Genomic DNA, 72,089 nt, shown 5'->3' on the forward strand with positions numbered 1-72,089 from the left:
ATTATTTTCTTTTTGTTCGTTTAGATCAAAATTGATTCTTGTGAAAAAGATAATTTTCAACATGAATTTTTGCTTATTGACTTATTTGCTTAATTGGTAGAAAAATAAACTCATGCATTAAGATGTCAAGTATGAGCTTTGCTAATGAATTCATTTAGTGGTTTGCTATCCACAGTATGGTTGTTTGTGCCAGTTTAAGAGCTCAACTTGAAAAAAATATTTACAATTTTTCAAGCTTAAAAGCTTGTTTTCATTTTTGGCTCTTAGAAGAGTTATTTTTCATTTTTTTCATTTCCTAGCTAATTACATGCTTTTTACTTTCTGATTTTTCTATTGCCCTTTTTTCTTTTGTCATCACCTTGACCTTTGTTTTCTCACTACTTTAGGTCTATTCAGTGTTAGCCAAACTCATAATCTATTTCCTAGTTTTTCACATGATGGTAACATCTCACTGCCTAGCCATGGATTGGTCTTCTTGAACCTTTCTTATCTCATTAAGAGTAGAGTTGTAATTGATGTCAGTTAAGCTCTCATTATTAAACAACATTTTTTTACCATATGATTATACATCTCGGCCTATATGACAATGGCATTATCATAGGAAAATTGGATCATTTTCAAGTCTTTTGAGTTGGATGAGACTGGTTCATGCTTCTAGTTTTTCTATTTCTTAGCCATGGACCCAATGGTCACTATTATTCCTTAGTCAAATTTTTTTATTGGCTGATGCTGAAGTCTCGTTAGTTATCACATTAATAATCCCTGCAATGGGTCTGTTATCCACTTTATATCTATATTTATCTTTATGGTTAGGCCAATGATTAATATTACCTCGATCATCGCCTCTTCTTCTGCTTTCTTATTTTTTCCTAAATTTTTTTTATCTTTTCCCCTAATATTACCTCTATTCTGTCCTTATCTTCTATTATCTACAAATTTGTTCAGCCGACCTCTTCTAATTAAATTTTTTATTTCATTCATTAGATCTATACAATCTTTAGTGTTGTAACCCCAAACCTTAAGAAAAGTACATCTTTTGGTCAGATCTCTTTTACTATTCTGCCTTAGTGGTTTAAGCCATCTGAACTCAAAGTTCCTTTCAATTTACATCAGAATCCTCTATCAAAAAAATTTATTATAGTATAGTTATTGTATTTTCTACTCAAGCTGCTCACCTTAGGGTACCTATGGTTGAGTTAGAAAAATGTCTTTTTCTCCATTCTACTATTTTTTATTATAGCTTCGATGTTAATATACTTTTTTACTATCAAAAGTATGTTGACTAGAGTTTTTAGGAGTTCCAAAGAGAAAGTGACTTTAAAGTGATACTTTTTATCATTCAACCCACTTATCAAGGCATCCACAATTGCAGCATGCTCTAAGTCTTTCATTTAAAGAGCTTTAATGTTAAAACGTGTGACATACTCTTTTAAAGATTCATTATATCTTTGGTAGATAGACATCAGACTTAGTATAGTCTTTTTTGTTTATCAATTGCTGATGAAGTGGGTCAGTAAAGGATGACTAAGCCACTTGAAAATTGAGACAAATTTTGGTTCTAGGCTAGTATACCATGGTTGAGCTACTTCTTTAATGGTAACAACAAGTCTTTTACATATCAAAAGCTCATCAATTCCCTGTATCAACATATTAGTTATATAATTTAGATGGTTAAATAAGTCAATAGCACCATTATAACTCTCCATGATGAACATCTTAAACCCTTTTAGTGGTAGAGCTTGATTGATATCTTCGGTGAAAGGAGATGTTGCTCATCATCAAATGTGAAAGCTTTATTTTTTACCTCATTTTCCATCTCTTCCATATGAACTTCTAAGTACTTGTTGGGTTGTGGTTTCAAGGTAGCCTATTTGAATTTCTAGGTGGTATGTGTTCAGGTATTTGTGGGGTAAAAACTTCTGAGAGTTTCATCTTCTTTAGAGGTCGATGAGGCAACACTGTCATCATAGGTCAATTACTGTTGTGTTTACGAGTTTTTGGGACTGTAGTTGTTGGGTGAGGGTTTTGAATTGTTCCATAGTCAGGGTTGTTTGCATAAGTTGGTTTTGGTTTGGTTGATTGGGCTAGGTATCATTTCCAGTTGTAATAGTGTTACGTCTTTTTTTGTGACTTTTTTTTTAGGCATGATTAGCTCAATTAAATAGAAAAAAAAAACCTTATCTAGCATTCCAAAATGTTCGTACCAAGCTATTTAATGAGGCTAAAAACAAGAAATCACAAAGTCAGGGTTGGTTTTGGTTTAGTTGATTGAGCTAGGTATCATTTCCAGTTGTAATACTGTTACCTCTTTTTTTGTGACTTTTTTTTTAGGCATGATTAGCTCAATTAAATAGAAAAAAAAAAACCTTATCTAGCATTCCAAAATGTTCGTACCAAGCTATTTAATGAGGCTAAAAACAAGAAATCACAAAGTTAGGGTTGGTTAGAAACAAAGGCTAGAGGTTTTTTTTTACATTTGTGCTTTGATATTCAAATTAATGCTTGAGAAGAGAGAGAATGAGAGAAATCTTAAAAAAAAAAAAAAAAGGAAATTGAATGTCCATACTTGATGAAAAGAGAGCTATTTATACCTATAAGATGAGAGTATTAAGCTCGGATGACATGAGCTTTAGAAGTCGATTCTAAGGCTAATAATATTGGCTTGACCTGACCTTGTAGGTGGAAATGCAAATTAAAAGGTGACAAGTTAGGGTGCCTATGTGTCTTTAGGTGAAAGGTTTAGCAAGCTGAACTAACATGGATTCCAAGATTTCAAGTTGACCTGCCACATCAGTTCGAGTTGAAATGACAAAATTACCTTTACTTTATTGATGAATCATCCTTTAAAAAAAAAATCCATAATGTCCTTATGATCATAATATACCCTTAATAGATTTGTTTCGATTTTTATTATGTGCACTTAGCCAACTTACTTGAATGTATATATGCATACATTACCATGTTTTTGTTTTTTTTCAAATGAATGGGAAAATAAAAATTTGAAATTAAAAAAAAATTTCTATTCATCATCATCCTTATAAAAAAGAAATGCTAAGTTGCTAACCATATAAATTGTAATTAATAATACATTATTTATTTTGAAATTTAGTGAAAATAATATATTAAATATAATTTTTTCTAAAATAATATTTTAATTATTTTAATCAATGCCTGTAAGACATATTATTGTTATTTACTCTTCATAAACTAGTTTTTTATTTTAAAATTTTTTATTTTTATTTTATAATAATATAATACAAACTACATTTATATGCACTTAATAATAATAGAATTATAAATAGATATAGCTTACTCACTTTGATATTGTCAAAGTACTTATATATACACAGATGATTAATTAAAAATAATTATGTGAAATAATATGGAAAAATTAAGAAGGGGGACTATAAATATTTTTGTGGTACTAAGGTATTGATATTGACAATATTTATATATCCAATTAATTATCTAAAACAAAGAATATATAGAGAGATCTTTGCAAGATATAAATGTATGTTATGTGGTCATTTCAAAACTACATGCTATCATTCTTCTCATTTCCTCTCCCTTAAACTTGTTCATGGCTCATATTAGTCTAATGGTCTAATTCAATTTAAATTGGATTTTAATTTCCATTTAATTCGATTTGATAAGTTCAATTTCTTTTTTTTTTAAATTAGAGATCAAGTCAAAGGTGGATTGAGTCTTTTTTAAAGTTGGGTTCAAGTCGGAGTAAAGTTTTCGATTATCTCAACCTAATCCGGTATATATAAAAAATATTTTTTAATTTTATTTAATTTTATATTTATATATGTATTATATTAATAAAATTATTATTTAATACTTTAATTTAATATATTAACTTAATAAAATATTATGTACAATTAAGATATAATTTATATTAAAAAATATTTTATTAATATTATACTAATTAACATTATTAAATTAATTTAAGATCGAATCAGATAAAAAATAATATTTTAATATCAAATTAAAATTAAAATCAAATAAAAATATTAAAAGATCATATTAAAGTTGGGTTTAAAAATATTCACCCACCTTACTCAAACCATTACCATCTCTACTCCTATCCCCACTCCACTCAAATTATTAAAGGTGTATTATGCAAACAATGGTCTCGAATTAATTGAAAAGATTTAGGATTTAAAGATTTTAATTTTTAAGTATTTATTTTAATTTTTTATTTTTAAAAAATTAAAATAATATAATAAAATTTTAGTTTCAATAATTTAAATTTCTTTTACCTTGAAATTAAAAATAAAAGAAATGAACAAGCATTTTTATTATTCAAATTTAACTAAATATTACTATTTGAATTAATTTTTTAATTTTTTTTATTTTTTCTCAACCGTGTTTAAATATAGACATTCATATTAATAAAAGTTCCAGTTAAGAGCCCGATGAAAATATTTTAATCATATTTGAGAGTGCATTTTGTATTAAATCCCGAAAAATATGATGAAGCACTCTCATTGTATTCCCAAATGGATCCGATAAGAAGAGGATAAATTTATTCATATGGTCAAATTAATGTTGTTCCAAAACCTTTTGTTTTGTTACGCAGTTGAAATTGAAGTGGGAACCCATGGATTGACGAGAAAGCTACGCGACATATAAAAAGAGAAATGCGACACATGCATGCGTTGAAAGTTGAATCAACCGTTGTAGCATGTGAATGTAAATAACAGGAAAGTATTAGTTAGGTCATCAGCCGTCTTTTAAAGAAAAAAAAAAGGCTGAGGGTTAGGTTAGATTGAAATTCATGAAAAAAGTGAGTGACGCCATCCAACCCACGTCGTCGACTCGTCTTTTCCCCCCAGAGCAGACAAAATTGGTGGAACTTTACTTACTCATTTACCACTTCCAAAATTAAGATGGTGTAAAATAAAAATTTATTTGAGAATTTAAATTTTAGTTTAATCAGTTTATGTAATATTTTTTAAAAATAATATTTAATAAATTTAAATTTTTAATAAAAATATTCATAATATTTTTATATTTTTAGATTATAACATCTTTTATTAAAAATAAAAAATGTGCTCCAAATTTAACAAATTTTCAAATCAATAATGTAATGATGTTACCAAACGTATCCTAAGCATAAGCACATGCATTAAAATTAAAAAGCCATGCGCATTCAATTTCTTGATTGTACTGTTCTAACCTCTATATGACAAGACGGTGTCAGATGAATTTAGGTCTAGATTGATATTTATTGTTAGAATTTAATTTGAAAAAAAATTATATTTATGTATTATCATAATATAAATTTTATACACATATTAATAAATTACTTAATATTATTACATTAACAAGTAAATATATAATTTTACAAGTATTAAAAAATAAATATAATTTTTTATTTCTTATAAATCAAGGGTTATGTTTAATTCGATCTAAAACTAAGAGGAAAAATGATAGCGTGTTATAAATACGATGATTCGATTTTTTGTATCATATAAAATATTAATAAGAGTTAATATCAAGATTGATTCTTAAACTATAGTTACATGTTCAATATGACATCTAAATCTTAAAAATTTTTAATATAATACATAAATTATAAATCTGTTAACTAATATAATATGTTACTTATCTCTAATTTGATTAATTTTAAATGATGACATATAACGATAAAAAAAGAACTCTATAAATATCACATTAATTAATTTATTCATAATTTAAGTATTACGTTAAAAAATTTTAAAATTTAAATAGCATATTAAATATTTTACTATAGTTTATGGACTATTCATGAAATTAATCCTATTGACAATTCATGTATTTGTGTTATCTTTTATATTAAAATTACGTATCATAATTTAAATTAATATAAAAATATAAAATATATTTTTTTATTTTACTAAACTCATATATGATTTTTGTTAAAATTTTAAATTATATTTTTTTATTTTTTATATTATTTTTATATCATATCATCTATCTTATTTTAAATTATTAGATATGATAAACTCTTTTTTAATCAAGAAAAGGTGGATGATTTCTCATACCATATCCAGAGCTCTAATTTGAAGCAACTGTATTTGCTGAGAACAACTACAATTCCACATTTTTCTTGTGAAGAAATAAGAAAAAGAAAATACTTTTATTAATTGTTTCTTATACACATTAAAGTTCAACAAAGTATTGAATTATAAATAAAAAAGTAAGTACTTTTTCACTACTTCATAAACTACTTTTATTTAAACGTCTGACCAATTGAAAGTTTCAAATTTTAATCTGGATGTTGGATGTCCTATGTGGATGTAAGTTAAGGGTAATGCTACATACTTCCAAAAACTTGAAACTGAAATATGAAAGTATAGTATCAATATTTATTAATTCGAATGATAAAAAATTTAATTTTTAATCTTATAAATGAAAAAAAAGTTTTGAAAGACTTATCTCTTATAGATCTTATTTGATTTCGAATTAATCGAAGCTCAAAATAATTATCAAACATCACACCGAGAGATTTCATAACCAAAAGAAATAAGAAAGTATTGTAATTTTTTTATTACAATCTTACACTTAATCACAATAAAATATTACATTAAAATTCATCAATAATTATAAATATAAATTGTTTTACAAAAAATATTACAGTCTAAAAAAAAATTAATATTAAAATTTAAAATTTATTTAAAATTTATTTTTTAAAAATAATTACATATAAAATCAAATTTAAAGTTTTATAAATATAACTTTTATATAATATTTTGATGCATTAAATACAATTTATTATTGTGATTGATTTGTAACCGAATCTGACAGGTAGACGAAAATTTACAAATCATCCTTACATCTGCTCCCAATTCCCATTGGCGCCGGGATCAGATCACACAACCACCCCCACAAAAGAAAAAATCAAATTAGTGAGACTACATTAAATTTGAGAGGGCCATCCCATCAAAAAGTGGCAAATCAAATACCCCTTTATCTCTTCAATTTAATATATGAATGAATAGTAAAGCTTACATCTTATTAAATAATATATGTGTGGGGTGGGATAAAATAAAGTAGGGATGTTGCGGGTCGTATTCGTAAAATTTGAGATATTTACCTTTGAATTTAATTATTTATTAAGATGTATAAATTTGACAAATACTCAAATTTTGTTGTCTTTGTTACCGGAATCCTATTCATATAATATAGAGAATATCTATTAACTAATTTTTTTCTCTGATAAAGATAAATTATTTATTAACTATTTAAATTCATTAAATATTTATTTATTAGGTCGACGTTTAATTTTTAATTCAAATTTAAAAATGAATTTAAAAATCATTTTAATGCATATTATTAAGAAATAAATAAATAAATAAAAATAAACTCAAAAAATTAAATTAAAATTAAAAATATATAATTATTTTAAAAAATATATCTAATAAATTTAAATTTTAATTATTATAAATTTTTAAAATTTTGTGAACTGTGACATTTATGTAAAACAAATAATAAATTTTTGGTTGAAGACCACCCTCTTATCAGCACAATCATTTGGCTTTGTTTGGTAAGGCAAAAAAGGGACAAAATTGTTACTCTAATGATTGAAGTGCGAGGTAGGAAAAGAGATAGGAAACTTAATCATTGAATTAACAATTTTTTATTTTTTTATCAAATAAAGCCAGTTACTCTATCCGATCTTTTTGCAAATCTTTCAAGACGATAAAAATAAAAAAAACAAAAACAAAAACCATGAATTGGCTCAATAAATAAGTATGACGTAAGAAATAGTTTTGGATTCGAGCTTTGTTACTAATCTTTGTTGTAATTAATCTTATATGTGATGATTGCAATGAGGTGCGATACATTACTTTGTTGCAGTCTAAAGTATTGAACAATTTATTCATATTTCAAATTTTGTTTCATAAAAAAATTCAATATATATATATATATGCAATAAGGCAGGATTTAGAGTAAATTATGTAAGATCAAAATGAATTTCCCAGTTAATTAATGGATTAAAATGAAATTTGAGAATTTCTAACAAAAAAAGACAAACGAATGTATAGTATTTGAAAAAGATTTAAAAAAAAAAAAGTTATAGTTCATTAAACATCAAATTTTAAGTCAATTGACAATAATGAAGATACCTAATTCGACTATAAGATAAAAAAAAAAAAATCAATCTTGAATTGATATAAACGAAACCACTTAATACTCATTATAGGGATTTAGGTTTTTAATGGACTTTTTTTTAATATTTAGCGGCGTTTATAAATACCATTAAAAGATTTGCGACGTTTACGAAAAACATCAGTCAAAGTGTCAGCTATATACACATAAAAAAAATAACAGTATTTTTTATAAATCGCTGCTATATTAACGGCATTTGTACCTAAAAAATACCGTTATTTTAGCGATGTTTATATCTTTGAGATGTCGTTAATTTAGTGACATTTTTATCAGAAAAATGTTGTTATTATGGTGGCGTTTATATGATAAAACCCTATTAAATTAGCAACGTTTGTATAAAAAAAAAGTCGCTAATTTAGCGATATTTTTGATAGGAGTACCATTACTTTCGTGACGTTTTATGGTATAAACGTCACTAAATTATTCATTTAGCAACATTCTTGAACGCAAATGTCGTGAAATTAAGAAAATTTTTTTTAAAATAAAAAAAAATTTGTTAATATTTATTATTTTCATTAATAAGAAATGTTAATAAAATAAAAACGAACTTAAATTCAGAAATTGAAATTAATAAAAACTTAATTCACATTCAAATATGCATCTAATTAATACAAAGTTTAATAATTAGTATAATGACATTCAAAATTTTTAATACATTAACAAAAAAAATTAAAATGTATGAAATTGATTACTGCATAGATTTTGAAGGCTACTAATTGATGAAGGAATTTTTCCACCTTAGTCACTAGCGTGCTCAAAAATTTACTGAATAATGCCATATAATTTTTAACACTTCATAGTAAGCTTTTTTTATATTAAAAAATATAAATATTTACTAAATGTAATACCCAATTTGATGGCCACCGAGATCAGTTCCTGAAAATTATTGTTGCACAAAATTCATAAGATGATAAAATCGATTATGCAAATGTTGAAATTTTGCATGCTCTTACTCCATTCTAGCATTTTCTTCCTTAATTTTGGCACGCTTCTATTCTTTTACTGCTCCATTTGCTGGAAACACTGTTGCATAGTTTGCAACTCTTCTCTCAATATCAAAATGTCTTGCGAAAACTGACTCGTTGAGAATGTAAATTGCAGAGAGCTATGTCCATAGTAAGTAGATGGTGTTGGACCCAATTCAAGGCCTCGGACCCTGTCCATGCCTTTTTTTTCCAGCAACTTCTATGAATATTTGATTTTTCAATTTTTGTATGTTGATAGAACCATTAGATGCTACTTTGATCTTAGTAGCTATTTTCTCTTTTGCTTTCTCCTGTAAATTAGTCATATACAACTATCAAGTTTAATAATTAATTAATAATATGTTAAAAAGAGTAAATATTTACTTTATATTAAAATAAATTTTATAAATTATCATAATTTTTTGTGTTTCGACATTCATGTGAGATCCGTTTTTTTTTTTATGTTATGCGAAAAAGTTCCACACATCCAATTTTACCACCCATCTCAATCTCTTATACAAAAACATATGTTATTGTTAAATACATATCAACCGCAACTTATTCATGCATATCAAGTTTGTCAATCAAGTTCAAAATTTTCGAATAATTTTAATATCATGTATTTAATCTATCTAAATTGTTAAAATATAAATATAACCGTAAATTTATATTTTGGCCCCTTAACAACATAATAGTCTTAAACAAACGCAAACAATAAAAGCATTTTGACTTTTTACACATATCAATCATAGAAACCAAATTCAATTATTTGGACAAATTTAATATCATGGATTGAAGCCATTCAAACTGTTCAAAGCCATCCAAAAGTTTAATTTGTATTTTTTCCTTTTAAAGGCAAAAATAGTCCCAAATAGATATAAACGACAACTTGTTCAACTATATCAATCGTAGAAATCAAGTTCAATCAATCAAACAAGTTTAATATCAAGTATTGAAGCTATCCAAACTGTTAAAATAAAACAATAACAACAAATTTGTATTTTTACCTAAATGGACATAAATAATAACTTTTTCATACATATCATCCGTTCAACTAAGTTAATACTTTTGATAAGTTTAATATCCAATACTTTTGATAAGTTTAATATCATGTATTGAAACTATCAAAACTATTAAAATAAAATAATAATTGTTTATTTGCATATTTACCTTTTAATGGCACAAAAAGTTCATTCATTGGAATAAGTTTAAAATCATAAACTTACTATTTCTTTTTGCTTTCTTGCAAAACTTTTTGATCCATTTATGTGGTTATATTTTTGTTACTTTTGCTACCAATCCCAATCTGTTCTCTTTTCTATCATAAAAAACAATTGTGCATATGGTAGAAATACAAATATTACCAACTTAAAGCATAAAACACTTTCATTATTTCATTTTATTATACAAAGTTATAAATTAATACCTCTCTTTTTTCTTGAGAACCAAAATCTAACTAATTGTTTATAGTGCCACCTAATCATATTACGGGATAGATTTTTCATTGTCGCCTCTACAATAGTATTTCGATCGAAATACTTATTCTTCAAATTATGCTTACAATCTTTCAATTTCTTTCTTAATGAATTAAGCACAAATGAAGTTGACATTTCAAGTATAAATCTTGACTGTAATAATGCAATAAAAAAAGTTTAATAAGTAAATAAAATATAAAATAATTATATTTTTATATGTAATTAATTATACTAATACTTCAATAAAGTTTAAACCATCAACCTTAACTTTTGCTGAAACTTTATGCCATGTTTCATAATGAATAGACAATTTCATTCTATTAAGGGCAAGCATGCCTAGAAATCCAGCTAACAGTTGAGCCTCTTCACCAATTAGTTACCTATCAAAGTTTATAGATACTACAATACGCTCGTGCGGAGGTAGTGCAAATAATTTTTTCAAAGTTATCCAACCTCTGGTCCTCCGTTGACCATTGTTATTAACTGCAAAAAATAAAAAATCAATTTCTAAAATGCCAATACTTAAATCATTATAATCAAATTCTAAATATGGGGTATATGATACCTGTATTCAAATTTAAAACATAATCAATTGACGAGATATTATCTTAACCTGAACCTCCTGTATTGTAGATCCAATAATAGTTGAAGGGTTAGAAGTGATTGAATTAGATTCGATAGTGTGTTTATTCCCCTCTAAAAGATTTAATCCATAACCAATATTAATAGGTGTCGCAGACAGTTTTGAACTAATATCTCTGATATGTATTCCTTTTAATCTACTCATTCGTATTGTAGCTTACTTGTATCATAAAAACGAATATATAAAAGATATTAGTTTAAAACATATATAAAGACATTGAGAAGTTAAGAAGCATATGATATATAAAGAACATATTGATTTAATTAAATCAAAAGATAATGTATGATTTACAATAAATAAATATACGATAGAAAATGCGACATTAATTACATACAAGCATTTACTACATTATGTCTTAAACACTCAAATTACAAAATATAGATGATCCATCATGGTTCATAAATGTCTTCAGTAACATCTTTGTAGACCACTGAATGTAGATACTGGAATATTTTCATCCGAGTTTTGTTCAGCAAAAGGATAACATTTAGTTCCATGTTCAACATCATCTTTGGTATCTAATCCCATATTAAATAGGTCTCTAAGTGTGTTTTAAAAAATAACAAACCAACCTAATTTTGGGATCTTCAAAATAAAAAACTTGTTTGACTTGGGATGAAAAAACATAAGGTTCATCGATGAGTTATTATCCAGTGTGAATTAATCGAGAAAAATTCACAAATGTAAATTCATACTAATTTTTTTTATACCCCTTGCACTATTCACATTAGCCCAATCACACCAAAATAAGATAACTTTCCATTTACCATAATAATCTAACTTAATGATGTTATTAACCATGTCATAATAGTCAACATTTCTCTCTAAAAGGTTTGTGTCCCTAGCACTAGAATAACTAGTAGTTGATGAAGTAACAACAACTCCTAAATTTTATGTACTTCTAAATCTCTCACAGGATTTAGTGTGAAATCTAAATCCATTGATGATGAAACCTTTGTATCATTTCACAATCTTGATCAGACCTTATGAAAGACGTTTCACCTCTTCACTAACAAGCATTTCACTCCAAACCTATAAAAGTGGAATAAATATATATGTTATTAATGTTAGTTATACCGTAAGCATTTTATGTAGATTTCTCATAATGGAAAGTATAGCATTACTTATGGTTGCTTCCAACCATTCATGAAAGTTTTATGCGAATAATTTATCAAGTTCTCAAGAGTTTAATCGTTGATAATATACTGAAGCTCTCAAATTACTTCTATACTCACTACAAAACATCATGATAAAGTATTAATAACAAAAAATAATAATAAATTATGCTTAATGGAATGAATAATTTTTTTACTAAAAAACTTACGTGCGAAACAATTTAATTGAATTATGATGGAAAAGAACATATCGATGTGCTTGTGCCTAAGATTTATCATCTAACTCCACCATTTCACCCTTGCCTATTGGTTGTCCAAAACTTTCAAAAGGATAACTATAGGCAAAGTCAATATGCTGCATACCAACATTTCTCGATGGTCTATTAAATCTTGTTTCAACATCTTTCAAATAACGAGAACAAAATATCATACATTCTTCTACTAAATATCCTTAAGCAATAGAATCTTTCGGATAGTGTTTGTTGTGACAATAAGACTTAACCCTCTTTAAAAACTTATCTCATAAAATATTAGTCATATATCTTTTTAACTAAAGAGGCACAATCATCAATAACAACCTAATCAATCTATTAACAAATAATACCTTTCGATATGATACATCTATCGATAATAAATTGACCCATCGACTTTTGCTTCATATAAAAAGTGGATAACCAAATGCATCATAATAGTGAGGAAGTTTAGAGGAAAAATCTTCTCTAAATGACATAAAGTAATCACAGCTTGATCTTAAAGTTTAATAAACTCTTTCACATTCATACATTTCCCACATAGAGATTTAAATATGTTACTCAATTCAATTACCATAAAAGTGGCTTGCTTTCACATTGATGAACATAAAGCAATTAGAAGTAAATCTAGTATCAAAATGCGATAATCATAAGATTTTAATGAAAAAAGTTTTCACTCTTTCAGATTCACATATCTTGATATGTTTGATGCATAGCATTCCAAAACTTTAACATTTTTCAAAACTTTGCAAAACACATCTTTTCCAGCTTTAGAAATCCCAAAACAAGTAGGAGACAATCAATATTTGCCATTAGGAAGCAACTTTGGATAAAGGTCAAGGTGAATCCCCATATTAACTAGGTTAAACCGACTCTTTAAGTCATTTTTTTATTTTTATCTACATTGAGAATTATCCTGATAAAATTTTCAAAAACATTCTTCTCTATGTACATCAAATCAACGTTATAACATAGTAAATTATATTTCTAATAAGGAAACTCAAAAAGATACTTTTTTTTCACAACTCAAACTCATTAGGTTTATCATTTTCATCATCCTCTTTGTCACTTTGAACATCAAGATCACCAACTTGAGTATCAGTATCACCAACTTACGTAATATGAGGCCAAACACCTTCAAAGTTGTCCCTTACTCTTTTTCTTAATTGAGTCATTTTTTTATAAGTGAAATTGATATCTTTTAACTTTGACAAGATATTAGATCCACTAATTGGTAAAGACAATCTCCTCGAGTCTTCAGTTCCATCAAAGAGATGCTTTTAGAATCTAAATCGATAATTATCATCTAACCATTGACAATGTCTTATACAACAGAATTTTTTACCATTAGGTAACCACTTCAAATATGTTTGTACAGCACAACATGAACAAGCATAACGACCTTTTGTACTCCAATCAGATAAATTCACATAAGCAAAAAAATCATTGATATTTCATAATAAAGCAGCATGTATATTAAAGTTCTCTTTTTATAATGCATTATAGGTCTTGACTTTTTCTCATAATTGCTTTAACTCTTTAATAAGAGGTTATAAGTAGATTTTTATATCATTATTCAGACTTTTTTTCTCGAGAATTATCATAGAAAATATAAATGACTATTGCTTCATAGCAATCCATGGTGATAAATTGTAAGGAATCAATACAATTGGCTAAGTACTATAAGAAGTACTCATCGTTTTAAATAGGTTGAATCCATTATATACTAGTCCAAGCATAACATTTCAAGGATTAGATGCAAAGTTTGAAAACCTAGAATGAAATAATTTTTATGTCAAAGAATCTGTAAGATGCCTTAATGATCCATCATTAGTCCATTTTTTATGATGCCACTCCATTGGATCTGCAGTTTAGAAGACATGAAAAGTTGTTAAAATCTTGTATTAATGAAAAATAGTGTAAAACCTTAACAGGCTTTTTTTTAACATAGACCTCATCACCATCCTCATTCAATCTTTCATCGAGGTTTTTGTCCACCCAACGAGAAATACCACACAAATGACAAGATTTTTAATTTTTTTCTACCACCCTAATACAACATGCAATCATTGAGACAACTATGAATTTTGTCATATCCGAGACCCAAATCCTTGATCATCTTTTTTTATTCCTTACAAGATTTAGAAATTTTTGCAAATAGAAATATTTTTTTCATAAATTCTAATAATAAAGTCAGAGAGTTTCTCGTCTATCCACATAAGCATTTCAAGTGAAAAATATGAGCATAAAAAGATAACCTTGAATGCTTTGATCCTTCATAAAGTTTTTCATTCATATCCTTAAGCAACTTATAAAACTTTGATGCTTTTTTTTCTAGGTTATTGGTCACCTACACCTAGCCCAGGTTTATCAAATTCATTCATTTCAACATTAGACTGATAAAATCCATCATTTTAGGGAAACAGATTACTAAAATATTGGTTATGAATGTTAAAAGCATCTCGTAACATACCTTCAGTGTCATCTGTTATAAAATGATCATGTTAGTGTTAAAGAGCCTTTGAAGTTGAAGGAACTCTAGTGAAAGACCTTGATGGTATAGACTCTCCATGAAAATATCAATTAGCATATCTCGAGACAAACCATTACAAATTAAATGTTTGAAAACAACTTCATGCATTTGCCAATCGATATTAGCACACTTCACACATGAGAATAATATCATATTATCTTCACTTATATTCTCAAATGCAAAATTAAAAAAAATTTTCACTCAATCTTTATACTCTTGACTTAACCTTGACTTTAATAATTTTAATAATTTTTGTATATAATTATTGAAGGCATTTCTTGAGAAAAAATACATTCAATAATTGCCTTTTAAAAATTGTTTGAGATTATTAAAGGTGTCTTCTAGTAGAAAACGCCTTTAATATTTCACTACTAAAATTTTAAGACGATTATTGAAGGCATTTATTCCAAAAAAATACTTTCATTAATTTATTCTAAATTTTGAAGGAATTTATTGAAGGTATTTTTTGAATTATACTCTTTCAATAATTTTTTTACAGAATTATTGAATGAGTTTTTTTAGAACAAATGCCTTTAATAATTTTTTTTAAAAAATTATTTAGGTTTATTAAAGGCATCTTCTAATGAAAAACGCCTTTAATATTGCACTACCAAAATTTTAAGATGGTTAGTCAAGGAGTTTATTTTAAAAAAATACCTTCACTAATTCGTTCTAATTTGAAGGAATTTATTGAAGGTATTTTTTGCATTAAACGCCTTCAATAATTTTTGTAGATAATTATTAAAGGTGTTTCATGAGAAAAAAATGCCTTCAATAATTTTTTTTAAAAAATTGTTTATGATTATTTAAGGCATCTTCTAATAGAAAATACCTTTAATATTATATTACTAAAATTATAATATGGTTATTAAATGCGTTTATTCTAAAAAATGCCTTCACTAATTCGTTTTAATTTTTGAAAAAATTTATTAAAGGTATTTTTTGAATTATACTCCTTCAATAATTTTTTTACAGAATTATTAAAGGAGTTTTTTTAGAACAAATGCTTTCAATAATTTTCTTTTAAAAATTATTTGGGATTATTAAAGGCGTTTTCTAGTGAAAAACGCCTTAAATATTGCACTACCAAAATTTTAAGACAATTAGTTAAGGCGTTTATTCCAGAAAAATGCTTTCACTAATTTGTTCTAATTTGAAAGAATTTATTGAAGGTATGTTTTGCATTAAATGCCTTCAATAATTTTTTTAAAAAAATTATTTGAGATTATTAAAGGCATCTTCTAACAGAAAACTCCTTTAATATTTCACTATTAAAATTTTAAAATGGTTATTGAAGGCGTTTATTTTAGATAAATACATTCACTAATTTGTTCTAATTTTTTAAGAAATTTATTGAAGGTGTTTTTTGTATTATACGCCTTCAATATTCTACTATTAAAATTTTAATATGGTTATTGAAGGCGTTTATTCCAGAAAAATGCATAAACTAATTTGTTCTAATTTTTGAAAGAATTTATTGAATGCATCTTTTGCATTATACACCTTCAATAATTTTTGCACAGAATTATTGAAGGCATTTTTTGAAGACAAACGCCTTCAATAAATTTTTTTAAAAAATTATTTAAAATTAGTAAAGGCGTATTCTAGTGAAAAACGCTTTTAATATTTCACTTTTAAAATTTTAATATGATTATTGAAGGCGTTTATTCCAGAAAAATGCATTCACTAATTCATTTTAATTTTTGAAGGAATTTATTGAAGGTGTTTTTTGCATTATACACCTTCAATAATTTTTGTGCAAAATTATTGAAGGCATTTTTTTATAACAAACGCCTTTAATAATTTTTTTTAAAAATTGTTTGAGATTATTAAAGGTGTCTTCTAATGAAAAACACCTTCAATATTCCACTACTAATATTTTAAGGCGGTTAGTGAAAGCATTTTTTTTAAAAAAAATGCCTTCATTAATTTGCTATAATTTTTTTAAGAAATTTATTGAAGGCATTTTTTGCATAATACGCCTTCAATAATTCCTTCCATTCTTATCACGAAAATATCAGTGAAAGTGGTTTCCTACTAAAAACACATTCAATAATTTTTGTTCAAAATTATCAAAGTCATTTTTTAAGGAAAAATGCCTTTAATAATTTCTTTTGAAATTTTTTTTTTGGATTATTAAAGGCATCTTTAAACCCCTTCAATAATCTCCAACTAAAATTTTAAGGATATTATTGAAGGTGTTTTTTTTTCAAAAAAATGCCTTCACTTATAATTTTTATATTCATTCCCCTATCTTGAACATCAAAATCACTGACTGCTAGTATAAAAAATGATTTAAAGCTGCGTTAATAAACCAAACCAAACCCATAAACACATTTCTATTAGACTTTTGATTTTTTTATCTCTATCGTCACCACCGACCTTTAACAAATCAACGGTGCATCCCTCTCTGTTTACCGGTATGTTTTTTTTTGTTTACTGTATTATTTATATTATTCGATAGATGTATTTTTTTATTTCTTACTATTTACATATGCATATATATTTTATTCATTTCACCGTAACCATAGTCGTCCAAGTCTTGGTATTGCATGAATATTGTTTTTGTGTAGTTTTCTTTAAATATTGTGGTTTGCTAAATGGTATTGTGTGATATTATTTTGCTGAATGGTATTGTATGATATTGGTATGCTAATTCATATGCTGAATGGTTTGCTGAATAGTGTTTCTAAATGGTTTACTGAATGGTATTTCTGAATGATTTACAGAAAAGTGTTTCTATTGACATTGTTGATTAGTTTGCTGAATGGTGTTTCGTATGTAGTATGGTATTGGTTGTATGTAATTACATACAATGTTAAATTTAGACAATCATTTTGGTGTATTTCGTATAATTATGATCAAAATCGTAGATATTATTAACTCCGAACAACATAATTCTTCTTCTATTTGCACAGGACACACCTATAGGCTAAAAAAGAAAAAAGAATGGGATGAAATAAAAAAATTAAAGTGAGTGACACAAAATTCACGTTAACTTCAATCAAAGTGGGTAGCCTATGTCTGAAGAAGCTGCCAAGTTGGCTACTCATATAGGTGCCCTCATTTGCAGTAGGATTTCAATTATGTAAACCAATTGATGATGAGTACCTGATGATATAAATGATGATATATGCTAGTCAATTGTGATATGTTTATTCAACTATGTTGAAAAATTTGTTAAATTATCATTTAATTGATATTCAATGTGTTCATACTAATTATGTTAAATTATTTAAGTACGTTCGACATCCCAATTGACTGTAAAAAGATTGTGTTGCAATCTGTTGAAAAAGTATTTAGGGACTTTAAAAGTAAATTGATAACCCAATACATTTTATCGCTGGCTGATCAAGGTGATGTGTTGACTGTTCCATTTATGTCATATGCAAATTAATAAGTGTTGAAGATTGGACAAATTTTGTTCGAGATCTGCTATCAAAAGATTTCTTAGTACACAAACCCATTACTAAAAAAATAGTTTATAAGATTTTATGCAATATATTCCATATCTTCATATGTGATTAATGTAATTTCTTTCTTTTGTAAAAAAAAAAAAAAACCAACAGAACATTCGGGCCAAACAACATATCACCATCAGACATCAAGAAAAAGATATGCAAATATGAAGTATGAGCTTATCAGTATTCGCACACTTATTTTATACTCATTAATAAATATTTATGAACATTCATTTCATATATTCTGATTCTTATATTGTGATAATTTAATAGGAATCAGCGAGCTCTGGCATCAAAGTTTCTAGACAGGATGTCTGAAATAAGGATATCTACGAAAATGATAGATTTTTTATAGATAAAGCAACTGAAAAAATGGCTAAAAAGATTGTATGTATAATTGCTTGTTTAATATCATGTATGATTGGCATTGTGGTTGTATGCATGACTCTATACTAGCTTATATAAATTTGTTGTTACAACCCATCTTATTATTGTCTTTTAGGATAATTATGCTACCAAAGTTAAATCCAGTGAATTAAAAACCCAGTATCGTGAAGATCCATTGTCTTTAACATTAGGTGCTAAAGAAAGGCCTGGTCGAGTTCATGGAGTTGGTAAATTTGTATTGCCATCAAAGTTTTTTAGTAATCAACCCAAAACCCCACGAATGATAAATACACAATTTGAAGAAATAATTGAGCAACAATAGCAACGACTAGATGACCAAGAGCAATGCCTCAATGAGCAACAACCACGACTCGTTACTTTGGAGGTTATGTTGGCAACAATGCAGCATAGCATTCCCGTAGGCCAGTCAGATAACATCGTTCACGTCGAATAAGCTTTCGTTGCAAGTCAGGTAGGAACCCAACCTCCACTACCAGCCATGAAGTATGATTTCATTTATAAGTTTAATATTAATTTATTTATTATATTTATTGATTTGGTTTTAATACTTATATTTCATTAAATATTGTAGCAAGATGTTGGGACTTAGAATATGACCCTTGCTCAGGCTACCATGAATGAGTTATCTAATTATTTGTTTGAGCATTTATCTAGAGGAAACTTCATAACCCTTGAGTCTGAGAAAGGGTTATTTGATAAACCATCATTTTCTTATATTGGTGTGGATGAGATTAAAAAATTTTGTGAACTGGATGAAATATCAGTTGTTGATATTGTTGCTTATATGAGGTTAGTTTATAAATACAAATATGTATTACGATGTAATACTAATCAGTATTGTTGATTGTTATCGTGCGGTTTCCTATATAGAAAGCTCAAGGCGAGATGGTTGACTAACAGATTTAGATTCATTGACCCTAACTTCATTAGTGAGCAGAATGGCATAGTCGCTTATCATGCTAATCATGTGATTGAAGGCATGAAGAGATTGACTAATTATTATTTGCTCCCGTATAGTACGCAGTAAGTTATTCATATAAATAATTATTTCAATCTTACCCGAATTTGATATGATGCCTAATCTAAGTATATCATTATTATTATTTGGCAGTCGTCATTGGGTGCTTATTGTGATTGATACCAAATCCTTAATGCCATACTTACTTAATTCAGTTAATCCAACGGTGATGCCTAACCCCAAAATTCAAACTTTTATAAAGAGGTAATACACTTTGTTATATTATATATATCTTCTGTTTCTTCATAAGTAATTTTATTTATGCATTAAGTAATTTTTTTTCTTTTCAATTTAGGGTAATATCTGCATTCAATAAGAAGGCAAAGAAAAAATGGGTGTCATTACTGGTAAATATGAAATTTATTCATTTATGCTGAGTTTGTGTAAATAAATGTTTCCTAAACCCACTAATTTAATTTTTAGGTACCTCGTCAATTTGAAAATACTGAATGTGGATATTATGTTCTTCGTTTTATGCGGGAGATAATTTTATATGATTTTATGATCACACCATTTAAGGTTAATATAAATTTCATAAACTCGTTATATCTTCAAAAAAATAAAAAGCTAAATTATGTTCTCATTTATTAACATTTACTTTTGATTTTTTTTTTTTTAGTGGGAGAATAAAGAAAGCTTCACGGTAAAAGAACTGGATGAAGTCCGTAAAGAATGGTGTAAGTATATGTTATCATTTATTGATAAATCTTGAGGTTGGACATTGTTGGTTGAATGTAAATATATGAGGAACAAATTGTTATAATGTTTTTAACATGCCATGTTGAATGGATAATTTAAGTTTGTAGATTAGGGTATTGGTTTAATATTATTAGTATATATTTCTTTTATATGAATACACTATGTGTACTCAACATATTATTGAGTACGATTATTTGAGAAAAATATATTAATATGGCAACGTTATAGTTTTAAATTTGGATGTGTAATCAATTTATTAAAATACAACAATGTTCATAATATAAATTTTAAAATGTAATTCGTAGTATTACATATATAAACAAAATATTTTTTGAGCATAAATCTAGAATTGACTTCAAATGTTTTCTGGGCATAAACCTACAATTGATTGCACATATATAATAAAAAAAAGGTTTTTTTGATGGGATTATTGAAGGCATTTTTAGCAAGAAAATACCTTGATTAATCCCTAACAAAATGTTATTGAATGTGTTTTTGATAAAAATCACCTTTAATAATCCCACCTAAAAATTTATTGTGTGGAATATTAAAGGCATTTTAGGTCAAAAACGCTTTCAAAAATCCGTTTCAACTTTTTGTATGGATTATTGAAAGCGTTTTTGACAAAAACTACCTTCAATAATCTCAACTAAAAATTTATTGATTAGATCATTTTTAGTAATAAAATGCCTTGAATGATCCCTAACAAAATGTTATTGAAGGCATTTTTGACCAAAATCACCTTTAATAATCCCACCTAAAATTTTATTGTGTGAAATATTAAAGGCGTTTTGGACAGAAAAAGTCTTCAAGAATCTGTTCCAACTTTTTTGTATAGATTATTGAAGACATTTTTGACAAAAACTGCATTCAAGAATCCCACTTAAAAATTTATTGATTGAATTATTGAACGTGCTTTCAGCCAAAAACGTCTTCAAGAATCTATTTCATATTTTTTTATAGATTATTAAGGGCATTTTTAGCAAGAAAATGCCTTGGATAATCCCTAACAAAATATTATTGAAGGTATTTTTTTCCAAAACCGCCTTCAAGAATCTGTTCCATATTTTTTTTTATAGATTATTAAAGGTATTTTTAGCAGGAAAATGCATTGGATAATCCCTAACAAAATGTTATTGAAGGCATTTTTTTCCAAATCACCTTCAATAATCCCACCTAAAAATTTAGTGTGTGAAATATTAAAGGCATTTTAGGCAAAAAGTGCCTTCAAGAATCCGTTCTAACTTTTTTGTATGGATTATTGAAGGTGTTTTTGACAAAAATCTTCTTCAATAATCCTACCTAAAAATTATTAACTAAATTATTGAAGGTGCTTTCGACCAAAAATGCCTTCAAGAATCCATTCCATATTTTTCTATGGATTATTAAGGGCATTTTTTTGTCAAAAACACCTTCAATATTCTCTCCAAAACTTTTTAAATCAATTGGTGAAGGTGATTTTGCTCAGAAAATGCCTAGAATAATCCATTACAAATAATCCCTGCAAAAATCCAAAAAAAAAACTAAAAGAAGGGATCAAACCTACCACATTATGATTAACATTCGTATGATCCTAAAATTTTGATGGGATATTTCTTGAAGGTGTTTTTGACAAAAAACACCTTCAATAATTTGGTGAAATTTTTTCATCCAATTGTTAAAGGCTTTTCTTGCAGAAAATGCCTTCAATAATTGCATACATATTTTTATGAAAAGATTATTTAAGGCGTTGTCGGTCAAAAATGCCTTTAGTAATTTCCTATCAATTTTTTTAACAGGATTATTCAAGCTGTTTTTTATCAAAAATGCCTTTAGTATTAACTCAAATTTGTAAGACAAGATTATTCAAGGTGTTTTATTTAATAAACATCGCTAATATCAAGTTTTTGATAGCATTTATAAGTAATAATGCCGTTATTTGAATATTTAGTAACGTTTTAATAATAAACACCTTAAGCTTTATAAAAATACGAAAGCTAGTAATGTTTGTCGGTGAAACGCCATTGCAAAATTGTCACTAATCTTTCATTTTCTTATAGTGACTCGTCATTACATGTTAGTCCAATATTAACTTCTAAAATAAATTAAACATGAAATATGTCTTGCAACAAGCTCATAAGTAAACAGTAAGAATACAATAACTTGAAACTTTTTATATCATGTTAATTATTAAATATGTAATTTAAAATTAATTGATAATAATAAAAAATCAAAATTAAATTTGTGTCAAAAATTATTGAAAACCTGGAGGATATGAGAAAATACCAATCAACTACTATAACCAAAATGTTACAAAGTTTGGGCGGGGCAGACAATGAAAAGAGTAAAATACATCATTCGTTACTTAATTATGATTGGGTTTTTAAAATGGTCATCTAATTATTAAAATTTTTTATTTAATCATTAAGGTTTGAGTAAATATTTTTTTATCTTCCATATGTTGGTCTGTAATGATGTGCTATTACAATATTATCACGTCATCTAATATATCATATCATTTTATTAATATAACATTCTAAATAATATAATATAATTTTAGTTTCAATAATTTAAATTTCTTTTACCTTGAGATTAAAAATAAATGAAATGAACAAGCATTTTTATTATGCAAATTTAACTAAATATTACTATTCGAATTAATATTTTTATTTTTTTCAAACGTGTTTAAATATAGACATTCATATTAATAAAAGTTCCAGTTGAGAGTCCGATGAAAATATTTTAATCATATTTGAGAGTGCATTTTATATTAAATCCCGAAAAATATGATGGAGCACTCTCATTGCATTCCCAAATGGATCCAATTAGGAAGAGGATAAATTTATTCATATGGTCAAATTACTTTTGTTCCAAAACTTTTTGTTTTGTTACGAAGTTGAAATTGAAGTGGGAACCCATGGATTGATGAGAAAGCTACGCGACATATAAAAAGAGAAATGCGACACATGCATGCGTTGAAAGTTGAATCAACCGTAGTAAATTGTATGTGAATGTAAATAACAGGAAAGGATTAGTTAGGTCATCAGCTGTCTTTTAAAGAAAAAAAAAAGGCTAAGGGTTAGGTTAGATTGAAATTCAAGAAAAAAGTGAGTGACGCCATCCAACCCACGTCGTCGACTCGTCTTTTCTCCTCAGGGCAGACAAAGTTGATGGAACTTTACTTACTCATTTACCACTTATAAAATTATGATGGTGTAAAATAAAAATTTATTTGAGAATTTAAATTTTAGTTTAATTAGTTTATGTAATATTTTTTAAAAATAATATTTAATAAATTTACAATTATAATTTTAATATTCACAATATTTTTTTTATATTTTTAGATTATAACATCTTTTATAAAAAATAAAAAATCTGCTCCAAATTTAACAAATTTTCAAATCAATAATGTAATGATGTTACCAAACGTATCCTAAGCACAAGCACATGCATTAAAATTAAAAAGCCATGCGCATTCAATTTCTTGATTGTACTGTTCTGACTTCTATGTGAAAGACGGTGTTAGATGAATTTAGGTCTAGATTGATATTTATTGTTAGAATTTAAGTTGCAAAAAAAATTATATTTATGTATTATCAATATATAAATTTTATACATATATTAATAAATTACATGATATCATCATATTAATAAGTAAATATATAATTTTGCAAGTATTAAAAAATAAATATAATTTTTTATTTTTTATAAATCAAGGGTTATGTTTAATTTGATCTAAAACTAAGAGGGAAAATGATAGCGTGTTATAAATATGATGATTCATTTTTTTTATCATATAAAATATTGATAAGAGTTAATATCATGATTGATTCTTAAACTATAATTAAATGTTTAATATGACATCTAAATATTAAAAATTTTTAATATAATATTTAAATTATGAATCAGTTAACTAATATAATATGATATTTATATTTAACTTAATTAATTTTAAATGATGACACGTAATGATAAAAAACTCTATAAATATCATATTAATTAATAGATTAATAATTTTGATATTACATTAAAAATTTTTAAAATTTAAATATCATATTAAATATTTTATTATAGTTTATGAACTATTCATGATGTTAATCCTTTGACAATTCATATATTTGTGTTATCTTTTATATTAAAATTACGTATCATAATTTAAATTGATATGAAAATATAAAATATATATTTTTATTTTGTTAAACTCATATATGATTTTTATTAAAATTTTAAATTATGTCATTTTTTTATTTTTTATATTATTTTTATATCATATCATCGTATCTTATTTTAAATTATCAATATAACATAATTCATTAACTCTTTTTTAATCAAGAAAAGGCGGATGATTTCTCATACCATATCCAGAGCTCTAACTTGAAGCAACTGTATTTGCAGAGAACAACTACAATTCCACATTTTCCTTGTGAAGAAATAAGAAAAAAAATTTATTAATTGTTTCCTATACACACTAGAGTTCAACAAAGTATTGAATTATAAATAAAAAGGTACGTACTTTTTCACTACTACTTCATAAACTACTTTTATTTAAACATCTGACCAAGTGAAAGTTTCAAAATTTAATCTTGATGTCCTATGTGGATGTAAGTTAAGGGTAATGCTACATAGTTCCAAAAACTTGAAACTGAAATATGAAAGTATTGTATTAAAGCTTGTTGATTTGAGTGACAAAAAATTTAATTTTTTTTTAAATTTTGATTTTGAGTTTTGTGAATAAAAAAAAAAAATTTAGAAGGCTTTCTTTCAATTTTAAAATTTGATCCGATTCAATTCTGAATTAATTGAAACTCAAAATGATTATCGAATACTGAAATATTTCATACAAAAAAAAAAAAAGTATTGTAGTTTTTTTATTACAATCTTACACTTAGTCAATCAAAATAAAATATTACATAAAAATTCATCAATAATTATAAATATAAATTGTTTTACAAAAAAGATTACAGACAAAAATAAAAAAAAATTAATATGAAAATTTAAATTTTATTTTTTAAAATAATTACACATTAAATCAAATTTGAAGTTTTATAAATATAAATTTTATATAATATTTTGCTGGATTAACTACAATTTATTATTGTGATTGATTCGTAATTGAATCTGACAGGTAGACGAAAATTTACAAATCATCCTTAACTCTGCTCCCAATTCCCATTGGTGCAGGGATCAGATCACACAACCACCCCCACAAAAGAAAAAATTCAATGACTGATACTACATTAAATTTGAGAGGGCCATCCCATCTAAAAGTGGCCAAATCAAATGCCCCTTTATCTCTTCAGTTTAATATATGAATGAATAGTAAAGCTTACATCTTATTATATAATATATTTGTGTGTGGTGGGATAAAATAAAGTAGGGATGTTGCGGGTCGTATTCGCAAATTTTGAGATATTTACTTTTGAATTTAATTATTTATTAAGATGTTTAAATTTGACAAATACTAAAAAAATTTTTATCTTTGTTACCCGAATCCTATTCATATAATAAAGAGAATATCTATTAACTAATTTTTTTTTCAGCTAAAGATAAATTATTTATTAACTATTTGAACTCGCTAAATATCTATTTATTAGATTAAAGTTTAATTTTTAATTCAAATTTAAAATGGATTTAAAAATAATTTTAATGCATATTATTAAGAAAAAATAAATAAATAAATAAAAGTTAACTCAAAAAAATTTTAAATTGAAATATTTAATGAATTAATTTAATTAAATATTACATTAATAATAAAGAATTTATAAATAAAAAATATTAAACATGTTAAAAATAATTATTTACAATCTGATTGGAATAGTGAGTACCCTAAAATCACTACCTATACCCTACTTGAACTTGTGACGGGAAATAAATTTGATACTCGGGTCTTACTCGAATCCAATTATAGGATACTCTAATCTTACTTAATCGAATCGTATTGTATAAGATACTCATTATCATCTTAAAGATAATAATATAAATTATAATAAAACTTATACAAAAGTGTGCATTTTGTTTCCAATATTATTGCCAATCGAGATAAGGAGAAAAGAAAAAATTCAAAATTGAATTTAGTAAATTTATATAATTATTTTTAAAAAATAATATCTAATAATTTTAAATTTTTAAAATTTTTAAACTGTGACATTTATGTAAAACAAATAATAAATTTGTGGTTGAAGGCTACCCTCTTTCAGCACAAATCATTTGGCTTGGTTTGGTAAGAAAAAAAAGGGACAAAATTGTTACTCTAATTGAAGTACGAGGAAGGAAATGAGATAGGAAACTTAATCATTGAATTAACAATATTTTATTTTTTTTATCAAATAAAGCCAGATACTCTATTCGATCTTTTTGCAAATCTTTCAAGATGATAAAAAAAAAAAAAAAAAAAAAACGAAAACAAAAACAATGAATTGGCTCAATAAATAAGTATATCGTGAGAAGTACTTTTGGATTTAAACATTATTAGTGATCCTTTGTTGTAATTAATCTTATATGTGATGAATTCAATGAGGTGCGAGACATTTTTTTGTTGTAGTCAAAAGTATTGAGCAATTTATTCGTATTTCAAATTAATTTTGTTTCATAGAAAAATTCAATATATATATATATATATATATGCAATAAGGCAGGATTTAGAGTAAATCATGTAGGATCAAAATGACTTTCCTAGATAATTAATGGATCAAAATGAAATTTGAGAATTTCTAACAAAAAAAGACAAACGAATGTATGGTATTTGAAAAAGATATAAAAAAAAAAAAAGTTACAGTTCATTAAACATCAAATTTTAAGTCAACTGACAATAATGAAGATACCTAATTTGATTATTAGATAAAAAAAAAATTCGATCTTGAATTGATATGAAACGAAACCACTTAACACGCATCATTACATGTTAGTCCAATATTAACTTCTAAAATAAATTAAACATGAAATGTATCTTGTGACAAGCTCATAAGTAAACAGTAAGAACACAATAACTTAAAACTTTTTATATCATGTTAATTATTAAATACACAATTTAAATTTAATTGATAATAAATAAAAAAAATAAACTTAAATTTATCACAAAAAATTATTGAAGACCTAGAGGGTATGAGATAACATCAATCAATTGCTATAAAAAAAATGTTACAAAGTTTGGTAGGGGCAGATATAATAAAAAAGAGTAAAATAGATCATTTATTTATGGACTTGATTTTAAAATGATCATTTAATTATTAAAAATTTTTATTTAATCATTAAAATTTAAATAAATTTTTTTTTGTCTTCATTTGTTGGTTTCTAATAATGTGCTAGTACGATATTATCATGTCATTTGATATATCACATGTCATTATTAATATGACGTTATAAACTTTTAAAAAAAAATATTTTGTTGATGCGATATATCATTGTTACATTAATATACTGATAAACACCAACAATTGAATGACAATAAAAATATTTACTCAAAATTTAATAATTAAATTTAAAATTTTAATAATTTAATAATTATTTTAAAAGTATGAATATATTTAAATGATTAATAATGTAATTTGTCCTAATGAAAAAGATGAGGATTGAGAAAATATAAGACTTTTACTATAATTTTTTAAATGATTATCTCATATTAAACATTACTTCATTGTTAAAATTATTTAGACTATAAAACAATGATAATTATTTTTATCTCCCATTTGTTAATTTTTAAGGATGCGTTGATGTGATATTATTATGTCATATGATATGTCATATGATATTGTTAATGTAATATTATAAATTTAATTTTTTTTTTATTTGATGTGATAATATCATGTATTACTTAACAACTGATATGTTATTATTATATTAACATATTGTTAAAAACCATCAATTGGATGACAATAAAAATATTTATTCAAATTTTAATAATTAAATTTAAAATATTAATAATTTAATGATTATTTTAAAAATATAAATATATTTAAATGATTAATAATATAATTTATCTTAAGGAAACTGACGAGGAATAAGAAAATATAAGACATTTTTTTATACAAAAAATTTAAAAATAAATTTTTTAATTTTTTAAATTAAATAAAAATATGTTATATTTGATAATTAAAAATAAATAATTATAAATTATATATTTAAAATAATCTTAATAAAAAATCATCGACGTACTCAAATTCAAGATCTAAGAGGAAAAAAGCCGACCACTTGTCGGTGAAAATATAAGACATTTACTATTATATTTTAGACCTTTTCTACCGAGTCGTAGGTGAAGCAATGCAAACGAGAGCCATCCGAAGCATGCAAGAAGTGTCAGAGGAAAGGTTTGTACGACCACTTTGGTGCGTATATGTAGTGTTTTGCATATATTCGGTAGAAGTATAAATGATACATTAATTTTTATAAATTATTTAGATTTAATTTAAAAAAATTTAAATTCGGTTCGATTATTATCGAGTCAAACTCGAACTCGAGTAGCTCGACTTATCGATCGAGTCGAATTCGAATATTTTTATATCCCATTTGAATAACTCACGAGCTTAATCGAGTTTTTATATTTAAATATATTTTTATTATTTTAATTAATAAAATATTTCGAATTCTAGTTCGAGCTCGAGTATAAATAATCGAATACGAATCGAACTTATTTTTACATATTAATTGAGCTTAATCAAACGAGCTTGAGTAACTCGAATTCGATCACGAATCGAGCTCGAGCTTAAAAAATAAAACTCGATTGAGTATCAAGCCTCGACTTGTGAATCGAACTCGCGTTCGAGTTTCTCACTGTATCGACTCGACTCGATTCGATTATACCCTTAATTATAAGACATAACAAAATAAATAAAAAATAAAATGAAATAAGATTTTCGATTTTAAATCACTACGGTTATATTATCATAATTTTTTAATTAATCATCTCATATTAAATATTATTTAATTGTTAAAATTTTTTAGACTATAAAACAATGATAATTATAGTATAGATTCCTTATAAAAAAAAAAAAAAAAAGATGAAGCTTGAACGATGGTTTTCAAAATATTAGATTGTGGATTACATGTTAAATTATGAATTATTATTTTATATGGCGTTTGGGAGATGTTTATAAAAGAAACTATAAATATCTTAAAAGAAAAAGACGAAAAAGAAATGATTTATAACAGAATATTTAAAGAAGTAATAGAAATGATTTTATAAAAAAAATTTAAAACTAATGAATATGATTAGTTCAAATAGTAAAGAAAATGTTTTTTATTTATTGTTTAGCTTAAATTATTGAGAGAATTAAAAAAAAATTATAAATTTTTTAAATTTAATATAAATAAATTTATTTGAATGATAAAAAATATTAATTTAAAAAATATATTAAATAAAATTCAAGAATCTCTTAACAGAAAGAATAATGCCAATAAAAAATTAAAAAAAATAATATATTCAACAACTGCATAATTTTATTAATAAAATATTAAAATTTTAATTTTAATAATATGCTAATCTCAAGTAAAAAAAAATTATGACATAATGAGTAAATAGCCGCTTTAGCCCTTCTCTCTCTCTCTACTCTCCGCCTCAAGAGGCTCGCCTCATCCGTTTACATTTTAATATATTACTAAAAAATAGAATATAATAGAAAAGAATAGTTACAGGACTCTTCACCACCCATACCATTTATTTCCTTCAATTTAAGAATTAGTTTTTTTCTTACGTTTCTGCCCTTTTCCTCTCTTTTATCGCTCTCTCATTGGAATTAGAACAAGGCCTCTACTCCTTCAATCTCCCCCGTAAGAAAGAAAAAAAAAATATTAAAAACAAAAAGCCCACAACGAAAAGAGGGGACCCATTTAATACAACAACAAGAAATATATCATTTATTTCTATTTTTACTTTTATTTTTGCATAATATTAGTAAGTAGAAGAGAAGAGAGAAGGATTTGATATAAGAAAGGCTTTCTACGCTCAATCCCCAAAGTAAGTGATGGATTCTTTTGTTGTGGCATAATTTCAAGACTCCTTTGTTGGTATTTGTTGCGCCTTATTTCCCCTTCATCATCATCATCCTCAACTTTCTTCCTCTCTCTCTTTTTTTATATCTTTTTTTCTAGGAAAAGAAATTTGTTGTTTATTTATTTTGTTACTACTATTTTTGTTTCTGATTAGTGGTTTTCTAACTAGAATTTTCTTTCTTTTCTTTGTTCCAGGCTTAAAAAAGTTGGGGTTTTGATGGTAATGTGTTGAGTGCTCTCCTATTATTCAGTTGTTGTTGCCATGGATTCCTCTTTTGAAGGTATTTTTTTTTATTTTTCTTTTCCCATGTATTTTCTGAGTGATATGTAGTATGGGTATTAAATATTTTGTTTTGCTTATGGTTTTTAGTTTATAGAAGGTCTTAGAAGTTAGATCTTTCAAAGGACTTGCAATTTGCATGATGGGCAAATTGCTTCAACTTTTTTTTTTTTTTGTTGTTTATTTCTTATTTTCTGAGTCTGGGTGTTAATTAGAGTTATTGGGTTTCTCTGGACATCAGTAAAGATTTGTTTTCTTCATTCTTATTTTTCAGTTAAATGAATCCTTCTTTTTCTGGAAATATGTGGAAATTTAGGATAATCTTTTCTTTTTATCTTCTTCAGCATTCTGATATATTGGTTTCCTACAAATTTATTGTGGTGGGTGAATTTGACTATTGATTTGCTGCATTTCATTATGGATAATGCCAGTGGTGTATTTTGTCTGTATATTATTTTATCAATGCATTATATAGATGCATATGAGGAAGAACTAACCTCATGTTATAACACGCTTTCATATTTAATGGACACGATACCATCTTAAATATTCCCATGTGACAACCCTGATGAAAGTGAAGAGCCAGAGGTTTTAAAAAGTCAAATGGCATTGTGTTCAATCCCTTATTGAGGTGGCTTTCATGTGCTCCTATATCCAATTACATTGAGTTTTCCTGTAAACAATCCATAGTATTTGATGTAGTTGGAACATCTTTTTTAATGCAAGTCAACTATGAGTTTTTCTGTTTTAGAACAGAGTGGATTGGAATTGACTTCAATTAATAAAGTTTATTAGGACATCTAGTATACAGGTAAATCTAGTCGAGCTTCTTGACTGACTGTCTTAATTGGTTAGTGACAGTAATTACCTAACTGTAATTCAGGAGAATTAGCCGGTTCAGTTTCTTGTTCATACTTTTGTGATCTTTTTGTTTTTGTCATTGTTGCGTCTCAAGTACATGGTATGAAAGATGAAATTGTTACTTCCTAGTTGGGCAAAGCTACACTTAAGGATATTGTTGAATTTTGGATTTGTGAGAGGTTTTAACTGTTTTATCTCTTCTTTATGCTGTTTTTTTACTTTTATAAATAATTACACATATTTCGTTGTTAATATTTCCATCATTTTGTCAAGTTGATATAAATATTAGGATCTCATGTTCCTCTAGGTACCTTCTCTTGCTTCCGCTCATATACTTGTAATGTTCCCTTGGCTGTAGGAGTTGCACTTGATCCATTAAAATGTAGTAAATTAAGTATGGATGAAAAGAGAAAACTTGTGTATGAATTATCAAAGAGGACAAATAGGGCCTCTGAAATGCTACAATCATGGAGCCGTCAGGAGATTTTACAGATCCTATGTGCAGAGATGGGGAAGGAAAGGAAATATACAGGCTTGACTAAGCTGAAAATTATAGAAAACCTTTTGAAAATTGTAGCTGAAAAGAATTTGGGGTATCATGAGGGTGTTACATACCCTGAATCACAATCTTCCCCAACAACTGGCCAGAGCACATCCAAAAGACAGCGGAAAGCTGATCATCCTTCCCGACTGCCTGTTCCGGTGAGTGATCTTGCAATCAATAATGGTGACAATGACATGACTAATGCTATTTATTGCAAAAACTCGGCTTGCAAAGCTACCTTGAAGCAAGAAGATGCATTTTGCAAGAGGTGTTCCTGCTGCATCTGTTATAAGTTTGATGACAACAAGGATCCTAGTCTATGGTTAATTTGCAGCTCAGAGCCTCCTTTCGAGGGCAATTCTTGTGGCATGTCATGTCATCTTGAATGCGCTTTAAAGCATGAAAAGTCTGGTATTGGAAAAGATAAACACCATGCTGTACTTGATGGGAGCTTTTATTGTGTAGCATGTGGGAAAGTAAATGATTTGCTCAGGTAATTAGTCCTAGATTTTGTCTATACTCTCTCTCTCTCTCTCTCTCTAAATACACACACACACACACATTCACTGGGGTTTGACTTTTCTTTTTTGTTTCCATTTACGAATTTGTTTGTGCATATTTAACCACCAATGACAGGAGGGTTACTTTTCTTCTGTGGGTTTAAATGATGCATTCTAATTTCTAAAGCATATAGAATGCTCAAGTGTTAAAGTTACAGTTTTTACTAATAATCTCTGTTTTTTCTTGATCAATGTGTTTTCCAAGCACCATCATATTTAATTTTATGGAGTAGAGTTTGTGATTCCACTGGCCTTTATAAGACGTCTTGTATGTTTTCAAGTTAATTTTTTTGTAGATTACTTGAATTTGGTTTTCAAGGACTATGGTTAGCGGTTAGCCATCATGTCACATTTGCAGATATGATAAGTCCCAATTTAAAGATTATTTGGCATTCCACTTTTGCCTCTTTTTTGCCTTGCTTTATGCTTCTAGACTGGGATTTTACTCTTATGCTGTACTTTGACCATGTAGTTTGATGCTCATGCTTTGCAGTGTGAGCGATCTGTATTAGTTCAACTATTTGCTATTGTACTAGGATAAGGAAAATTTTTGCTTTTCTCAGAAACAAAGTTGAAGGAAACATAAATTGATTGTCAAGGAAAAGCAATACAATTTCTTGTTTGTACAATCCAACTTAAAATATACTCAAAGCATAATGTTAAATTACGTGTTATACCGTATTTGTTATTCCATATACTTAAGACCATCAGCAAGTATATGTTTTATGAATCATCTCTTTTGTCTTTAGTGTAGTACACATACACAGACACACACATATGAAAGACAAAAGAAATTTCTTCCTTTTTCTCTATTAATTTAGAATATTTCTAGATTCTGAAAGATATTGTTTCTTCTTGGAATTTTTTATTCTCGTTTTTAAACATGTTTGTTACACAGTACAATAATATACTTCAGTATCTGTCATTTAGCATGTTTGAGATGCTGGTACTACATTCTGGAAGCCACTGTGGTATGTCACTGAAGTTTCATTGGTTGGTTTTGCTCTAAGCTCTAAAGAATGTTAGTTTATGAACCTTCTCTTATCCTCTTTGAAAAACCTAGTATTAATTGTTGATTTCTGCAAAGCAGTTGAAATAATGGAAACTTTTCTTGTTAACTAAATTTGATACTGGTACTTTAATAACAAAACACTATATTATGAAGAAGGCATGTAAAAATAAAATACTAAACCAAAAATATTAATTGTGTTAATGATACTCTTGTTATTTATTCTATCAAGAATGTCAATATATGGTCTGATCGCATTTAGGTGCTGGAGAAAACAACTGATGGCTGCAAGGGATACGAGGAGGGTGGACATACTCTGTTATCGTGTCTCTTTAGGCCAAAAACTTCTTAATAGGACTGAAAAATACCACAAGCTTTCTGAGATTGTTGATGAAGCTGTTAAGAAGCTTGAAGCTGAAGTAGGTCCATTAACTGGTGTGCCTGTGAAGATGGGTAGGGGTATTGTCAACAGGCTTTCTTCAGGACCAGAAGTTCAGAAGCTCTGTTCTTCAGCGGTGGAGTCACTGGACAAAATGCTTTTTAATACTATCTCACATTCTTCACCAAATCATTCAATACCAGGTAATCTTAAGCTTGTAGATCTCTTAGTTAAATGGGCGTTCCATAACCTCAGATGAAGTGTTAATCATGTGTAATCTTTTACTCATGACAGAAGTCTAACTTTCCTTAATTTCAGTCCATGTCAACACAAAAAAATTCAGTCATTTACTGCCTAGCCACCTAACCTTCAAGTGAATTTTTGGTGGGATATTTTTTGTTGATTTATTTATCAACTTGTCCTTTCATTTTCATCAGGGTCAAGTTCAATTTCTCCAGCAATAGTACGCTTTGAAGACATTTGTGCAACTTCCCTTACTGTGATTGTGGGTTCTGAAGAACCTGTACCAGGCAGTATTATTGGTTACACCTTATGGCATCGCAAGGTTCATGATAGGGATTACCCTGATAAATCAACTTGTACCCTGTTTGTGCCAAACACAAGGTTTGTTGTCACGGGCCTGACTCCAGCTACAGAGTATAATTTCAAAATTATCTCCTTTAATGGTACAAGAGGGTTCGGTCCATGGGAAGTTCCAATTTCAACAGCCTGTAGTGGGGATGAAGTCCCCAGCTGCCTAATGATGGAAAGAAGTCAAAGCCCCACAACCAACTGTAGCAGCCTTTCTAATCCATCTTCGGTGGAGGATGAAACTAATAACATTACTCCATATAGTAATCAGAATGATGACCGGGCAGACATTTATGATACGTATTGCAAGGACACTGATAAAATTGTTTCCACAAATCTATCTAAAGGTGCTATCAACTGCACTGCCCTTGGTGAAGATGGAATTCCAGCGGTTGTGGTTCCTCTGTTGGGTGAGGAACGTGCCATGGAGATAGTTGGTCCTATGCCTGATTCTGATGCACTAAATGTTGAGGAAAAGCACACGTCAGAGGACCCAATTACTGAGGAGACAAGCACCGATCATGGTTGTGATGCCCCAGTGCTGACCGGTACTGAGTGTGTGCCATTTGTCGGTTGCTCAGAAGCTGGCTTGCCCATTACTCCCTGCAGGATGGAAATAATTAAAGATGGACCAGGAAGGAGTGGCAGATCTAAATCTAGCAACAAGGAGCTGGAGAATGGGACTGGCAAAGGAGAAGATCCCCAAGATGGAAGCACCTCAAGGAAGAGAAGTGGGGAAAGGCGGGATGAAGAATGTGTGGAAAATGGTCTCTCCGATACGGATTTTGAGCATTGTGTGAAGGTGATCAGATGGTTAGAGTGTAAGGGACATATTGAGAAGAACTTTAGGCAGAAATTCCTCACCTGGTACAGCTTGAGAGCAACCCCACAGGAGGTGAGGATTGTGAAGGTCTTTGTTGATATCTTCATTACAGATCCAGCATCTCTTGCAGAGCAACTTGTGGACACATTTTCAGATTGTATCTCGAGCAAGCGATCATCTGTCGTACCTGCAGGTTTTTGCATGAAGCTTTGGCATTGACATGAATGGGTCATGCTGAGGAACAAGTAGTTTTTGAATGCAAACCTGCTCAGGGTTTGTGTTAGCATAATTCTTTAGACCCGTAACATTCTTCATTTAGACTGTCACCATGATTTACATTGACCATTAGCTTTTGTCATTCTTATGATTACGTAAGAATGCCAGAATTCTTATCCTTTCATATAACACTTATTGGCTCATTCACTCAGGTTGTAAATCCCAATGGTGCTTCCATTTTATTCAGTATACTTGTCTCAACACAAAATAATAGCAATCCAAGATCACAAGCAGTGTAGCAGATCCATCCGCATTCGATGGCAGGCATTTTCCCCTAAATTTTCATTTTTAAATCTATTTTTTTTGGGGTTGCTGATGCTTAGGAGTTCCATCAGATTACTGAAGCAAATCCATGCATGCCCCTTCAATTTCCAGCGATCTCTCTTATATCATATTATACGTTATATCAGGCAAAAATCTCAGCATTTCTTACAGCTTCCACTGCAACATTATTGTAACTCGGCTGCCTCTTTGAAATTTAAACCCCTCTTCTGCTGCAGCTGTATATAGTAAACAGTTTCAACTTGGTAACTAGCTATGGAATCGATATTAAGTATTCAGATGAGGGAAACGCCAAAGGGATAGAAAAGAATCATCCGTCATCCATTGTTTTGATTTCAAGCGGTTATGCTGATGTCTCCAACTTGGTACACCAAATGACAGCTAAGTGGAATCATTGGTTGGCGGGTCCAAACACTTATCCCTGATTGCCAAACGTACGGCCAAGGGTGAAAAATGGTAAAAAATGGCAGAGATGTTGATGATAAAACCAAAGCCAAAGTGTCTTAAAAACGGCTTCACTATCTTGTACAAATCGTCTTCTCAGTAATTTTCTTTCTCTTTAACAAACAATACATCAGCTTACAAGCATCAAACCAACTCCTTTTGTCCTTTTATTTTTCCCATTTCCATGTTCACTGCCTGAAGATAAACTATTGATCATTTATACTCGCACGGTCAGTGATGATGTTATAGCTTGTTCAATTTTCTTTTTCAACATCCAGTCCTCCAAGATGTCTACCGGAATCTTTGCAGCTACAGTCTATGGTTCCGGCTTTGTTGGCTTGAAAACCAATGTTCCAAAGCTGCTCCCTGCTAACGATTCCATTGCATAGAGCCAGAAAACTGTCTCCAAAGGTTCAAGAATTCACTGCATGAAGGTATACAGTGATCAGAGTAAAATGTCTGGAAACTGCTCAACTTCCGATCTTACGTGTTTTGCTGATTTCTAATATGTAGTTGTCTTTCGATTTAACAGACATGGAATCCAATAAATTAGAAATTTGAAACATTCTCTTACCTTCCATCTCTGTCAGATGAGTCGATTGCAAAGGAAATTGACTACATGATGAAAAAGGGGTGGATTCCTTGCCTTGAATTTGACGAGGTAATAAGAACTATATGTGTTTCACTTACAGATGCAAATATTCAGAATAGAAGCTTCTTCGTTTAAATACGGTCCTGTGCATGCATCTCAGTCAAGCCATTCTCCAAGTTTCACGCTGCATAAATCCCTTCGTGTATAAAAATTTCTGCGTCCAGTGGATATGCTTGAGCAGAAATGGTTGCAGAATAAATTTTTGTTTCTTCACTTTCCATGAAACCTCCTTGTTCTGATTCAAGATCCCAGCTGCATATTTTTTCTTCATTTTTTGCTTAGTGGGGTTTGCCTAGATTGTGTCACTGTCAACTTCTATCTGTTTAAAAACTGCTTTCCTTTATAAATGATTGGGTGGGGGCTGTCCACAGAGAGAATAGCAGAATTCCAGGGTACTTTGGTGGGAGGTATTCGACACTGTGGAAGCTGCCAATGTTTGGCTGCAATGACTCCTCTCAAGTCCTCAATGAAATTCATGAGTGCAAAATGGCATACCCAAATGCATATATCCGCTGCCTGGCATTTGACAACAAGCACCAGGTTCAATGCATGGCCTTTGTCATTCAGAGACCTACTACAAATATCAGCAGCAACAAATGAGCAATGGGCTTTTCCCCAATCTATCTTTCCTCCACTTCCCCTTTGTTAATCTAACAATAATATGAATATGATCCCCCTTTCTGCCTTCTGTCATTTTCTTTGTTGGGTGTTGAATGCTTTTATTAAAAAAACAATAATAATGGCTGAAAAAGTTAAATGGTTTGTGACATCTGCTTAGGCACATGGCTTTGGGGTTCGGGGATTCGTTTCAATGGGGAAGAGCTCCCTTTTGATTTGGTTCGACTGTCCCCAGATTTGTATCAACTTTCTCTGGGGCATGATGATCATAATATGCCCAATTATTATGACTTGTCTAGTTCGATTTTTCCACCAAAACGCTTTAAACTTCTCTTTTATTAAATTATTATTATTGACACTCCAACAAGCTTTAAATTATTCGTTTCATGACGATTACATAAAATATCGTATTTCTTCCTATGTCTGAAAACTTGCCCGCTGGATAGGATAGACGTAGAGCTTAACACTAACTTCACAAGTTTTTTTTACAAAAGAAATTGCAATGCGAAGATAAAGAGAAAATGTCGTAAGTGTTGAAAATTGAAATTTAAACTTATTAAATGTCATCTTTTGTCATTTTTAAGAGTGGTTGTACAAATCAAATGAATTAAATTCCAAAGTTAGTATCGAAGAATAAACTAAAATGATTAGAAAATCCTATAGTGATCAAATCTATAATTTTATTAAATTTACAAATTTCGTGATTAATTTGTGTTTAAATCTGGGGTAGAAAGAACAAGCTGCCTGCACTATCTCTTTTGAAACTTTGAAACTCTAAAATAGTACCTGTAATAGGGGTGGAGGAAAACAACCAAGGCGCATCAAATGCAGAAAAATGGTTCTGGGCATTCAACTAAGAAATGCAACACTCACAGTTACCGCATCCAAATCCAGCAGTTGCGGTCACTTGGCACTATAAGATGCTACATATTAATACAAGTATCAAACCTTTTGAGAAATGAGTGACTAAAAGCACAACGCAAAGGGTTCAAAGTCTCACACATAGATGTCACCCCTGCTTCAATTTGGCTAAGAAACCACTAGCAATCTGCAAAATACACAAACTATAGTTAAAATCCAAAAATATTTTTACTCAAACAAGGTTCATTTATCAGGTCCATCCAAAGGGCTCAAAAGTTTATTACTACACCTTGTATGTATAAGGAGCCAGAATTTTCTAAGATGACTTCCATAAAAAATATGGCTGCATCCTTGATTGCTAAGGTCAAAGGCTGATAAAACAGTGGACAATGATCTATGATCGTCTAAAGAGTCAAACAAACAACAAGTAGGTTTTTAAGCTAACAGTATTGAGGTTGTGCAAGTTAGGTGTAAATATCCACATATCAAGTCCATGGATGTCCAAGCAAAAAGAATTAAGGATGGGTTGTCCGATGAAATCCTTATATTGACCATGTTACTCCAAATGTAATCAGGGAAATCTATAAGATACAATAAGTATCACATCATATTAATTTTCGATTTATGGGATCAATTGTGATTTTAATATATTTAAGGGTATTTTAAGACATTCAAACTAATTAGTGATGTACATTCTCATTCACCAAGTATTGAAGTCTAGAAGTAATTTATAAATACCAATTATTTCAGTTGTTGTAGCTTTTGATAATATTAACTGTCAAGTCTTGAGTTATTAGCATTGAGATTGGTCCCATTAGTTCCGTCTGTTTTTCAATATTCTCCCTCATTTCCCTGTGCTTTTGTCCTCTTTTCCTCTAATTTATTTTTGTCCTATTTTCTCTTTCTTGCCTCCCTTGTATTACATCATGGCTGGAATAACCAAGTATGAAGATTGTATTAAAGATAAAAAAAGAGTATCACTAAACATGAGGAAGGATCTCTAAGCTTCACACCTATGGTTACTTGGTTACATCACAATTTTTGGAAAAAAAAAGAATATAAGTTTCATACCTAGGATTTCTTGATTGCATTATATGATAAAGAAGAAATAAAACCTAAGGTTCCGTACGAGTCGCTTCTAAGGTTGATTGAATCACACAATTACAAAGCGCAAAGCTAGAAATTCTCTGATATAAAACTATATCTCAATAAGTACATTGAAGGCCACATTCTTCACTTTGAGAAATCAGGTATGTACCAACTTTAGTACTTTAGGAAATATGATATATCAAGATAGTTCATATGTATTAAATATAATAAATAACAAAATATATATCATTTGACCATTAAAGAAAAACCAATAGGTATAAATAATTGAAGATCCCGCAAAGTTATAAGGCTAATGTTTTGCTTGTATGTTTTCCAAGCTTCTTCTTTACCATTTGATGGTGCTAGGTATGGTATTTGTAAAGTGGAAAATTTTAAGTTAATGTTCGAAGGCTAAAATGTTTAATTCATCTTGGAGAAATGCTTGTCAACACCAATTTGAGAAATGAAAAGCAAACTTAGATTTCTAGCCCTAACACAAAATTATTGTTATCATTACTAAAATCAAGTTAAAACAAACCCTAAGCCATATGGTGTACAATTACAGCATATTATTTCACCCTTCAATCTTTCTTGTTGCTATATTGCAAGCTCTAAAACTCCATCCCTTTAACTTGATGGAACCAGGTGAGGTCAAAATACATTATTTAAAAAAGACAAGTTCTCAAGCTTCTTGCACTGGCTACTACTAGTATAAGATATTAAGCTCATTTCCACCTTGATCAAAGCACATTGTAGATCTGAAAACCATTGATAGGAGCCATCAATAAGCTCATAGAGACAATGGACAATACAGGATGGAAAAGTGCTGCTTGTGGGACTAAGCTAAGAATTTTATTTTGTAATATTGTTATATATTATGCATTTTATGCTAAATCTTTCTATAGGATTTAGGTTATTGTAGAATATTTAGGCTATTTTGATACTAAAAATTAGCATTTTTAATGTATTTTCTCAAGTATTAGGGCATTAAGGTTATAATTGGTATGGTATTTTGCAAGTATATTAGGGTTTAAAATAGTCCTTATCAGACCATAAGTGCCAGTTTTTTGGCGACTAGAGATGGTAGAAATCTATATATACAGAGTACTATTTCTATTGAGATATGGAATTATTCTCCTAGAATTTCCAGCATTATAGCACTAGCAATTGTGTGCTGTACCAAACTGATTCATAACAACTAGGTGAATAAGGTGTGTGGCAATTTCCAGGTCTGAATTGTTGAAAACAGAGGAAATTGAATAAAAGAATAGAAATAGGATATAGAGACAACTAGTAACATGGGCACCCTATGCTAAGGAAACTGAGTTCCAAAAATTTGCCTTCATGTAATCTAAAAGATATACCTTCGCATAGCGCATTAAGGAAGTCAAGCACAAATATTGTCAGTGTTGAACCCTGTAACTAACTCACCAAGCTTTAACATCTTCAAAGATGAATGTCGTTTGATGTCTTTCTGGCATCAAATATCATTAAACATACGCCTTGCTTTTCATGCTAGCACTCAAAATGGATCACCAACCCCAGTGCTAGGAAGATGAATAACCTGTATGCAACAGCAACTTGGGATAGCCTAAGTTTGAAAAAATAGCACTCACACACGTACACAAAGTTGTTGTAGTAGGACCACTAGGCTTCTAGATCCTAAAATATGCTAAAATCAATAAGAATTCTTATTCAATGGAGCAACAACTCAGATTGAACTGTAACTCTACTATAACTCAAAGCATAGTGCATCAAGTCAAAGCACAAATACCGTCATTTTTGAACCTTGTAACTAACTCACCAAGCTTTAACATCTTCGAAGATGAATGCCATTTGACATTGTTATGGCATCAAATATCATTAAACATATGCTGTGCTTTTCATGCCAGCACTCAAAATGGATGACCATCCCCAGTGCTAGGAAGATGACTAAATTGTATGCTACAGCAATTTGGGACAGCCTAAGTTCACAAAAATAGCACACACACATACACTAAGTTGTAGTAGGACCACTTGGCTTCTAGATCCTAAAATATGCGAAAATCAATAAGATTTCTTATTCAATAGAGCAACAACTCAGATTGAACATTAACTCTACTAAAACTCAAATGTCAGAAACCAATTTATTTGCTATGCAAGCAGATGCTGAGTTTTCTTAGAGCTAGTTAGTTTCAACATTAGTCTTCCTTGCTGTAATACTAATGCGAATGAAAAATCAAACATATAACTTAAATAAGGACTGATTCCAAATTCAATAATTAAATTGACAAACCAACAAGCAATCACGTATAATAACACGAAATTGAGAAAACCCACAGAAAAGAAAATAATGAAACAAAACAGGCATCCAAATCAGCAGAGTCATAATAGAAAAAACCCTAACCTTGAAAATGCTTTCAATCACTAAATGAATTCTAGCGATTGCGCTCAGCGGGCAATGGACGATTAAAACCGCCTCTTCGATTCATATACTGCCTGGGCTGCCGCTTAGTCACAGCCCTAACTCCACTAACATCAGCCCCTGGCACATGTTTTCCTTTCGTGGAATCAAAACCAACTGGAATCCCTAACTTCTTCATCATGTCCATCTCATCGTCCTCTCCTCCATCTCCATTCTCATTCCCATTATTATCATTCTCTTTCTTTTGCTGCTGCTCTTTCGCTATCTCATCCACAAAATCCGACACCGCCTTTTGCCTATCTTTCTCCTTCTCCCTCTCCTCGCTTCCATGGCGGTGCCGTTTCCTAGGCGGCTCCGCTGATGGTATTCGGTGCCGATTCCGGTGATGGCGCTGGGATGAGCGTTCCGGGGACCGCGTATGAGCAGGGGAGCGTGAAAGGTAACGTTCGCGCTCGGGGGAACGCGTGCAAGAGCGCGTGTGACGAGACCGGGTGCGGTCCGGTGTACGGGATCTCTTGCTGCGTGCCCGCTCTCTGTCTCTGTCTCGCTCACGGTCTCGTTCGTGGTCATCTCTGTCGCGTCGGCGTTCTCTGTCGCGGTCGCGATCACTCTCGCGTTCTCGGTCTCTGTCGCGGTCCCTCAGGCGTTGCTTGCCACGATCTGACATTGTGGACAACGGCGGCGGTTAACAGAAGGGATAGCGTCCAGCAATTACCGTTGGAACAAAGGGAGTAAGAATTTTGGAAACTGCGAATTTATAAAATCTGGAAGGGCTCCAAAACCCTGTTCTTTACCCCTTTACTGAGGTAAGGGGGGAGAAAGGAAAACAAAGGAAAGAAAATAGGGAATTTTTTTATCGATGGTATAAGACGTAAATAAAAATATAAGAAAAGAAAATACGCTTAGTTTTTTTAAAATTTTTTATTTATTTCAAATTAGAAGAAAAGGAAAGGAAAAAAATAAATATTTTAAAATATAAAATAATTATTATATCTTTATTAATTTCTCTAAATTATAAAATATATGATTTTAAATTTTAAAATTAGATTGAGAATATAAAATATCATTTATCAATAAATTTATTATCTCTAATTTTTTTCTCTTATTTTTATGAATTTCATAAATTTCATTAATGACTATTTTTATTAATAAATAAAGAAAACTTGAAAATATGAAATATATTAACACAAACATGTAAATGTTATAGTAAAAATAAAATCTTTTCATTATTTAATTAAGCAATATTTGTGAGGATTCTTTTATTTTATTTATTTTATTAATTTTAGTTATCCAAATAAATGATACATATATTCTTTTTTTCTTTTAAAAAAACTTATCTTCCTTTACTTTACTTTCATTTTTTTTTATTAATATTTATCCAAATATAGCATTAAGCACTCGACTTTTTTAAAATAAATACTAAACTTTTTTTTGGAATTTATTTTTTATATATTTGATGAATCTTTAATAAGATTATTTTTAAATTAGTTGGCATATTATTGAAATTGTTATTTAAAATTTATGAATTTAAAAAATTTAGATATATAATATTTTTTTTAATCATATATATATATAATAAGATAATGAGTTTAAAAATAGAATAAAAACTTTATAAAAAATCCATTGAGATCGAATTTTTGAAATATTAAGATTTTTGAGTATTTTATTATGGAATCAATATGCCAGTGCATGTAGAAACAATAGAATTATTTGTTATTTGATTTCGTTACTATATGATAAGGAATATTTAATTATCACATTTGGTTCAAAATTAATATTTTTAAAAAGGATTATATTAATTTCATAAAATTTTCAATTTTTTTGAACTAAAATCCTAAGTTTCAAATAAAAATAATTTGTTTAAAAAATATAAAAATTCAAATATTTAGTCATGGTAAGTTTCTAAATTGGTTGTAAGAGGAAGTTTTCTTACGTGGGAAGAGATTTATTGATTGAAGATAAATTTTTGTATAAGAAATGATTTTGTCATTGAATTTTAATATGTTTGTGTTGTTTGTAAAGAATCATAGTTTATGCAAAAGGATGTTAATTTGTTTGGAGAGGAGTCTGATTTTGAACAAGATCCTTAAAACATCGAATGCAATAAAAATATAAAAAAATAATAAAAAAAAACTTGAGGAGTCTTTCGGATACTTAGAAAGGCTAAAGATAATAATGCTTCGACTTGAATTAAATTTGATTTAATTTTTTAGATATTATATAATATTATAAAAATTTAAAATTTAATTAAAATTTAAATTGAATTTTTATTCGAATCAAATTGAATCGAATTGAATTTTATTAATTAATTAGGTTCAGTTTATTAATTTTTAATTTGTTAATTTTTTATATTATTTTAATATAAAATTTTAATATATTTATGTAAATTTTGATATAAAATTATTATTTTTATTTTAAAAAATTTAAAATATTACTAAAAATATATATAATTAAATTAAATTAAATTTTTTTTTATTTTTCATCTGAAATTTGATTCAAACTTAATATATATTTAATATTCGAGTTTGATTTGAATCAAATAAAAAAAAAAACTGATTTTAATGGCATTAAACATTATAATTTTAGATTTTTTGATTTTTTTGATTTTTTTTTCCTCTTTAAGGCTAATGTCTTATTTGAGAAGAAATTGACTTATTGAAAGCAAACGACTCAAGTTGCACTTAGTTGTTCATACTCACGTGAAGCTTTGCTTACCACCAGCGAATGTGCCTTGGTGTTTGCTATTTTTGAGGTTTTATAAATTTTTTATTGTTTAGTGGATTCATGTTACCTATAATTTTCTTTCTTACTATATTATAATCAGTCAATCACATCAAATATTACATAAGAATACATCATTTAAAAATGTGAGTTTTACATAAATTTTTGATAAATCTTATAAATATTAAATTATAATTGATTAATTATATTAAAATAATTATAAGTGATATGTTACTCTTTTTAATTAACTTATTGATTCCGCTTTAACTCTTCATTGATTCTAGTCAAAGCCTTGATGTATTTGTTTGCTATTAAAAAGTCATATCTCTAACAAAATTACTTTACCTGAAACAATTTACGATGCAATATTGCAACCTTTTAGGTTCTTTCCCTGTTTAAGATTTAGGAATAGCTCTAACTTTACCTTGTTCTTAATATTTTTTATTTTACAAATTACTTAAATATTTATTTTTTAATTACATCTTTTGGTGTTCGATGTTTGTAGTGACTATGAGCTTATTTTATTTCAATATTATGTTCATATTTAATGTATAAGATCAAAATATTATAATATTGTGTACAAAATATTATTCCTCTAGAAGTCATTACCCTACTTTAAATAGGCCTGATCTGACATATCGTATTTGGGCTGACCATTATCTCATATGAATCACTTAATTGGGCTTCTCCGAAGTCTTGGCTTAATACTATAATTAAAAACAAACTCAAATATGGCTGTTCCTAAATCTTGGTTCAATACAAAAATTGGGCCAAAATTATCCTTAAATATGAACAACCCACTAATACTTTATTTTGCAAAATCAGTGCCTAGTGTCAATATCTTAACTTGTTTGGTGGTTTTAATTTTTTTTAAACTCAAACATCAATTGCCGATGTGATCTTTTTTTTTAATTTAAAATATCGGATGAGTGACGCATATATAGCATATAAAGCCCATGGTTAATGGAATAAAATTTACATAAAATTTTATATGGAGAGTTTGTGAAATTTTTTATTAAAAATAAATAAATAAAAATTTTAATAAAAAATATTGAATCAATAGAGTTTAATGTGAAGATTAATAATATATAAAAAAATTATTAAAAAATTTATTTATAATTTAAATTTGATTGATACTTATTTAACAAATAAAATTTTGTCAATATTTTTATTAAAATTATTTATTTAATAAATATATCAAAATTTATTAAAATTTTTTTAAATTTTATACATTTAATTTATGTGATAAGATCTTTCAATTTATCATTTTGATTTTTGATTTTAATTTTTATTCACTCATTTCTTACAAAGAATTTCACAAACTTCACTTATAAAATTTCATATAAGTTTTTTCTTAGACAAAGAGATGTGTTTAGCATTTAAATAATCATTAAATCGCATTAAGAACCTTTAATCCACTAATGAAGCAAATAAGGACACAAATGATAAATATCTTAATGACCTTGTTGCCTGTTTTTGGTTTCTTTTTGTTTAGAGAAGAGACAAATTAAATACCAACGAATATTAGATAAATAATAAGAAAGTTTGCTTATTTTTTGACGGTCTCAAAGTCGAATTTATTGAGAGACCATGAAAAATTAACTTTTGGTCTAACATAAATAAATCCATTTAAACAAATCCGAAAAAAGAATATACGAAACGAAATCTAAAGATCCTTTACTACTTGAAAAATAAAAAAAATGGATTAGATATAACTTTTGAACAAGGAATACATGCACTTATCCTTATACCAACTTTTGGATTTTTTTTTTTTTCGTTTTTATTATATTTTATTTATTTTTCTCTCGTTTCAATGTTATGGTTCAGAAGTTAATTTCTTTGTTTGACATTTCTTTTGTAAGCAACAAAAGTCATTCCAGAAAGAAGATATTTTGCCCTAAGTTCTTTGTAAGACCAAAATTTTGATAGAAATGGGTTGGGATGATTGGTATGAAACATGCCAACTTTCAACATTATTAAATAATTATTTACCAAAAAAAAAAAAACACTATTATTAAAGAAAAACAAGATGCCGTTTATGTGTGGGATTCACAAGTCATATGAACCATTGTTCGTTTGGACTTAATAGCATCATATTGGATGGGAAAACAAAGAATAATTCATTGGAGAATTTGTAGTCCAAATGATGTATGAATTGAGAAACAAGGATTTTAGACTTTTGTCAAGGAGTGTCCCAAGGTCAATTTCGATTAATTTGTTATTTATAATAATAATTTTATATTATATAACAGTTGATAATTAATATAATAAATTTTTATTGTATTAAAAAAAATTTTTATATAAAAGAGATCATAGATTAAAAAAAAGATTATGAGTATTATAATTTAAAATTATTAAATATCACATTTTAAAAGTAATTGTAAGAACGAATTAGATTAAGCAAATGATTTTATCAGTATTGATAATACTTCTTATCCCAACAATCGTGCCTTTTTTTTTTTTTATCTCACTTGGTGCAAAAATAATTATAAGGCAAATTAAAAAAATGAGATCACCCAAGTCAGTTATTTATAAACGCATGTTTTAAGTTGAACCTGGATTAGGTGGGACAAATAGTTGTCATAAAAATGTTGAGATTAATAGTAACATTTTTGTTATATTTTATATGATAATTTCAAAGAGTTACCTAAACGCACTCGTCACGAAACCCAAAATTTCATCTTTCAAGTTGACATTATTTATTTTTCGTGTCATCATTTCCATCTTCAGTCTTCACTTACAATAAATTTTTTTTTCAAACTAAACAGTTTTACTCTAATTAATTATTAGATTATTATAAGAAAATTACAAATAATGGCAATATTGTTCGTAAATTAATAAAACAATTTTTAAAAAATTATTTCTCATTTGGACCATAATATTTTGGTCTATTCCAACTTGTCATATCCCTTATTACCAGAGTTCAGTCAAATATTCAAAGAATCTCGCCAACAGTTTTATATTTGACGGTAAAATATATATTTTTTAATTTCAGTAATTAAATTCAAATCTTAAGTCTCAATTAAAAAAAATTCAAGGGATCTCACACCAGGAGAGTAGAGACCAAGATTGAAGTACGAAGACCCCAATCCAAGAATGGTGATAGTATTATAAACTTGCATCGCATGCGAACACCGATTACTGGAAAAGTACTTCACACTACCACATAAAAATATATTCATTGGGAACATGAAGGTGCAGCAAATTAAAGCAAAGGCCACCTTAGTTCTAGCTAGGAACAAACCCCAAAGCCTATCAAAAGCATACGTTCATTTCAGTTCTCTCAAACCACGTAAAAATCTCCTGCATGGATCTTTTAATGCATATATAATAATATAGTATTACTTTATCATCGATGATTTGGTTCTTGCCTGCCTGCACGCCTTCAAAGACTCAACAACCACCCAAAAGAAAAAAAGAACACCTCGTGGGATGCTATACTGCGAAAGTGGATCGATCGTGGGGTCGTGAAAAACAGCAAAACATCACTTTCTTTGAAGTTGGTCTAAAGATATTATTGCCAATATTGCTTGTTAAGATGGCTGAAAAATCTGGTGGGAAAAAGATGGTGACAGCATTTGCCGTGTTGTGGTACTTGGTTTATGGTTAAATGGAAGGAAAACATCGGCATCCACTGTCTTTGAAAAGTTGAGACGTAATTTTGTTTCAGCAGTGCTTTATCTTATTATCTTCAGATTTAAATCTGTTTTGGTTGAACATCTCTAGAATTGTTCTTTGTGTGGCGTGTTGCATGCTTCATCTCGGTAAATGGATATGACCACTGGTCCAAAAAAAGGGAAAATTTCAAAGAGATATTCAAGAGTAAAATTTATTGGCAATCTAGGATTTTTTTTAAAAAATGTATCATTTTCATTTATGATTTAAACAATTTGTATTTACCATTCGTAACTTTTTAGATGATTTTATCATGCATCATTCTTTCAATCTACCGTCAAACAACTAATGAAAAATATTTATGCAAGTACTGCATGTTATAGCCTGATACAAACACTTGGAATGACCCATGCACCAACATGCGGTGTGATAAGTTTATCTAACAAAAATCCTATTCAAAAAGTCAGTCATCCCACGTAGCTTATATTGATATATCTTGAGATGGCTGCTAATTGGCTTTTAGCTGCTAAATATTGTATCAATCCCTTTCTTTTTTTTTATTATTCATTTTATCTATCCAAACACAGAAATGAAATATTCTTTCATTTTCTTTAAAAACCTCTTTTTTTTTTTCTTTTACCAATTTCAATTCAAACAAACATTAAGGCTCTGTTTGATTTAAGAAAATGTTTTTTCTTTTTATTTCTTATTTTTATTTTTTAGAAAATAATTTTTATTTTCTGTTTTTTGTTTTCTAAAAATGTATTTGGTAAATGAAAACAAAAATTATTTTCTAAAAATGAAAAATAAGAAAATAAATACAATGTTCAATGATATTATTATTAATGGCATCTAATTATAAATATAATATATTAATTAATTAATAACATTAAAAAGTGTTCAAATATGATAACTTACAAAAAATAAGAAAAAAAGTAATCTACATCTCTTATTTTCACAATTGAAAATATCTTTTTTTTTTGTTTTTATATTTCAACCCACTTTCATTTTTGTTTTTTAAAATTTTATTTTCATTTTCAGTTATCAAATACGTTTTCAATCATATTTTTCATTTTTCAAGAAAATAAAAACAGAAAATGATTCTATTTTTTTTTTTAAACCAAACACTACTTAAAATTCCTTTAAATAGAAAAAAAGAGAAGAGAGATGAAATAAAATATTTTAATATAATGATTGTGTTGAGAATAATTACTCAAATCTCATAAAAAATTTGTTTGAAATTGATTAGATATTTCGTAATGGATAAGAAAACTTACAGAAGAAGAATTTTAAAAAGAAAAAAATTTTTGATAGGCAAATTTATATACTTATAAATAGATGGAATCTCTATAAAATTATATATAAAATTTATTGGATAGATACCTTATACGATTAAAGGAGATTTTGAGTTGATTAGAAGAGAATGAAAGGATCTACATAGGTATGATATATGGATGTATATAAGTATATATTTTTTTAGGATGAGAATATTTCATAGGATTAGAGGATATTAGATGGTTTATGAGTATTAATTATTGAATGTTTGATTGAGATTGTATATTTATAATTTTTTATAACTAGTGTATCTTTTTTTTATTCGTAAATGTAAATCAATTGGATCGAATCACCTTAAATTATTATTCTTATGTGATTAATTAATTATTTTATTTTACTTTTATTGTATTGTACGGTTAATTGGATTAAAAGCTTTTTACCCAATAGATTGAGCTACAAAATAGAATGTGCTATAATGTAGTAGCTAAACCATTAAATATTTATCTTTGTGTACTTTTCTTTTCTTTCTATCTAATGGAGTGCAAGGGATTTTGTGCAAGACTCTAAACAAGATTCAAGACATTGAAATGGTCAGACTGTTAGAGATGTCATCACAATGATCTCTCTACCATTATATCACTATGATTTTTTCATTACTTAATGTGAATATATTGTATATAGAACTTATCATACGTGCTATATCCTCTTATTATAAATAGTGGAATATATTTTCCTCTAACCTCAACTAACAGTGCTCAACTCTATCCAAATCTCTTAAATTTTGTCTTTGATTTTGTCTTGTAATAAATAACAAATTTAACACAATTATTTTTCATTTTTCTATGAGTAATCGGACAATTCTTAAATTTTGTCTTTGATTTTGTTTTGTAATAAATAACAATTTTAACACAATTATTTTCATTTTTCTATAAGTAATCGGACATTGATCTCTTCCAAAATCTTTCTATGTCCTCGCTTAATTTTTTTTTACCCACTTGATAGTGGATGAGGGATGGTCCAATAATTTTATTTCTATTTTTAATTAAAAAGATTATATACACAAAATAACAAACACTAATTTTATAAAAATATATAAAAATTAAACAAAAAAAAAGGCATATATATATAATTTATGTGTATGAAAATATGTGTAGGTAACACTCTCTTTAATAATTTATTATTAAGATTCCCTTTGGTAGATATTAGATATATATACTTTTACTTTTTGTTTTTTATTTTTTATTTTTATTTTTTATAAAAATAATAAAACATAAAAATATAAAATCAAAGAAAAAAAAATCAGTTAAGCCTAAATTGCAGCATCACCTGAGGTTAAGCCTATACATATACCTAACGTTTATAGTGCATGATAAAAACAAGAAATATTTTGTCAAATCAAGTCGTTAGTCATGCATTTATGTTGGTGATGTGAAACTTCTATTAATATTTTGAATGGAACAAGTTGATTATCATTTTTCTTAATCTTTTACCTAACATTTATTTGTTATGTAAGGGATTGATAACACTGTTATGATGTAACAGTAAGAATTATATTTAATTTTATCGTTATCTTTGTATTTGTATTTAAATAAATATTTTTTTAATTTTAATTTTATAGTTATAATATTTAATTTTATCATTATTATTATTTTTAGATATATATTTTTATTATTAATTTTAATCTTACAATTATAATAATTCATCGCATCATTATTATTGTTTTAATTTTATTGAAATAAATCTCACGGATTATTTTAACAAATATTTAAAATTTTATGGATTTGTATATCTCATATTAATGTGATGTAGTAGACAATCTTGGAATAGTTTTTAAACATATATAAACAATAATTAAAGCAAAATTAAACCAACGTGACGAAAACTATTTTTTTCCTCTTTTTTAAGATTTAAAATGCTATGTGTGATGCATTTGATTCCCATGATGTATTTTGGTTCAATAGTTTCAATATAAAAAAAATGTTATTACTGATATGTACCCTAAAAACAAACTTAAAAACAATGTGCAATTGTTGAAAATATAATAAACAATTAATTTCTATGGTTTTCATTCTAAATTAATAAATTCAAGTAAATCCATTGGATACCTACCCTGTTTTTGACGTGCACTGCCAGATCCAAGCACATTTAGGACCCCAGCTTGGTCTAAGAAAGTTAGGCTCAACTTTGAGAAATAAAATTAGAACACAATTTAAAATTGATCATGTCAAGTTTTTTATTTTTATTTTATAATCTAATATAATTTATCTATAAGTGCGAAATAGTGATATCATTAGATAATGTAAAATAATCTATGGAGCGTCAAAGGAGTATCTAGATTAAATAATCATAATTTAATAATTTTTTTTTAAACTTAAAATTTTAGATAAAAAAGATTATCCATTTCAGAGTCAGGACATATAACAAATCTTAAGAAATTTTTAAATTAAAATTACATTTCACTCATAAAAAAAGAATATTAGTAATGAAAATGAATCTAAATTTTATAAATGAAAGTATTTTAGTACTTTATGATATGTGATGTATAATCATGATAGCAGCTCCTTGATTTTTTTTTTTTTTTGATGCATATGTTTAAGTTTGGTTTCATATAAATCTCATCACATATGTATTATACTCAGTCGAAATATTTCATATGGAATTTTTAAAGTTCTAACCATTGGAATATCCTCTTCGAGACGTGATGTTGCTGATTGTAGGGTAAATAAGAGAGTTTAAATGAAGGTGATACGTATGGAGAGTTGGACATATGTTTTGAATTTTTATGCAAATATTAATCATAATAGGGCTAAATACAAAATAATCTCTGTACTATATATTTTTTGTCAGTTTAATATTCAAAAAATTAAAATTTATAATTAAATATCTCAATTTTTATTCTATCATATATTTTAATATTTTGAATTAATGCCGTTAGTTAAATTGCTAAAGTGACAAAAATATCCAACAAAATTATGATATATGTGAAAAATATTTAGTCATTGTTACATCATTATTATCATATTAGCATAAAAAAATTAAAACATAAAAAAATAAAAAAATCAGAAAAATTTAAAAAATTTAAAATTTTTTTAAAAATTAAGAAAAATTTAAAAAATTTAAAGAAATCCAAAAAAATTTTTGAAAAATAAAAATTCAAAAAAATTGAAAATTTTAAAAATTCAAAAAAATCAAGAACATTAAAAAATCCTAAGAATTTCCAAAATTTTTAAAAATTCCCAAAAATATAAAAACTGTATTTTTTTAAAAAATTTCAAAAATTAAAAATAAAAAACAAAAGTATGAAAAATTAAAAATCCAAAAATTGAAAAACAACTTTTGAAAAATTAAAAATTAAAAAAAATTGAAAGATAAAAATAGTAAATATTTCAAACAAATTCTCAAAATCTCAAAAATATGAAAATTTTTAAAATTTCCTAAAAAAGTAAAAAAAAATACTACTCTAAAATTTTAAAAAATAAAAAAAACCCTAAAATTTTTCAAAAATCTAAAAAATTAAATAAATTCCCCAAAATTTGAAAAAATCTGAACATTTTTATAAAATTCCAAAAAGGAAAAAATTCTAAAAAATTAAAAATTCTAAAAAAAAATAAAAAATGTAGTCTTAAAAATCCCAGAAAAAAAATCATAAAAATTAAAGATTTGAAGAATTTGAAAAATGAAAAAATGATAAAAAAAATGAAAAATTTAAAAAAATTCAAAAAATAGCAAATTGAAACTTAAAAAATTAAAAATTAAAAAATTTGGAAAACAAAAAATTGAAAAATCATACAGGGCCAAACTTTATTTTCATTTTTATATATTGATATTTTTCAAAAATTTTTCAGATTTTAAAATTTTTAATTTTTCTTTTTTTTGGGGAATTTTTTGTATTTTAAAAATGTTTTTCTCTTTTTTTTTAAAAAAATATTTTTAGGATTTTTTAATATTTTAGATTTTTTAATTTTATTTAGATTTTTTTAAAGTTTTTTGGATTTTAAAAATTTTTTATATTTTTATATTTTTTCATTTTTTACTATTTTTATAATTTTCCTATTTTTTTTTGTTTCAGCAATTTGTTTTAGAATTTTTTTGTGGAATTTGAAAAAATTTTTGGAAATTTTTTTTAAAAAATTTCAAGTTTTTAGAGAATTTTAGGAATTTTTAAATCTTCAAAATATTTTGGATTTTTAATTTTTTAGAAAATTGTTTTACTTTGTTTTGTGATTTTTTTAAAAAATATCAATTATTTTATGAAGTTTTTAGAATATTTTAAAATTTTTTTAATTTTTCTTCTACCATTGATGTGACAATGATAATATGGCATGATCGGATGTTTTTAACACGTATCATAATATTATTGAGTATTGATATCATATCAATAATTTAATTAATAATATTAATATAAAATATCAAAATATACGAAGGAATAAAAGTTCAGACACTTAATTATGAATTTTATTTTTTAAAATATTAAATTAATAAAAAATATGTAATATAAAGATCATTTTTATATTTTATCTATAATAACAATTACCAGTGAATTTAGTGAGTCCAAAGGTTCGAAATATGTTTCCTCTTTTCATTGCCACCATTTTCCGGCTAAGAACGCGTAGGAACAACTCATTGCCGACAGATATAGTGCGGCAATACATACGCAGCCTGCACATACCTATCTTTTAGAGCAGTCACATTTTATCTTATGCAGTGTAAATTGGTTCATAAATTATATCACTTTTTACGATTTAATATTTATAAAAAAAAATTAATAATTTGATATCTTAATTTTGTTATCTTCAAACACTTTATATCGTTGACTAATAGTACTATGTAAAATGATGATGTAGCATACATAAAAATGTGCCGCATGTTATAATATTATTCGTTAATTTCTTGCTACATCAACATATAACAGAGTTGACGTCTGAAGCAAATGATATGATAGAATAAAAGTTAGATATTAAATAGTAAATTTTTTTAATAAATACTAAATTGTTAAAAGTGATATAATTCAAGAACCAAATTACACATTAATCCTTTTATCTTATCTTCCATTTTTAGAGTTCAAACAGCTGAGCAAATACAATACTCAAGCTCCATCAGCTCAATCAAAAAATTTGAAGAGCTGGATGAGTTAAGCTCTATATATTTTTTTGTAGTTTGGTTTTGTGGACGTAATCAAGTTGGTCATTTTTGACTTGTTTAAGTAAGTTATCATCAATATTCAAATAAAGAATTCAAAACTTGAGCTCTAGCTCAAAAGCTCAAATAGAACTTAAAAAAATATGAATAAATAACATTCTCGAATCTAAAATTTGCATGCTCTTTCCTTTTTATTTCTAAATTTCATTCCAAATCTCCTCTTACTGAAAATGAATATATATATATATATATATTAAAAAGAAAAGGTGAAAAAGAGTTTGTGGATGGAAGATCCAAATGGAACAACACTGGTTCCGTCAGGCATCAGATTAGACCTAAACTCCATTAACTACCCCACCAGAAAGCCAACCCCAACCCCTGATTGGCACCCCTAATCCAATGCTTTTCACTCACAAGCCACAATCGGTTTGATCAATTTTTGCTTCTATTTTTGAACAAAAATCACATAAACTGGCACCGTCACTTCCTATTTATGCCAGGCACTGTATTTATTGGTTAGCCATTATTGCCCACACAAATACTTTCCATTGCCCGTCTTTCTCCTTAAACCACTCAAATATCCATGTTTGGTTCCTTTCTCTTATCTAACTCCATGTTTCCTTAATCATTTATCAATAATAAAGAGGACAGTTGAACTGCTTTTGAGTTGTTTTTTTAAGGCTGTTTCCAGCATGAAACAGAGTTCCCTGTTTCGTTTGTCACTGTTGCAATGAAGTATATCCGAACCAACACCTTCAAACGGTTGTTCTCGTTGAAAAGACGCAGTTTTGAAGAATATGTTGCAAACCAACATGGAGTTTTTGATGAAGAAGACAACAGAAAAGAGAGCTTCAAGATTGTTTCAGTTGCAGAGCATTCTCAGAGACCTTCTTGGAGATGCTTCTCCTTTGAAGAAATTTTTGTTGCCACCAATTCTTTTAGCTCAGGTTTTTGGAACTCTTCAAGCTTTGTATTTGTTTTTTTGTTTTCTAAATTTTTGTGGGTTTATTGTTTTCCATTTGGTTATGCGGATAAACAGATAATTTAGTAGGGAAAGGAGGGTATGCAGAGGTATACAAAGGAGTGTTAAAGGATGGGGAAGTGATTGCAGTGAAGAGGCTAACAAAAGCTTCAACTGATGAAAGGAAAGTGAAGGATTTCTTGACAGAAATTGGAACTATTGGTCATGTCTGCCACCAAAATGTATTGTCACTTTTAGGCTGTTGCATTGACAATGGCCTTTATCTCATCTTCCAGTTCTCTTCCAGAGGCTCTGTTGCTTCTCTTCTCCATGGTACAAAATAAAAAATTTTGACTTTCTATTTTTTCCCATAAAGCTCAACTGTTTCATTTCTGGGTTTCTTTTAGCCTGTTGAATGTTTTGGAATGTCTTTTCTTCATTGAGTTTTTGTCGCTGCAGATGTGAATTTGCCGCCAATGGACTGGAAAACACGGTATAAGATTGCAATTGGTACTGCAAGAGGACTCCATTACCTGCATAAAGGGTGTCAAAGAAGGATAATTCACCGTGACATTAAGTCTTCAAACATTCTATTGACTGCAGATTTTGAGCCTCAGGTACCCATATCAAATTTGCTCTATTTTAATTTTCTCTAATCAGACTAATATTTGAGTTTGATTGTTTTCTTTTCTAACTCTATCTTTTTGAATTTATGTTGTAGATATCAGATTTTGGACTAGCAAAATGGCTTCCTTCTCAATGGACACACCATTCTATTGCTCCAATTGAAGGGACATTTGGGTACCATATTCTACAAACCTTTCCTCTTTTCTTTTCTTTTCTTTTCTTATTGAATGATTTTAAATGGATATGCTATATGTCATGTAGGCATTTAGCCCCTGAGTACTTTATGCATGGAATTGTGGATGAGAAGACAGATGTGTTTGCATTTGGAGTTTTCTTGTTGGAGATTATTTCAGGAAGGAAACCAGTTGATGCCTCTCACCAAAGCTTGCACTGCTGGGTAATATTGCCTCTCTTGAATTAGAAAATCATCTCCCATTAAGTTTTATTTTTTAAGAAATAGATGCCGATGTGAATTTCATGGCTTTAATTAGTTGTTACCTTTTTAACTCAATAGGCAAAACCACTCTTGAACCGAGAGGAGATTGAGAAATTGGTAGATCCAAGGCTCCAAGGGGCCTTTGTCATTTCACAGCTAAAAAGACTTTCATTCGCGGCATCCCTCTGCATTCGAGCATCTTCAGCATGGCGTCCTACCATGAATGAGGTATTTTATCTTCTATGCTGCTGGACCATAATTTGAATCAACAATAATTCAATTACTTTACACATGTTCATCAATGAATCAGTATTTGTGATTGACTCCATGCATCCCAAATTGGTCTCAGACATTTCTTACAGAATGATGTAATTTTCAAAGGAGCTAATGCTCCTGACCATTCATACGCATTTCATGTAGACTTTTTCTTCAACATCTACCGGTCTAGTTATTTTTTGACACTAAGTTCTAGGGAAAGATGCAATGATATTTGCGGACAAGTGGTCCATTTGTTCTTTCCGTAAACGAAGGCTTTAATTCAATGGCATTCGTCATCCTTCTGCATTAGGAATTCAGATACATTAAGCTTTAGTTTTGATCAGTAAACAACCTTCTTGACAAGGATCATTAGATTATAGCAATATATACGTCGCATTCATGGATACAATAATTACATTTTAGTTGATATCCGATTGACTGACAGTTTTCATATAGGCCTGTTATGGTATTTAAAAACACAACTGTCTTAATATAATATGATATTGTCAGCTGTCATCTTAAAATTTTGGTGGTTTGCATGTAATGACTTTGAACATCCTTTTCCCCGGTAAGGAATGCAACATGCAAACTTAGATTTAGTCATTTTTTGGTGCTGGAGATGGGGCATCCGGCCTTTCACGCAACTCCAGTTAGTCAAAGGATGTTCTATCCTACCTAACCTAAATCTTTAAGCTAATACAGAAACCAAAATATTGCAAAACCATGTGATTACAAGGATCAGAATATCATTACAAAATTATTATAAAAGTAGGTCTTGTTTTGACTTATCCTTGTACCATTTTGTATTCAATAATAAAATGTGTCTTGAGTCCCCTTTTCTCTATAATTTAGATTATTTGGTTAGAAATTTGGGATTTCCTCTTGCTGAAGCAACTGAAATGGAAGTGTAATTTTGATTATTTGATTATTTTTTCAAAGTAGTGCTGCTAAAATTTGTTCATTTATACTGTTTAAACATGTCATGTGCATTGAAAAGGAAGGAATACTAACACCAGCCAAGGCTGATATATATGTTTACCAGAAAAAGGCATGGTAGAAAAATATAATTTAGTGAGTTCATGGACCTCAGATTCTAGTCATGAATCACATGAAGCAAATATAGCAAAGCATCCTTTTGACATTTCAAAATATTTTTAGTACAAAGGAGGTTATAGTCGGGTCATAGGGGAAGGATTGGGGGTACCGGGATTTGAACCCTATATTTAGGGGATATCAGTTTTAAGAGTGATTGCATAAGCCAATTGAGCTAAGTTTCGAGCTTTGACATTTCAAAATTTTATACCGACAAAAATTGATGTATTAACAATTATCTGTATATGATGACAAAATCGTTATTTATTTGTTTAGCCATTTCTTGAAGTCAAATTTAACTTCCATCCACTGAAACCTTGAAGTAAAGTATTTTCCTGATCATTTATAGCTTTTGGAAGTTCTTATGGAAGGGGATACTGATAAAGAGAGGTGGAAAATGCCAGAAGAAGAGGAACAAGAAGAATTATGGGGCTTTGAAGATCTTGAATATGAATGCCAAAGTTCTTTCTCAGTCTCTCCAGAAGATTCAATCTCTACTAGAAGTTCTTAAGAGGGAAAAATAGTCCATGGTGCTTGACAAAATCCTAACCACTGCTATTGTAATGTGTTCATGTAAATACAAATATTTTGCAATTATAAATACATATAAAGAGTGAACTGTTGCCACAAAACTTCCCCTTCAAGATTAGAAACTCCAACAGGAAAAGGGTAGAGAAAATGTTAAATGGATGGGAAGTAAAGAATAAAAAAGTGCAAAACTAGTCATGCTATTTTGTCTGACATTTCAACTCTTACTACTCACAAAAATGACATGCAAATAAGGGATGATAACTTTGACCATTTGTTTCTTGTAAGTAACCGAATAATCAGATTATCCAAAACTTTAACATTACTCATCACAATTTACATTTTTTTTGCTTTTTCTTTCGCTTTCTTCTGGTTTCCCTTCCTTTATTTTTCATTCACTTAATTGATTTAAATATCAAAACGCATTCAAGATATTATCTCTTAACGCCTAATAGCTTTTGTTTTTTAATGATAGAGCTAACACACTCTTTATCTCAACCTTCGACAATTTCCTCAATCATTGAAAAAATACATTAAACATTACTGTAGTCGTTTAAAGGCATCTTAAAGCCAAGCAACTGTATAAGGTAGTGAGCTATTATGAAATGTGGGTTTAAGCTTCCTTTTTTGTATGGATGGAAATGAAGTCCGAAAGGATAAGTATTATTGCTCATTGATGAAACACCAATTATTAATAGTACTGTCATGCAGGTTTCCTCATGTTTGGTCATGAATTTTCGTGATCGGAAGTGACGGAAATTTCTTAACTACCAACCACATGAATTGCTAGAAATAAAATAATAACTATATTAATAATTAACTAATAACTATAATAAGGATGGTTGAGAACAGTGACAACCAAAAAAATTAGCCAACGCGTCACACACCGTCATGCCAGGTATGTCTTGGAAGAGCCTGGATTTGGTGGAACCCATGCATACCAGATGTCGACTTCAAATTATGAATCACATCTTTGCGTTCTTGGGACAGAAATTGGAGTCCTCTAGGCAATACATTGCCCAATCAGTTCTTTATATAGACTCAACTAGACAAATTTTTGTCCCTAATTTTTTTTTATCTGAAATTTTTAAAATTAAAATTTTAATATTTTTTCAACATATCACATAACTTTTGATGATAATTCACATAATAAGAAGCAATATTCTGTTCCTTTTATTTAATTCCATTTGTTGTCCTCCTTGGGTCTTAATTTTTTTGTTTTAAACAATCAAATGTCTAATAATAAATGGGATCTCGAAGATGAACAAATTGTAACCCAAAAATAGTACTCAAGTATTCATCAATAGTTTATTTATTGTTGTCCAGGCAAGGATTCTATATTAGTACAAGTGTAGAGATTTAGTTCATATATAGTAAGAGGAGGGATCCACTTATATCAATGTAAGTTATATATATATATATATATATATATATATATATATATATAGATATATTTATTTTTGGACTAAAATAATTAAGAGAAAAAATATTATTTTAATTTAAATTAATCATGAATTTAATTTTGATCCAAAAGTAAAAAATATAAAACTTACACTTGTGTAAATAAATTTTTACTCATATATTAATTTGAAATGATATATATTCGAAATTACAAGTATAATTTATAATCATAATCAAGTATTACATTCACATATAAAAATAATCAAACAAAAAAACTGCTAACAAATTAGAAAATAACTAGACAAATATAATACAAAGTTGAACCAAACCCACACAAAATAAAACTTGAACTTAGAACCTTAAGATTTTAGAATTTACTCTTATCACTAAGACAATATCTAGCAAAAATAATATATATGTATGTATGTATATGATAAGTACATAATTTATACTATTATCTTTTAAAAGAATCCCTTAAACTTTCACATGATAGTTATTTATTTTTTGAGTTTAATGGGCTTCGGAGGTGTGAGGGACTATGAGTTGTTTTTTTGGTTAGATTTTGTTTATGAGAATTTGTTATTGTATAAGCTTTTTATGCATAACAATTGCCCTTTTTTTTTTATTTTAGTTTAGTGGGCTTTGGAGGTGCGAGGGACTATGAGCTTTTTTTTGGTTAGATTTTGTTTCAGAGAATTTGTTATTGTATAAGCTTTTTATGCATAACAATTGCCCTTTTTTTTTTTTAGTTAAGTGGGCTTTGAGGGTAAGAGAATGAGGGTTGTTTTTGGATTGAATTTTGTTTGAGAGAGTCTATTATTGTATATGGCTTTGTTTTAGATGCTTTTATTTTATTTGGTATGTAAAATAAAATTTTAATATTAATTTTTAATCTCTCACCAAATTGTAATACTTTTTTTGTATGTGCAACTTTCAATTTTTGTATGGGTAAATTTTAGAAATATACCTTGTAGTTAAAGTCGAAATAAAAGTGCTTCGTGAGGTTTAAAACATGACACTTAATTACCTTATGATTTATTTTATTATTAGTTTATCTAAAACCGTTACTTTTTTCTTTTTTTTTTTTTTATTTTTCCTTCTTTTTCATCTGAATTCATACTCTCTTAAAATTTTTATTTTCTCTCTAAAAACTCATTATCTCTGTCTAAACCCTAACCAATCCACAAATAATTATCTTCAAACCATCATAATCTCCACACCACCACCATTGTTACAAGTTTATATCACCACCATACTTCAAGCAAGTGATCACTTCAATTTACTTTTTTTTTAGCCCTAAAGCGGCACCATTTTATGGATATTTAAAGCTTTAAAATACACAGCCTTCTGTTTTAAGCTTTTCTCTCTACAGTCAACATTTCAACTTCTATCTAATTTTTCACTTTTAGTAGACAAGAACAAAACTTAGCAACCAGTAGCCTTCCACCCTTGTCACTTCCATATGACATTGTCGGCTGTCACTTATTGCCATCAGCCACCTCTTACAACATCGAAAACTCTTCATATCCTCCTTTCTTTAAACTTACAAATCTTAAACAAAAAAATTAACAACTTAGAAACTGGTACTGATCTACCATTCGTTTACTACCCACTACGCGCTATTTAGTAGTTTTCAAAAGCCCCAAGTAAATCTTTTTTTTTTTTTCCTCTTCTTCTTCTTTTTTTAGAATTACCTAAGTCTTCAGCATAAGCCTAGATTAAAGAACTAAATAAAAATTGCTACCAATTTCTAAACTTTTTAACTACCTTCAAACTCTCAAGTATAACACCAAATCAGCAGAACTAAAAAGCTCAAAAACTAGTAACAACTCGCTACCTCCGCCATTGTCTGTTACATTACCGAGACCATCAATGACTTTTTCTTTTACTTTTTTACACCAGCAATGCTTCTTTCTTCTGTTTTTAAGAATAAATCCCAAAAGATTGATTAATCTCATAACTTTATATATTTTGTTGTTGCAATTTTTTGTTTTCTTACCTAGGTGGTAATTTCTGATTTTTATGATCGAATTTCTGATTGTGGATTTTTCTTTAAGGCTGTTTGCTAAAATTCTGGTTTGTTTTTGACTTTTTTTTGTTAAGGCTTTGTTGGTGAATTCTTTACTACTTGTGTTGTGGAATTTGACTTCCTAGATTGATTCGATTCTTAGTAGCTTCTTATTTGTTGGCAATAAAATGGATATTTTTGGTAATAAAATGCTGTTTATGGATTGATATAAGTTTAGAGAGAATTGGTTTGGTTTTATAGAGAGAAAAAGTGAATTTTTAAAGAGAGGTATGAATTCAGATAAAGAAGAATGAAAAAAAAAGTAACGATTTTAGGTAAAAAAATAATAAAACAAATCGTAGAATAGTTCAGTGTTACGTTTTAAACCTCAATGGGTATTTTCATTTTGACTTTAACCACATGGTATATTTATGAAGTTTACTCTTTTTTTATTTGGTACATAAATGCAAATATAATGTATTTAGATATTTTAATTTTATCTTTATAATACATCCTAAAAAAATTATTGATTTCAACTAACCTGTCATAACGATTTTGGGATCGTCAGATATAAATAATTTTAAAAATAAAAAAAGTAAGAGTCACCATCAATCTTTTTTAGAGTGTGATTGACCACCCAAAAGTTTATCTTTTTAATAAAACTATAAAAGCATGTTTAAAGTTTATCAAAAAGATAAATTTTGATCTGCGAAAATCAAGTTGGGTTCGGGAGTCGGTTATGTATGGAGAAGGATTAACACCCCCATAATGCCCATAAATTGATACCGATTAATTATGCACTGTTTTCAATGTTGGATGAAATAGTTTCAATTTGAAATTTAATACTAATTTCCTTTTGTTATTTTAAAAAGAAAATTAATTTTATCAAAATTCTTTATTTAGGAATATCGAGAAAATCTTTAAAGTTAAAGAATTATCTTAAAATTCTCCAACATCTAGGTAGAATTTAAAATAACTCTTTTCATTTGAGATTTAATACAATATCCCTTAAAATGAAAATAACATTCCTTGTAAGAAATGATTGTTGGTGACTCTCCAACATCTAGGCAGAGTACTAAGAATTATTTCTTTTGTAATGTTATTTTTGTTTTATTTCATAACATCACAATTTTAAAAGTAAGTAAATAAAAAAAACATTTCGTGCAAAAAAGTAAATGATGGTATTATTAGATAACAAGTAAAAATTAGAGACAAAAAAATGCAAACGAGTGTAAACAACAACAAATAAATGCATGTAAGCCAATAGGTGCTGTGTATGATGATGAAATGCAAATTTAAAATTAGATTCTTAAATATAATGAAACTACCTTGACTCTCCAACATCTAGGCGGAGTTTAGGTACGACTATTCATATTTAAGATCCCATTTTATTATTATTTCTTTTTTTATTTATTAATTATTAACCCCATTGTTGAGATGAATTAAGGACTCGCATGAAAAACTTAATAAAATAAAGTTTCCTAAATACCGTATCATTTAGGCAGCATTTGGGAACATGTTACTCGACTTGAGATTTTTTCATGTATCCTTAAGGTTTTGAAATGGTTTTAAGCAGGTATGGGTTGAAATTATAAAGTTTGGATGACTTATGGGTGATGATTTGAGATTATGTACCAAATTTGAAATTTTAATTTTTGAAAAAAGTTTTAAGGGTTTTGTATTTTAGAGTTTTGGTTTGAGTTTTAAGGGTTTGAGGGTTGGTTTTAGGGTTTAGAGTATTTTAGGGCTTGAATTTTGGGGTTTGAAAAGTTTAGGGTTTTGATTTTAGGGTTTGGGGATTAGGTTTTTGATTTTAGGGTTTAAAGGGTTTAAGGTTTTAGTTTTAAGGTTTAAAGTCTCGATTTTAGGGTTTAAAGGTTTTGGGATTTTGATTTTAGGGTTTTAAGGATTTTGGCTTTAGAAATTTAGGGTTTTGAAATTTAGGATTTGGATTTTAGGGTTTAAAGAAAATACAAACATCTCTAAAATTTTTCAACATCTAGACGAATTTTTGAAACAAGTTTGGTTTTTGTAATTTCAGAAAATTGATTAAAGTTTTTCATATATTTCCTTTTTTTATGAAAATTTGTTATTATTATTATTATTATTATTATTATTATTATTATTATTACCTTTTAAATTTATTTTTTTTATAATTCTCTAACATCAAGGCAAAATTATTTTTAGAAGTATGTTTTTATTCCCTCCAACATCTAGGCAGAGAAAATAAAAAAGTTATTATTCCATCATTTTTTATATTATTATTATTATTTTATAAGCATTTTTAATATATATATATATATTTTAGTTATTATCCTACTTGTTTTCATTTTATTATTATTAAAAACAATAAAATATTTATTCTAACAAATTTAAAAATTTATCATGTATAAATAACAAAAATAAAACTCAAAATAGCAAAAATAATAATATAAAAAAATTAAAAATTTCAAAAAAAATAAAAATACCTAAACTGGATCGGTCAACGTTGATCTAGGTCAGTCTAATTGATTCGGTAGTTCTCCGGTCAAACTTGATTTTTGACAATTTGATACCGATTCAACTGGACTGATCTTAAGCTAAGGTAGAAACAGGTCGCGGGTCAAGTTGCCCGAACCCTAGATCGAGTCAGGCCCAACATGTGGATCTTTCTAGTCTTTAAAATGGCGTCGTTTAATTTCTTTTTAAACGGCGTCATTTTCCCCTTTTTCATTTTTTTCCTATAAAAGCCTAAAAATTTTTTTTTTGTTCATTTTTCAAAATTCTCTCTCTAAGAGAGAAAGCTTCTCTCTCTAAAACAATAAGAGGCTCTTCGACCAATCACTAGTGGCAACGTTGACTGCCATCTATTCCATCATCGACGAACATCCACCGTCAGTCTGATCACTAAAAATTTTCAAATTTTACCAAAAGGCTTGTCTTAGCCACCTGAGCTTTGATCTAGCCTCCATTTTGCTGGGAACAGCTTCAATCTGCATAGATTGGGGTTTAAAGTTTCTTGTCTTTTTTTTTTTTTATAAAACCAAAATTGATGATTTTTTCTTTTTTATTTTTATAGGGGGCTTTGGCATTGAGGTTTTTCCCTGTAGAAAAGACTGTATTTTTTTGTGTTATTTTTTTTGAGTGTGAGTGTGTATTTCTTTTTTTTGTGTTTGAGGGGTGTTTGGTGTGAGAGGGATATAAGCGCGCAATTGGGTGCATAATAGAGGTACGAAGCCTGGTCTTAAGTGCAAGTCCGTGTTAGGTGGTGTTTGATAGGAAAAGGGTTAGGGATTAGGGCATGACAGAGGTGGGTGCATGTACATGGATGCTGAGGTGTGTGGAAGGGTGCTGGTGAGTAAGGCAAAGAAAGGTCTAGAATCAGGGTAAGGTCGAGCAGGGGGCTGGTTTGGGTGCAAGCATGGAGATCGAGGCGTTGTCTCTAGGTTCTCAGGGGCGTTTGTGTACGAGTCATGGGAAAAGGGGAATCGGTGCTTTAAGGAGTTGGGTGTATGGGAAACAGGGGGTGCTGATGGGGCTACAATATGTTGGTGAGGGGGTGATCAAGGGCTGGCAAGGTATGGGTGGCAGCAAGGTATGGCCATATAGGCTATAAGGGTAGCTGTAGGGGTAGGTGGCCAGTGATGCCGTGTAAGGCACCACTGCCACATTTGTCTTTTTTAAATTTTTTTTATTAATTATTATATTTTTATAATAATATTAAATTCATATGTAAAAATTGAAAATAAATCCAAAAATTGAATTAGTTTGGAACACATAATTATTAACCCGAAAAAAAATTGGTGTCTACAGCTGCTCCTCTTTGCGCATTGCTGAGAATCAAGAATAGGACAAAGACAAAAACAACAATTTGTCTAGAAGTAAATCGAGGATTTTTTTATTGTTTTGTTTTTTAGATTGAATCATAAGTCAATTAATAAAGAAAAATGATCGGGACAACACCGTGAGTCGAAAAGTAAAGAATCGATCGGAATAATACCGCGAGTCGAAAAATAAAGAATCAACCGAAACAACACCGCAAGTTGAAATTATGCCCAGAGGTCTTAAAAATTATGTTAGAAGGTCTTAGAGATTATGTCCGAAGGTCTTAGAGATTGTGCTCGAAGGTCTTGAAAATAATGTTCGGAGGTCTTAAAGTGTATTAAATGATCAATAAAGTGTATTAAATGATTTACTATTATACTTGTTTATGCACTTCGATGCCTTCTCTAAATATGCTTGTGCTATTTTTATGTTTTGTCTCCATTTTTTGTTAAGGTTAAAGGCTCACAGATTTTTCCCTCGATATGGCTTAAAGGATGTATGGGGTAACCTTAGTTGTTGCCCTGTAACCACTTTAAAAGGGCTCTTACTTGTGGAAGAACACTTATTCGAATTAAAACAAAATTGAGCTACATCCAACAATGTAGGCTAATTCTTTTGATTAGCTTGAATAAAATGTCTCAAGTAGTCATTTAATAACCTATTAAACCACTCGGTCTGAGTATCAGTCTGTGGATGATAACTTAAAAAGATGTTAAGCTGAGGCCTTTAAACTTGAAAAGTTCTCTCCAAAATGAACTAGTGAATCTCGATTCCCTGTCATTGACAATATTTTATGGAATGCCTTAATACTTGATCACTTGTTTAAACATTATGTGAGCCGTATCTTCCACTGTGCAATACTTTTAGGTTGGGATAAACTTGGCATACTTCTAGAAAAGGTTAATCACTAACAAAATAGACCCAAGATCTCTAACCTTAGGGAGGCTTGATATGAAATCTAGAAAAATACTTTCCTAAGGTCTAGTGGGTACGAGTAGAGGTTCGAGCATGCTTGTTAATTTTTTTTTCTTGACTTTATCTTGTTGCTAAAAGAGACAAGTCTTCATATAGTCTATCACATCTTGCCACATATGCAGCCAATAATAGCCATATCTTAGTAAGGGCAAAATGCGTTGCCAACCAAAGTGACTTGCCCATGATGTGTCATGGTATTCTTGCACTAGCATCTATCTTCAACCCTCTACTTTTGGCAAAAACAATTAAGGATCCTTATTCATCAAGGCTTCATTTTCCAGCCAAAAGTACTTGGACTTTCCTTCTTCTTCTAACTTCAAAATAGTACTAGCCTATGTGTTTTCTTTTTCAAATTATCTTTAATTAGTTTGTAGATATCTGTCGTAACTTTACTAGTTGATATCAGAGCAATTCTCTTAAGGGTTGCCAACTCTGTTTATCTATTTAATGCATCCATCACTTAGTAAGTTCAATCAGTATTGTTTTCAAAGCAAAAATCAAATTCAACTAGGAGCTTTTACCATCTAACTTACTTAGTCATAAGCCTCGATTGGGTGAAAAAATGACTAATAGCAAAATTTTTAGTCTTGATAACAAATTGAAAACCTAACAAGTAATGCCACCATGCCCTTAAACAATGGATTACTGCTAATAGCTCATTTTCTTGAGCTAGATATCTCTATTGGGCCTTACTCAAATTTTGACTTTCAAACGCTATTAGGTGTCATTCTTGCAAAAACATTAATCCAATAGCAAAATCGGATGCATCAGTTTGAACTTCAAAAAGCTTTTCAATGTCAAAGAGAGCCAATACAAGGCATTTCATTATAGAATCTTTTAAACCCTTGAAAGCTTCTTGACATTCGCTAGACCAACACCATCTATGCCTTTTCTTCAGTAACTCAGTGAAGGCTATTATTCTATGAGAATACCTATCCACAAATCTCTTATAATAGTTAGCCAGTCCAAAAAATGAAAAAAGTTGACTAACATTCCTTGGCGTTGCCCACTTTTTAATGGCCATGGCCTTTTTCGTGTCCATTCGAATGTAGACCTATTCAACAATATGGCCTAAGAAATAAATGTGTTTGCGTAAAAGCATATTTTTTTTCCTTTTCACATATAACTGATTGTCTTGTAGTTTTTGAAACATAAGATGTAAGTGCTTTTGGTGTTTTTTCAAGATAGAGTTATAGACCATTATGTCATCTAGGTAGATGATCACAAATTTATCAAGATAGTCATGGAACACTTGATTCATCAAGGTACAAAACATGACAGGGGCATTAGTCAATCTAAAGGGCATAACAAGAAATTCAAATGCACTATACCATGTTGCACAAGTAGTTTTTAGCTCATCTCTTTTAGTATTTCTGACTTGATGGTAGCTAGATCTTAAATCCAATTTGAAGAAGTATTTGGCTTGGCTTAGTTGATAAAAAAACTCGCAATAAAGGGGATATGATACTTGTTCCTCATAGTGACTTTGTTTAAGGCCTTGTAATCTACAAATAGCCATAAACTCCCATCATGCTTTTTTTAAAATAGCACTATTATCCCAAATGGTGCTTTTGATGGCCTAATAAATCTAGCTTGCAAGAGCTTATTTAATTGCTTTTTTAGTTTAGCCAACATTGGTAGAGCCATGCAGTATAGGCTTTTAGCTATTTGTTTAACTTTTAAGAGAAGCTCAATTATGATCCACTGATCTACACTCCATAGGGTATTAATTCTAACTTAATCTCGTATTTGAAAATTGGTATGGCTACATAGAAAGGCTTATTTCTCTTTGCCCTGTTCTTGAATTGCAATGCGAAAATCATTTTTTTCACTCTTAAGGAGGATAGTAGCTAGCGTAACATAGGCATTCCTTTAAGAATAGTAGACAACTAGTAGTGGGGATTGGAATCGCTTAAGCCAAAATCATGAAATTCAATCCTAGGACAACATAAAAATCATCCATAGGAGAAACTGTGAGGTTTGCATTTCCTTTCCATGGCCCTAACTTGGTCATCACATTCTTGGCGCTTTCACTGATCACAAAAGTTGGTGAGTTAATTGCTTTCATTTGCCCATAGTCCTTGTTAACCTTGAGGCCACACCTTTTTACTTTCTCTAGTGTAATGTAGGTATCGATTGTATCCGTATCTACCATGACCTTTGTGGTTTTACCATTGAGCACTAAGTACACATACATTAGACCTTTCCTAGGTTCTTTCTTTATCATGTTTAGTTAGGTATAAAAGGTACTAAGGAATTGTATTAAACATATCCCCGTTGGCTCATCTTCAACTTTATATACAATTTTGGATGCTTTAGAGAACTTTTGAAAAGAGGCTTTCAGGGCATTAAGGGCACTTCTATATGGGCATTTGGTTACTTATTCCAGCCCTTAGCTTAGAAAACAGGCTAATGGTTGCCTTGGCTTGAAATTTAATGCATTGTTTGCCTTGGGCTGGGTATTGTCTTGACCAGAAGGCCTTCTATTTGATCTTTCACTTAAGGGTTGATCCATTTTAGCCATCTTTCCCTAATTTCTAAAGTTAGAGTTACTGCAACCCGATAGAGGGTTTTTTTACTTTGAGGGGCCATCGTTATAGTCATTAAAATGTTTGATGGCGGCCATAGTTATGGCTGCATCTTGCACCTTTTGTCTTTGTAGCTTTATCCTAGCCTACGGCTTGAAGCCCTTGAGGAAATAAACATCTTTTTCTTTTTGGACATGTCCCTAATATTCAGCATCAGGGTAGAAAAACTTTTCACAAACTCATGCACTATTCCCGTTTGCACTAATTCTTAGAGCTTTCGTTTGGTATATTTTATATTCTTAGAAAAAAGTTGTTTTTTTAGCTGTTGCTTAAGGTTTGCTTAAGTTCTAATAGGGCACTCATCATTTACAAATTTCGAACACCACCATAGCTTGGCATTTTTGGCAAGACACATTGCAGCCATCACAACTTTCTTTTTTTTCGAGTCTGTATGTATAGCTTGAAAGTGTTGTTTTATATCAAACAAGAAATTCTCAAGCTCTTTGTTATCCTTTGCCCTCTCATAGCATTGAGATTTTGGTACTTTAGCCTTTTTCTCTTTTTTTGTGTAGCTAGAATTGGACCTGGCCATAGCCAATTGTAGTATGCTCACTTGGGCCTTGAGCTCTTCAAACTCCTTTTGAAGGATGCTTACAACATTTCTTGTTTCATTAGCCACACTATTCAAAGTATGGAACAACTCTCACTAGGCTGCATCGATCTCTTTCAATCAGTCATAAGTAACCATATAAGCTTTCAAGGTAGCAACTGTAGTGTTGAGCTCTTCTATACTTTGTAGATCCTCTAATCCATTACTTGTTGTAACCATTTTGCTATAATTCTAGCATACTTCAACTGTGCTCTGATATTACGTATCACGGGCTAAGCTTTCTATTGATTAAGCAATAGACTGTGTGGTATTTAGATAAATGCTTCTACATAAGTCAACCAAAGATAGCTCAATATTTGAATAAGTAACCAACTAGCCACAAGTTAGTATCACATATACACAATGGCATATCGAGGCATAATGGGTGCATACTAAGGCGACCTCTGTGCCCCTAAAAGAAAAAAATATTTTATTAATATCAAAATAGTATAATGAGTACAAAAAGAGCATCAAGTTTTGCCACTATCATCAGGGCCAAAGCGATAGCCTTAGATAGATGGTTTAATACGTACCTTAGCCAGTGAGACAGCCCAACAATATGCTAATTGCTTACCTTCTCTAAAAATCTTAAGAGTTTTTATAGCTATGCTACCAAAAACCATTGCAATATTTGAAATGGAGACACTTTTTCCTAACACATGAGATCTACCAACTCTACCCTATTATGGCCTCATACAAGGGTGGCTTATGACATCCTATGCCCAATCATGGCCTTATACAAAGTTGTTTCATGACACTTGGCCTGTAATAAGCAAATAAAGAATCATACTACAACATAAGTCTTCCTTTATTATCATGCACTATGCAACAAAATGATTGCCAAGTATGCTAATGTTGGAAGAGAATATATTACCACCAAAGAGACAGTTAACCAAGAGAATATATTACCACCAAAGAGACAATTAACCATGGAGTGGCATGTCAAGCAACAAATTTTCAGTTATCACACACAAAATCATCATCATCATTGAATGTTTCTGGTGTAGCCTATTTGATTAGGTAAAAGTTATTTTTTAGGAGAGAAAAGTCTAAAAAATACAACTTTAGAGCTCTATCTCTGTCTCTCTCTTTCTCTTTATATATCATCTATCATTTATGTATAAATGTGTGAATTTTAAAAGTATAAATAGTGATCGACCTAAATACCACTATAAATTTTTAACTTAACAAATTTATCCTTAAATATATAATTTTTATCAATTTATTTAAATTTAATTTAGATAAACTAAAATTAAAATAGAGTTTATATGAAATTAAACTATTTGAAATTTTAAAATTTTAATTTCAAAAGTATTAAAGTGATTGACTAAGACCTTGAAGGTCACTAACACAATCTTACTCCATGAAAAATAGTTGGAGCCATCAAGTTTCTCATTCGACAATCATGAGCCCGTGATAATCACTTGAGTTATTACCTTCGATACAGTTGCCCCTTCCTTAGCCATGCTATAGAACCTTCTTCTTTTATAACACAACTAATAATCTTTCAATTAGGGAACACAACCCCTAATTAATAGCTAGGAACTTTGTCCCTAGTTTTGCAGCCACACTCTACACTTAGAAGAATTTGCCTCCCTTAATCTATCATTTATAAAGAGGTTGCAACCCTTTCTTCTTGCAATTTTTTAAGATAAGAAGGTGACCCTCTTTCAACTAATGATGATTGTTGAAAAGGAAGGAAAGGCTT

General features: G+C 28.6%; 3 protein-coding genes and 1 pseudogene across 9 annotated transcripts; 3 read left to right on the plus strand and 1 right to left on the minus strand.

The window, feature by feature from the left end:
- The first annotated feature begins 30,347 nt into the window (after positions 1-30,347).
- LOC111301742 (VIN3-like protein 2) lies at positions 30,348-36,203 on the plus strand. Of its 4 annotated transcripts, none has more exons than XM_022897660.2 (5): positions 30,348-30,656; positions 30,887-30,972; positions 32,191-32,869; positions 34,208-34,527; positions 34,762-36,203. In XM_022897660.2, exons 2-5 carry the CDS (start codon positions 30,954-30,956, stop codon positions 35,955-35,957), a joined length of 2,214 nt encoding a protein of 737 aa, XP_022753395.1. In that variant the 5' UTR covers positions 30,348-30,656; positions 30,887-30,953; the 3' UTR covers positions 35,958-36,203. The 4 variants fall into 4 exon arrangements, with proteins under 4 accessions (XP_022753395.1, XP_022753393.1, XP_022753394.1 ...); XM_022897658.2 differs by having other exon boundaries at positions 30,400-30,656; positions 32,140-32,869; XM_022897659.2 differs by lacking the exon at positions 30,348-30,656 and adding an exon at positions 30,659-30,706 and having other exon boundaries at positions 32,140-32,869.
- Positions 36,204-37,027: 824 nt separating this feature from the next.
- On the plus strand, positions 37,028-38,113 carry LOC149514650 (ribulose bisphosphate carboxylase small subunit, chloroplastic-like; annotated as a pseudogene). Its single transcript, XR_016328189.1, has 3 exons — positions 37,028-37,174; positions 37,273-37,400; positions 37,746-38,113. The product of XR_016328189.1 is annotated as a ribulose bisphosphate carboxylase small subunit, chloroplastic-like (transcript).
- Positions 38,114-38,836: 723 nt separating this feature from the next.
- Positions 38,837-43,166, minus strand: LOC111301744 (uncharacterized). Of its 2 annotated transcripts, XR_002691567.2 has the most exons (3): positions 42,347-43,166; positions 41,392-41,524; positions 38,837-39,058 (listed from the first exon to the last, which is right to left on the minus strand). XR_002691567.2 is itself a non-coding variant. In XM_022897662.2 (2 exons), the coding sequence occupies exon 1, from the start codon at positions 43,029-43,031 to the stop codon at positions 42,378-42,380; it is 654 nt and encodes a 217-aa protein (XP_022753397.2). In that variant the 5' UTR covers positions 43,032-43,166; the 3' UTR covers positions 38,837-39,058; positions 42,347-42,377. The 2 variants fall into 2 exon arrangements, 1 of the variants encoding a protein (XP_022753397.2); XM_022897662.2 differs by lacking the exon at positions 41,392-41,524.
- A 12,328-nt stretch (positions 43,167-55,494) lies between these two features.
- LOC111302358 (putative receptor-like serine/threonine-protein kinase At5g57670) lies at positions 55,495-59,148 on the plus strand. 2 transcript variants are annotated; one of them, XM_089744563.1, is made up of 7 exons: positions 55,495-56,061; positions 56,154-56,408; positions 56,535-56,692; positions 56,797-56,876; positions 56,964-57,099; positions 57,217-57,366; positions 58,848-59,148. In XM_089744563.1, the coding sequence occupies exons 1-7, from the start codon at positions 55,845-55,847 to the stop codon at positions 59,010-59,012; spliced, it is 1,161 nt and encodes a 386-aa protein (XP_089600689.1). In that variant the 5' UTR covers positions 55,495-55,844; the 3' UTR covers positions 59,013-59,148. The 2 variants fall into 2 exon arrangements, with proteins under 2 accessions (XP_089600689.1, XP_022754014.2); XM_022898279.2 differs by having other exon boundaries at positions 55,715-56,061; positions 58,838-59,148.
- The last annotated feature ends 12,941 nt before the right edge of the window (positions 59,149-72,089 follow it).

Source organism: Durio zibethinus, chromosome 15 (assembly GCF_047325235.1).
Source record: "Durio zibethinus cultivar Kanyao isolate XHJ-2024 chromosome 15, ASM4732523v1, whole genome shotgun sequence".
Lineage (NCBI taxonomy): Eukaryota > Viridiplantae > Streptophyta > Magnoliopsida > Malvales > Malvaceae > Durio > Durio zibethinus.

Coding starts and splice junctions, on each gene's coding strand:
- LOC111301744 (XM_022897662.2), bottom strand. CDS start 43,031: ATGTCAGATCGTGGCAAGCAACGCCTGAGGGACCGCGACAGAGACCGA.
- LOC111301742 (XM_022897658.2), top strand. Junction 32,870..34,207: donor AAAGTAAATGATTTGCTCAG/GTAATTAGTCCT, acceptor GATCGCATTTAG/GTGCTGGAGAAAACAACTGA. Junction 34,528..34,761: donor ACCAAATCATTCAATACCAG/GTAATCTTAAGC, acceptor CATTTTCATCAG/GGTCAAGTTCAATTTCTCCA.
- LOC111302358 (XM_089744563.1), top strand. CDS start 55,845: ATGAAGTATATCCGAACCAACACCTTCAAACGGTTGTTCTCGTTGAAA. Junction 56,409..56,534: donor TGTTGCTTCTCTTCTCCATG/GTACAAAATAAA, acceptor TTGTCGCTGCAG/ATGTGAATTTGCCGCCAATG. Junction 56,693..56,796: donor CTGCAGATTTTGAGCCTCAG/GTACCCATATCA, acceptor TTTATGTTGTAG/ATATCAGATTTTGGACTAGC.